The 63,132-nt window shown below is 40.4% G+C and overlaps 2 protein-coding genes and 1 pseudogene across 4 annotated transcripts; 1 reads left to right on the top strand and 2 right to left on the bottom strand.

The window, feature by feature from the left end:
• Window positions 1-25,895: 25,895 nt before the first annotated feature.
• Window positions 25,896-26,501, bottom strand: LOC142840064 (endogenous retrovirus group K member 6 Pro protein-like). Its single transcript, XM_075956543.1, has one exon. It carries the CDS (start codon window positions 26,499-26,501, stop codon window positions 25,896-25,898), a length of 606 nt encoding a protein of 201 aa, XP_075812658.1.
• A 23,933-nt stretch (window positions 26,502-50,434) lies between these two features.
• LOC142839959 (uncharacterized) lies at window positions 50,435-54,077 on the bottom strand. 3 transcript variants are annotated; one of them, XM_075956401.1, is made up of 5 exons: window positions 54,044-54,077; window positions 53,798-53,853; window positions 51,833-52,324; window positions 50,573-51,748; window positions 50,435-50,488 (listed from the first exon to the last, which is right to left on the bottom strand). In XM_075956401.1, exons 1-5 carry the CDS (start codon window positions 54,075-54,077, stop codon window positions 50,435-50,437), a joined length of 1,812 nt encoding a protein of 603 aa, XP_075812516.1. The 3 variants fall into 3 exon arrangements, with proteins under 3 accessions (XP_075812516.1, XP_075812515.1, XP_075812514.1); XM_075956400.1 differs by lacking the exon at window positions 50,435-50,488 and having other exon boundaries at window positions 50,561-50,949; window positions 51,202-52,559; window positions 53,793-53,853; XM_075956399.1 differs by lacking the exon at window positions 50,435-50,488 and having other exon boundaries at window positions 50,561-52,559; window positions 53,793-53,853.
• A 1,331-nt stretch (window positions 54,078-55,408) lies between these two features.
• The window catches only part of LOC142840063 (polyadenylate-binding protein 2 pseudogene), an 8,509-nt pseudogene continuing 785 nt past the window's right edge, over window positions 55,409-63,132 (top strand).

Below are 63,132 nucleotides of genomic sequence, written 5' to 3'. Positions count from 1 at the left end.
AAACTCCTTTGTCCCCTGGAACTAAGCTTCACTGGATCACATGTTTGCAGCTAACGGCAGGTTTACATTAAAAGCATTCTAATCATGCATCGCTAAAAGATCAATATCATCATTTCTTACCAGTTCCTAAACTATTTGTAATCTTTATAACACAAATCTGAAATTGGAATGCAATACTGACAACTTCTGGAATCTAGATCTTCAGTTTTCTAATCTCTCTTCCCACTGCACACCAAGAGCAGTGTCCATGTGTGTACTCTAGACAATCAGCATCATATCCTGAATTTCCAGAGTCTCCCCTGCCCCAACAAATTCATATACAGGGAGGCTCAGAGGATAAGGGCCACTGCCAACATGAACCACATGGACCAACATAACTACAGTCTTGTCATGATCAGTCCAAGTCATAGCAGAAATGACAGTTCAACAGATCTGAACACCCAACACTCACCACGGTATAGCTTGTGATCTTCCTTACTACTCCTTACAGCAGAGGCAGAAGAGAATCATGGAAAGAACCCACAAACTGTCTGCCACTAGTACTCCTGATTTCTAACCCTTACCAGAATTCCTCACAGGCTAGGGCCACCCAGCTGGGCCTCATAATATGAGCAGCTCCTCTATCAGAGGTCAAATGACTCAGACAGAACAGTCCTTCCAGTTCTGCCCTCCCAGCCCAGCAGACAGGGACCTAGTTTAGAAAGACTGTATTTAGTACACCTTATTCTACTCTCCTACACCACATCCTGTTTCTCATCCAAAGCACAGGGTCCTTTCTGTGCACATTCCATTGTACACTCACTTTCCAGTGCAGCCATCCCACTGCCTCAGAGATGGCAAATTCTGCAGACAAACACAGGTCACATTCATAAAGTAATCACTGTTCTTGTGTAACTGTGTTTATTTTATAACTGTTGTTAGACAAAAACAGACCATGTATTAGAAAACAATCAGGATCATGTTATGGCTTGGAGGGAGCAAAGACAATGTGAATATGTTGTGCTTTTAATTTCAAAAATTATTTTGAAAAGTTGAAACAGGCTTTATGACCCTGTGCTCCAGAGACTAGGGATTTGTATTAGAGCACAATATATATATCTCATGTATTTTCCCTAAAGATGAAGATCTTATTCCAGAAAAGTAATGGTCCTGTTAAGCAGGGACACAACATTTTACCCAGATCATCTATTTTGCAGAATCTACTAAAATATCACACATTAGGTTTCAAGATAAGGTCAGTCCATACCCAGATTGCCATTGTCTGTGGACTGCAAACAATGGTCAATCAGGATAATAATACAGCATCACAACTGACTAACTGATTCCACATAAGTAATCTCCATTGAAGGAGGAAAGCTCTTACCCTCAGGGGAACCTCTCAGTTCCTGTACTCTATCTCCAACAGCTTCAAAGTTGGTCAATGAGTTCAATTATTATACCAATCCCTCTTCATTTCTAAGTACACAGTAAAAGTCAGAAAGTTCAACAGACACTCATTAACTGCTCTATTTTTCTTTCTAACTGACTAGTGAAGGACAAACCTGGAAGGAGTTGCAGGACTGTCGTCCCAGAACTGGGCAGCAGAGGCAGAATTAGGTGTTCAAAATAATTCTCAATTTTTTTTTCGAGACAGGGTTTTTCTGTATATTTGGTGACTGTCCTGGAACTAGCTCTTGTAGACCAGGCTGGCCTTGAAGTACCAGAGATCCATGTGCCTCTGCCTCCCGAGGGCTGGGATTAAAGGTTTGCGCCACCACAGCCCGGCAAAATAATTCTCAATTACACAGCATGAGGCAGGCCTAAAGTATAGGAGACATTGATCTACATAGAAATCAACTTAACTTGAAAGGAATGAAATGAAACTATTAATTACTTAGAAACATTGCATAGGTGTTGGAGAGATGGCTCAGTGGTTAAGAGCATTGCCTTCTCTTCCAAAGGTCCTGAGTTCAATTCCCAGCAACCACATGGTGTCTCACAACCATCTGTAATAAGGCCTGCAGACATACACAGACAGAATATTGTATACATAATAAATAAATATTTAAAAAAGAAAGAAAGAAACATTGGATAACAGAAAACAATAGAGATAAGAGCAGCAATACACTTAAAGAAAGTATTTGAACCAGCGGTGGTGGCCTTTAATCCCAGCATTCAGGAGGCAGAGGCAGGCGGATGTCTGTGAGTCTAAGGCTAGCCTGGTCTACAAGAGCTAGTACCAGGACAGGAACCAAAAGTTACGGAGATCCCGAATTTCCTGAGAAACCGAAACACTGACTGGTGAAGAAAGTGTGGAATATATACACACTAGAGTACTACGCTGCAGTAAAAAACAATGACTTCTCGAATTTTGCATGCAAATGGATGGAAATAGAAGACACTATCCTGAGTGAGGTATCCCAGACCCAAAAAGATGAACATGGGATGTACTCACTCATAAATGGTTTCTAGCCATAAATAGGGGTCACGGAGTCTACAATAGGTGTACCTAATGAAGCTAAGTAAGAAGAACCTTCATCTGGTGATGGATGGAGATAGAGACAAGGACCCAAACTGGAGCACTGGACTGAGCTCCCAAGGTCCCAATGAGGAGCAGAAGGAGGGAGAACATGAGCAAAGAAGTCGGGACCACGAGGGGTGCACCCACCCACTGAGACAGTGGAGCTGATCTACTGGGAGCTCACCAAGGCCAGCTGGACTGTGACCGAAAAAGCATGGGATAAAACTGGACTCTCTGAACATGGCGAACAATGAGGGCTGATGAGACGCCAAGGACAATGGCACACGGTTTTGAACCTATGCAATGTGCTGGCTTGGTGGGAGCCTAGCCAGTTTGGATGTTCACCTTCCTAGATAAGGATGGAAGGGGGGGAGGACCTAGGACTTACCACAGAGCAGGGAACCCTGACTGCTCTTTGGACTGGAGAGGGAGGGGGAGAGGAGTGGGGGGAAGGGGAGAGGGGTGGGAGGAGGGGGAGAAGAGTGGGAGGAGGGGGAGGGAAATGGGAGGCTGGGAGGAGGTGGAAATTTGTTTTTTTTTTTATTCTCCTTTTACCAATAAAAAAAAAAGTTACGGAGAAACCCTGTCTCGAAAATCCAAAAAAAAAAAAAAAAGAAAAAGAAAAAGAAAAAGAAAAAAGAAAGTATTTGAAACTGATACAAAAAAGTGATTTTTAAAGTGATGATAATAATGCACTTTTAAATGGGCAGTGTGAGTCAGGCCTCTAATCCCAGCACTCAGGAGGCATAAGCAGGCAGATCATTGTTAGTTTGAGGCCAACCTGGTCTATAAGAGCTAGATCTAGGACAGGCTCCAAAACTACAAGGAAAACCTTTCTCAAAAGACCAAAAAAAGGTGCACTTTTAAGATTAAATAAAATTTTCTATATTGACTTTAAAAAAGAGTACGCCCTTCCCGCGGAGAAGGGATGTCATTAACAAGAGATAGGTTGATGGTGCCAATATACATATGTTGACTCCTGAGATCTGTAACCTGATACATAGAATTAGGAAATGTCCTGTTTCTCAAATCTCCAAGTCGACATAACTCTGTCAAGCAAGATTGATCATATTTCTAACCAAATTGGATTTCTTACCAAATTACAGATTGAATACAATGCTCATCAAAATCTTAGAAATATTCTTCAAAGACTTCAAAAGAATGGTATTCAAATTCATATGAAAAAAACAAAAAAAACAGGAAAGCCAAAACAATCCTATACAATAAAAGAACTTCTGGAAGCATCACAATCCCTGACTTCAATCATTACTATAGAGCTACAATACTGAAAACAGCCTGGTATTGGCGTAAGAACAAACAGGAGGAACAATGGAATTGAACAGAAGACACGGATATCGATCCACACATCTTCGAACACCTGATTTTTGACAGGGAACCAAAAAAATATCAAATGGAAAAAAAAGAAAGCATATTTAACAAGTGGTGCTGGCATAACTCGATATCAACATGTAGAAAAATGAAAATAGACCCATATCTATCACCATGCACAAAACTCAAGTCCAAATGGATCAAAGAACTCAACATGAAGCCAGCCATACTGAAACTTATAGAAGAGAAAGTGGGAAGTACACTTGAAGGCATTGGCACAGGCAACCACTTCCTAAATATAACCCCAGCAGCACAGACACTGAGAGAAACAATTAAATGGGACCTCTTGAAACTGAAAAGCTTCTGTAAAGCAAAGGACATGGTCAACAAGACAAAATGAGAGCCTACAGAAGGGAAAAGATCATCACTAACCCCACATCAGACAGAGGTCTGATCTTTAAAATACACAAGGAACTCAAGAAATTGGACATCAAAAGAACACATCATTCAATAAAAATGGAGTAAAGACCTAAACAGAGAACTCAACAGAGGAATCTAAAATGGCTGAAAGATACTTAAGGAAATATTCAATATCCTTAGTCATCAGATAAATGCAAATCTAAACAACTCTGAGATTATAACTGACACCTGAATATATGGGCAAGATCAAAAATACTGATGACAACTTATGCTGGAGAGGTTGTGGGGAAAAGGGAACATTTCTGCATTGCTGGTATGAATGCAAGCTGATACAGCCCCTTTAGATGTCAGTGTGGCAATTTCTCAGAAAATTAGGAAACTACCTTTCTCAAGACCCAGTAATACCATTTTGGGGTATATATCCAAAGGATGCTCAATCGTGCCACAAGGACATGTGCTCAACTATGTTCATAGCAGATTTGTTTGTCCTAGCCACAACCTGGAAACAACCTAAATGCTGCTCAACTGAAGAATGGATAAGAAAAATGTGGTACATTTACACCATGGAGTGCTACACAGCAGAAAAAATGATGACATCTTGAAATTTGCAGGGAAATTGATAGAACTTGCAAACATTATTTTGCATGAGGTAACACAGACCCAAAAAGACAATTATCTCATGTACTCACTCATAAGTGGTTTTAAAGCACAAAGCAAAGAAAGCCAGCCTACAGACCACAAATCCCAGATCTTAGACAAAAATGAGGATGCTAAGAGAGACTTACAGAGCTCTAATCTACATGGGAAGTATAAAGTATAAAAAGACAAGATATCCTGAGTAATCTGGGTGCATGCAGACCATGGGAGAGGGTTGAATAGGGGAGTGGAGAGGCAGGGAGTGAAGAAAAGAAAATTGTAGAGCTCAATAAATACCAATAAAAAAATCGATCATATCTGCAGGGGATAGTTGTCTAATTGCAAATTCAATGTTCCTTCAGTCAAGATAACCTTCCTAATCTGGACACCCACACAATCTGCTCTGTGTTCATTCACATGACATTAATTTACACATGCTGGGCAACTACAAACCACTCCTGCTACCACAGTCAGGCACTTTTTCATGGTGGTGGCTGCAACAGCTGATTGCCTATGCTGTGCCCCCTGCAGTGCACACAATAATCTATTCTTCCTATTGTGGTCTGAGGACAGAAGAAATGCTCCATATGCAAATCCTTTTCCTGGGACTGCATTGGGCAGTCAACTACATGGCTCAAATGTATTATTGTATTTTATTTCATTGGTTTTTTTTTTTTTTTGAGACAAGGTATCTCTGTAGCTTTGGTGTCTGTCCTGGAACTAGCTCTTGTAGACCAGCCTGGCTTCAAACTCACAGAGATCTGCATGCATCTGCCTCCTGAGTGCTTGGATTAAAGTCATGCATCATCACTGCCCAGCAAATACATAATTTTAATACTGTGAAATGATACAGTCACTTAAGAACTTTGAGGGTGTAACATAGAGGACACTCAGGGATGCCTAGGAAAGCAACAAACAGGGACCAAGGCCACCTGAGTCAACATAACAGAAGTTGTCTCAGAAGCAATATTTCTATCAGGACAGAAATGCAGCTCTTCTAGAATTAATATGCCTTCCCACTGAGAAATCACATCACACACTTAGGAGATTAATAAAGAAAAGTATGTTTAATGATGTTATGCATTGATCTCTATCCAATGCTCAAGGGACCGAGGTTAGATAGATTTTTGCATTCATTATATGCTGTTAGTCATAAGTATCCTTTAGGATAGTGGTCCAGAGTATACTCTGAACAATTGAAATAGAAACAGGCAACTTGCCAGTATAAATATATAGGCAAAAATATTCTCAAGATATTTTCTTAAGTATGCCCGTGACCTTTTACAGCAGGTCATTCTTCACTGACAAGGTTCTAAGGTGAAGATCAGAAGGGAAGAGAAAGACTGGACTGGACAAGTCAAAGATAAAAAAGATAGGGTGGAGAGGTGTTGCGGAAGATATGTGCAGCCTAGTAAGCTTCTTAAGAAAAATAGCATCTTAGCTGAGCAATGGTGGGACGTGCCTTTAATCTCCGCCAGCAGATCTCTGTGAGTTCAAGGCCAGCCTAGCCTATAATAGCTTGTTCCAGGACTGGCTTAAAAGCTACAGGGAAATTTGAAAAACCAAAAAAAAAAAAAAAAGAAAAAAGAAAAATAGCATCTTGCCAGGTGGTGGTGGTTTATACCTTTAAACCCAAGACGCAGGGAGAAGAACCCTGTGCCTCTCTGTGAGTTCAAAGCCAGCCTGGTCTGTTACTTCCTAGGGGGAAATGAAATAATTACATGAAGTCAGCAGAAACTATGATGCAATGAGACAAATTTAGGGAGAGGCTAGTCCAACAATTCTACACAAAGGGTATACAGGGTATTTTGAAATCTTTGCTATGTCCAGAATGGCCTTGGTACTGAGAACCATAGCTCCATATGGTGGGAAAGGTTGAGTTGTCAAGAACTGAATCAACCCCTCCACAAAGGCCTGGGCACCAGACCATTATGGGCTCTCCAATGCACAGTGCTGGTTTTAGAAAAAGCTCTCTTTTAGCATCAATACTTCAGGTCCTTACGGAAACTCACAGGCTTATGTCCCAGGCTGTTACTAGGACAGCAAGAATGTCTCTCGTCCCTGCCTGAGGTCCTAAAGGAAAGCCTTGATTGATCAGGCGAGTCATTCACACAACAGTGTTTTACATTTCAAATATACGTAACCGGTAATATTGCTCTTCTGACAGAACTATGCCTCTCTCAAAAAGAAAACTGGAACTTTATGGCATGCCAGGTCTTAAGGTTGGTTGTGACCTGTAATGTCTCCTTGAGCAGCTTGTTAACAGGTCTATTCTTTGATATTTGGGTGGGTCTAGTGATATTTTTTTATTTTTTTTTGGTTTTTCAAGACAGGGTTTCTCTGTGGCTTTGGAGCCTGTTCTGGAACTAGCTCTTATAGATCAGGCTGGCCTTGAACTCACAGAAATCGACCGGCCTCTGCCTCAAGAGTATTGGAATTAAAGGTGTGCACCACAACCACCCAGCAGTGACTTTTTATTTTTAACTCAGTGTTGGCTTCTTTGAAATGGTTTGGAGTCAAATATCTGGACAATCCTGATAAACAATGTATACCTGGGCATTCTAATCTCTACCAGCCCTCATTAGCCTAGACTCACAGTTTGGCTGTTTAGACGCATTTCTCCCTCTGATAAATTCTACTTTGTGAGACTTAATTATTTTTTAAGCATTGGTCAATCTATTGTATCACCAATTCTACTCTTCTACATTATGACACAGTAGTGGAGAGCTACACGACATGTGAGATGCCTTTGATAACGTCCACAAATTTAAATATAAATTCAGATTATATTTAAAGCTTAAATGCAAAGTGCTCGATATTGAGAAGACACTGGAGAAACGAGGCTTCTCTGAGTTCGGCAACTTGTTTCCGTGAATGCAGGAACCCTCTTGAAGTTGACTAGGAAGGTGTTTGTACACACAGCTTCCTGCTCCCAATACTCTAAGCAGATGAAGCCACGGAGCAAAGTTATTCAGAGGCCTGCCCCTAGGTCCAGGAGTTACCAGAAACCATGAGGGACTTCACAATACAGGCAATATGGCGGCGGGTTCCCACCCAGACCCATGGAGGTAACAACATAGTGTTTTCCGCACCTCGTCCTCTGCTCGTCCCCATCAGGAGACGGCATTCCCTCACTCACCATGTTATGCTTCTCCATTTTGCCAAAGTTCTCAGCTCATCGTCTCCCTGCAACAGCAACTGCACCCGAGAACAGGAATCCACTGGCGCCAGCTCCTCTTCAAAGCCAAGACTGAAGGTGGCTGCCCGGAAGAGAACTGCACTGCTTCTGACTGGCAGGTCATCTGGAGTGCTGATTGGCTAGTGAGTCCTGAGTGGCTAGAGCACCGCCCATAGGGGTACAGTGTGCTTAAAGAGACAGAATACTGGCTCCTGTCCATTCCACTCACCCCAACAGAGAACTTCTCCAGATCTGAGAACATATGCATTTTAATATCACTGGCCCCTGGCTACTAAAGCAATCAACGTCATCGTCTTGCACTCCTAGGAACTTCCCTGTTTTTCCCAGCACACTGTGTGACTTGTAGGGTGCACTGTGCTAGGCGGGTGGAGCAATTTCCTGTCCCACAGATATAAGGATGCCTAGAATACTAACAACTAAAAAGAGTTTTAAAGTTACAAAATGAAATATTTGTTCTGTGCCTCATGCTGAGGTCAGATGAACTGAATGTACTTTTTACATGGCTTTCACAGGGATTTCACACAACAGGAAAGAGAAAAGCAGGAACCAGATCTAAATCAAGATGATTGGTCTTTTCCCCCATCGGAAAGCTGGATGATGACTCCATTGTTTATGGGCTTTATTCCTGAAATTCGAAGCAAACTCCAGGCAAATGAATCATAATAAAAAGGGTAGTGTTCATGGAAATTTGAATATGTAGAGAATAATGGAGCTAGAAAGAATGTCTTCATGAGCACTATTGTTTGCCAGCACTTCTTCCTCTTTAGTGAGGTGAATAAAATATATAGCTGCAGTATTTAAGATTCTCTACATGACCAGGACAGGTAGAATGATTCTCACCATGGATGTAAAAAGTAGGCTTATTAGAATGTGTCACAAGCTGTGGTCCACGTAATATATGAACAGCTGCATACCAATGGCAATTGAAGAATCCAATAGCTTGCTTCTCAGCCTTTTGTCTAAGATAAAGAGAAGAATCCAGTAGTTGTTCTGCCCACAAGGATCTGTGACTCAGCTGGTTTTATGTATTCACCAAAATTACAATGACTAATGCTAGTAAAGGGATGAGTTTGGTAGCCAGTGCCAGAGCACAGAAGCAAAAAAAAAATGTTTATTCTTCAAAATACTTTATACATGACTGCTGCTGCCAGAATGTAAGATGCTGATTAAAGTTGGGTCATTGGGCTGGAGAGATGGCTCAGTGGTTAAGAGCATTGCCTGCTCTTCCAAATGTCCTTAGTTCAATTCCCAGCAACCACAGGGTGGCTCACAACCATCTGTAATGAGGTCTGGTGCCCTCTTCTGGTCTGCAGACATACACACAGACAGAATATTGTATACATAATAAAAATAAATAAATAAATAAAGTTGGGTCATAGTCTTTGTTTGATTCAGTTTTTTGGTTTTTTGTTTGTTGTTTTTTTTTTGTGACTTCAAGACAGGATTTTTCTGTGTATTTGTAGAACTCATTCTATAGCCTAGACTGGTCTCAAATGTAGAAAATCCCACTACCTCTGCTCATGAGTGATGGTGTTAAAACTGTTCACAGACATGGGTGGGAGAGATGGCTCACTGGTTAAGTGTGCACAAACACTAAGCAGCTTAAGGTGGGTCCTATCATCTCAAATTATACAGATTAATGGAGGATTTTCTCATTTCAAAAACCTTAAAGTAAAATCTCTCTCAGATATAATCAATTCTTTGTGTATCAGATGATCCTAGAGGTAGTCAGTTTTGACAACCCAAAACAGCTATTTCAACAGCCAAGACAGAAGAAATGATAAAAAAAAAATATTGCCTGCAGGAGCCGCAAAGAGCATGGGAATTGTTTACCTAACAGTGTTTTTCCTCAACAAATAAAACATGGAGATTTTATGTAGGGAGTCTGAACATGCTCATGCAATGTTCTCCCTTTGTTAAGCATGCTCAGTTAGCAAATCCATATCTAACCACAATCACAATGTAAACGCAGAGATATTTAGGGACATTCTTACCTCAAAATCATGTAGGAACAAAAGTAAATTAGACAAATGACGGAAAGAAATGCCTCTGGCATGTTCATACTGTACCATAAGGTTTTAGTTGAAATTCAAGTAGATGACACTGTGGAAAGTCGACTATCAATCCTGATGCTAATTCTAAAAGTTAACTTTACCAACACCATAATTTTCACAAACACAAAAGATAGAGAACACAAAACCAGAAAATGTCAAGGAAAAGTAATCTAACAGCCCTCTATACAGTGCTTCTGGAGAAACAGTTATGATGATCTCTATTAATCTCAGTGAAAGCTGCTTTTGCTCTGTACAATCAGACTACGCAGAAGGCCACAGCTGCTACATAGTCTACAAACAAAAAAAAATTCCACAACCCAGGAAAACAAGAAACCTGAATAACATCCAAAAAAGGACCTGTGGAGAATTGGAACAATATTACCTCTTTTTTTTTTTCGCGACGGGGTTTCTCTGTGGTTTTGGAGCCTGTCCTGGAACTAGCTCTTGTTGACCAGGCTGGTCTCGAACTCACAGAGGTCCGCCTGCCTCTGCCTCCCAAGTGCTGGGATTAAAGGCGTGCGCCACCACCACCCGGCACAATATTACCTCTTAAACTCATTCCAAATATCTGCCACTGCTGCCCATAAAAGCATTTGCAAAAATAAATATACTCAAATGTGCAAGCACATACTATTAATTCAATTCACTTGGAAAAACCAAACGTTTGACAGTGGGTCAATGAAATTACTTGGCACAAGTGAGAAGTGTTAAGTCTGGAGCTTAGCCTCCAGCCCCTGGCATTCATCCCAGTACCCCCTGGTCTGGGAGTTGGATGATCATGGACTCCAAATCCCAGCATACCAGGTACTGATCCCCCATGGAGGAGTCAGGAACTCTCCCACAGCATATTTAGGTGGGATCCTAGAGGAGAAACACTTGGTTCCCAGTTTGAATGGGCTCCCCCTGTCCTGATTGCCAACATGAGGTCAGCCACTAGAGGGTGCTGTACTTAATAAAATGATGGATATTTTGATTTGGTTTCATTTCACCTAATTGGACTTCTTTGTGCTAGCAGAGCTGCGCAATCTTAGGATTTTTTCTTACCAAGAAGGAAACACAGAACACACAACAAACACTCTTAGGAGTTTATTAGAGGGGTCATGCAAAGGCCTGGGAAGTCAGTGTGAAGAGACAGGGAGGGGAATGGCCCATCCAGCTTTTAAAAGCTTCCTGGTGCATGCACACAGGGGTTGACATGGCTCCATCATATGCAGATGATGGGACTCATGGCAGCAGACAAGGGCTTAGCTGAGTCATATGTGGATCATGCAGGAGGGGGCCTTTAACATCCCCAGGTGACTGAGGGCTTGTATGCAACTGCATGACCCCTAGAACCTAGGAGTACCAACCATATGTGGCTTAATCCATTGCAGTCACCACCTTACCAAGTGATGTGAAGTGCCCATCATGAGCTGAATATTACTGATCTATCAAGTTATAAAGTAGGACATGTACACCTGCAACCTGTTATCAAATGGAAGTGGTATATTAGAGATCTGGACCATGTAGGTCCTGAAGACACAAGGAAGATACATGAAGAAATGGCCAACTTCCAATGGTTTCTACTCCTGTTACTATGCCTTCTGCTGTCAAGCATACACCTATAGTCTATTCCCTATGATTGGTTGAATGAGGAAGAGATGACTAGGCCCTTGCTTATGGTTCAATACATCATGCACAAACCACCCAGAATTAGGCAGCTGCAGGATTACAATCCCTGGCTGGGACAACCCTGAAAGATGCTTGTGAAAGGCAATGTTCACAGTGGGCAGAAAATCAAACAATACACATTTGAATGTGGTTTATTTGGAAGGAGAAATGATCTAATCAACAACTAACAATGCACTGATTGATAAACTTTATCCAGTGGTTTGACTGGATGCTGAGGGATTAGTAAAGAGCATAATTAGAAAATTGGTGAGAGAAGACATCTGAGGAAGGAGGATGTAAATAATATCTGTGAAAGGGAAAGGGGAATAAAGATCCGTGTATTCCATGTAAATGCTGATCAAAAGGTGAATGCAGCTGAGGAGGAGTTCCATACTCAAGTAGACAGGATGACTCTTCCGTGTACAGTCAGCCTCTTTTTCCAGTTAGTCATGTCAGTGTCCAATGGGCCCATGACCAAAGTGGCCATATTGACAAAATGGGAGACAGGCATGGGCTCAACAACATGGACTTGCACTCATCATGGCTGACTTGGCTACAGCTTTTGCTGAGTTGCCATATCACACATCAGCAGACACCAAAACTTAGCCCCATATATGACACCATTACTAGAGTGACCAATCACCAACCTACTGGCAGGTTGACTACACTGAGAAACTTCCTCCATGAAAAGGACATTTGGGGTTCAAATGCTCTTAAACCAATAGAATGAAGAAAGAATAACAACCTTAGGCAGGGTGATATATCCAGATTATCATGGGGAAATTGGATTGTCTCTTCACAATAGAGATAAGAAGGATAATATGTCCAGAATGCAGGAGATCATTTAGGGCATCTCCTTTTGATACCAGGACTTGTCATTAAGATAAATGAGAAACAAAAACAGTGTAATCTAATAAGTATGGCAAACATCACATATCCATCAAGAATGAAGACATGGGTCACTTCTCTCGGAAAAGACCCAAGACCTTGTGAAGTGCTTGCAGAGGTTGGGAGAAATACAGAATGGGCAGCAGAGTGTGGCAGTTCTAAATACATCTAAAGTCACGTGACTATTCCAGCAATGAGAACTTTAACTGATATGAGTGTTTCTGTTTTATTTTGTTGATAATGCATTTGTAAAGTTATTTCTGTCCTTTAAATTTCCTTATCATATGTTGCAACATCAATTAAGAGAATATTTGTGGTTATCAGAAGTTTGAGATACTAGAAAGATATTCTCCAAGAGACATTGCCACTATTCAAAATATATAATTATTTGTATTTGACATAATTATATTATGTTTAGTCATAATTACAACTCGGTTATTGATTTTCATTTGGAAATTAATAATGTGATATGATTGTTTTCCAAGTTGACAATGGATTGATCATGATAGTTGTTCTTGGTTTTAAACTTTATTATATCAGGAATAAACTACAATTCAAAAAGGAAGGGCATAGTTATGATCTGGACCTTAAGGGAAGAGGACAACATGCCAATGATCCAAATAGTAAGGATGAATGACACTCAACTTTGATCTAGATCTTGAAGCTAGAAGGCACAACTTCAATTTGTGTCACACCTTCTGCTGGAAGGACAATGGAAGAAGAAACATGGGGTATTATTTCTCTCTACCAGGGAGCCTTGAGTGCCAGCCTCAGTAACCCCAGAGTGCTTAGATTTGGATGTGTACAACAGGCAAGGATCTGAGTGTAAAAGTTAAACTGAAGTACATTACCTCTGCATCTTCTTTAGTTTTCATGCAAGGGGAAAGAAATAAAGTGAAGAAGAAGGGGAAAGAAAAGAAAAGGAGAAGGAGAAGGGGAAGGGACTGAGAGGAAGGAAAAGGATTCTTCCATAGAAGTAGTGAGGAGAAGAAGTGTAAGAGTAAAGGTTGATCTCCACGAGGTTTCTAGTCTTTACAGACATAGTTGGAATATTCCCCAAGTAAGAACAATGACAATAGGCATGTCAGAATGACAAAAACAGGCAGATAGAACCTGACACAGCAGTACTCCTGAACCCGTGACCTGACCCAGGAAAGAGCCAGCATTCAAGGGGGAGTGCCTGACATTCCAAACCATTAGAAAGGTTCCTAAACAAGTCTGATTCCTGGATCCACCCATTCTCCTTATCTAATCTCTTTGTGATAACCAGTTTTGGGAATGCCCAGATTTGTTTTTTAGCAAAGGTGGGGCATGCTGTCTTACTGCTCAATGCCTGCCTTCTATAGAAATTTCTATGTGGTCTGTTAGAGGGTAAATTTGTGGGACTGACCGATGTCAATTTGACTGTTGGAAAAAGGAATGAATGTTATCACTCTAAATCCCACTGTTTTGGGGAGGCAAGTTCACACCATTGCCCACAGAAATCACACTGCTGAGGTGTTTTGGGAACAAATCCCATTTCAAAGGGAAGAATCATGGCTCCACAAATTAACACAGGTACGACAGTGACTTTTCCAAAAGAGAAGTATTACGACAGCACAGAAAAATGGGTTGCTCCATGTTTGGGTGAATGTATACACTTCCCGTGGATCTGCCTAGTGCTCTGTCACATGTGCATTCCCTGTACAGTCCTGTGGATTCTGACATCGCTGCATTTCCTCACCTTGTCAGCACATGTATTCCTTCATTGTCAGTGAAGTCTACTTTGGGATTCCAGCATATACACAAAACAGCTGAGACACCCAGTCTGGTGGGTCTGAGCTAGATTCTTGAACCTTCCATTCACTGACAGCCACTTTTGTACTGCACTCTGAAAGTTTTTCCAAAAAAAATCCCCATATGAACACAGATAGATAGATAGATAGATAGATAGATAGATAGATAGATAGATAGATAGATGGATGGATGGATGGATGGATGGATGGATGGATGGATGGATGGGTGGGTGGGTGGGTGGGTGGGTGGGTGGGTGGATGGACAGACAGATAGATATGATAAATGAATGGAGAGAGATTTAGTGCATAAGTTCCATGACTCTAGAGAACCCTGACTAATATACTGTGAGTTCCAGTCAATTAAATTTTTAAACTTTTAGTTTCTAATTTTTCTATTTATACTCTAACTACACATCAGAAACATTTTAGCAACAAGTTTAGTATCACATTATAAACATTTTAAGACAATAACCCTTTATACTGTAATTGTAGAAGTTTAAGACAATTCTGAAGCCATTTCTGACAACTCTCAGTACTTCCCCACCTCCCCTGGGAACCAACATAACAGCTAAGCATTATGAGATGTTACAAGCATGTACTGAGAGGTGTTGGGAACTTTCCATCTCCCTGAATACGGAGGGGCAAGATAACCCTTAGGTGTTGACTCAGTTACTGACATTTTGACTTAGTCCCTGGGAAGGGGCAAAGTGACCCTCAGAAGTTTCCCTTTACCTCACCTCATCTGGCAACCACTCTCCAGCCAATTATTGCTATTTGCCCTTTTGAATAAGCCAATCATAATAGTTAAAGAGCAACCCCCAGACACCCCTTCCTTCTATGGTTTTCCCCTTTAAAAATAGCCTGTTCCATACATTCAGGGTCTTCTGGCCTCCCGACTGCTGGAAGACCCTGTCATGATGGAATTAATAAAATTTTCATGCTTTTACATGAGCTGTCGTGAGAGATGGTCTCTTGGGGTAACTCCTCCTCCTCCTCCTCCTCCTCCTCCTCCTCCTCCTCCTCCTCCTCCTCCTCCTTATCCTCCTCAGTGATTGGACACTAGGGTCCAATATAATAAGGTAAAAAAAAAAGTCAAACAGTGAAGCAAAGGACTGAGTGCTATTTCTGACAAAAGAAAACTATAAAACAGTATGAGGCATTAGATCTACGCAAGATTTGGTTATTTGTTTTAATCAAGTTGAGAGGTACTGTTAGTGGAAAGTGATTTACCTATTAGTTTATTTTTACATTCATGTGTCTATTAAAATAGAGAAGTCAAGTAAATTGACGCTTACAAGGAAAATCAAAGCTTGTACCACCAAAGCATGGGAAAGTAAACTCTGTCTCCTGTTCTAAAGCCACATTTAGAATTGTACTTGAATGATGGCAATGGAGAGATGGTACTGTGGTTAAGAGCACTCACTGCCTGCTCTACTAGAGGAACTCGGCTCAGTTCTCAGCAACCACATGGAAGCTCACAACTGTCTATAGTTCCAGTTCTAGAGGACATGACACTATCGCACAGACATCCATGAATGCAAAGCATGATGCACATAACATAAAATAAATACATTTAACATACAGAATGAAATTCACCATTACTTTCTAAATGGAGGTCTCATCTAGTGTCATCTATACTTAATGGATTTTCAGAGGTATGTGTGCATGCTTCAGTAGCTAAACCTGAAGGGATAAAATTGGAATAAAACACTCTAAAACTAAGTGTTAATAATGATGTCGACTCTAAAAATCAATATACCTAAGGAACTTTTGTGGGATTTTTGAAAGTAAATGGTTTGATGAAATTTATTTTACATATCACTCTAGTACAACATCTAATTGTTCTTTATTATAAAAAGACAGAGTCAGATATTGGAATAAATTCTGAAAGATCAGAGAAGTAAAGGAGTCAAAGATCTTTTATGTCTACTGAATCCTCAGACCAAAGTGGGCAAGATTGTGTCTCCATGAATACTCAGATTGAATGCTGTGGGCTCCTGTCCCCTCCCACGATATATTCCTCACTCTACCAAGTCAATTTGAGCAGTATAGGTGTTAACTCTTCTTTGAAGTTCTGGTAGAATTCCTCTCTGAACTCATCCAGCCCTAGGGTTTCTTTTGGGGTGGCTGGGAAAGAGACTCTGATTTTCTTTTTTCCTTTTCCTTTTTCAAGACATAGTTTCTCTGTATTGCTTTGCTGCCTGTCCTGGAACTAGATTTTGTAGACCAGGCTGGCCTTGAACTCACAGAGATCTGCCTGCCTCTGCCCCCAAGTGTTGGAATTAAAGACAAGTGCCACTACCGCCCAGCTGGAGAATCTGATTTTCTTTCTTTCTTTTTTTTTCTTTTTTTGGTGTTTCGAGACAGGGTTTCTCTGTGGCTTTGGAGCCTGTCCTAGAACTACCTCTGTATAACAGGCTGGTCTCGAACTGACAGAGATCCACCTGCCTCTGCCTCCCGAGTGCTGGGATTAAATGCGTGCACCACCATCGCCTGGCGAGAATCTGATTTTCAAGTCACAATAAGACATATGTATCTTTAGTAGGTAGAGCCCAGTTACTATAAATTTTACATAAATCACAGATCTTGCTTAGAGTATGTGATGAATTAATTCATGTAATGGAATATGATTTTAAGATGTGTCAAATGCATTTATGCTGTGGAATATTTGTTTAATGATGCAAAGATGTATTGCATTCATTTTTTTCATTTGTTTAACTCTATAAAGCTGTGTTAATGTGCCTGTCTAAAACACCTGGTTAATCAAATATAGACCTTAATAGCCAATGGCTAGACAAGAGAAAGAAATATGTAGGGCTTGTGGGCAGAGACAATAAAGAGGAAGAGATATCTAAAATTGCAAAAATATGAGAAATGAAGAAGAGTAAGAGTCCATGAGCAAGCTACCCAGCCACCTGGTCAGCTACAGAGTCAGAAGGAAAGAGATATATAAAAAGCAAAAGAAAAAATCTCAGAGGTAAAATGTAGTTAAGCAGAAATGGGATAGTTTCTTGGTGGTAGCACATTGTATCACGTGGGCTCGGTTTGCTAGAGGCAGAGGAAGGTTTTTTTAAGAGAGGGTTCCTGACTCAGCATTTAAGGCAGAAACCTTATAGTTCTTTAAGGAAGATCTACCATGAAATATTTAAATTGTATTTATAAGCAGTCGGCTGCAGGCTTCTTGGTGTCTTCATGGACCTAGAAACTCCAGAGTTGTGATAATAAACGTGTCTCTCTTCAGTACCTCCTCAGTGAAGCTAGACTCTCAGCAATCTATGGAATGCAGTGCAGCCAGCCAAAAAAGATGCAGCTTTAATCCTAGCCACGCTGCTAAACAGATTAAAAACTCATTTGCAGACCTCAGAAGAACTCTAAAGCACAGACTGAGAGGACACACAGTGGAACAGTGGAACAAGAGGTGTGTGAGCACACACCCCACTAGGCACCCACTCTCCAGGCCCTTGGCTCCACGCAAAACCTTGGGCCCTCTCCCACCTGCATCAGCTTCTCTAGTCAGCCAGCTGGTAAGATTCCTACAGGTAGTGTGCTCCAAATCCACCACCCTCTCTATTGCACCCTGTAAGCTACAAGTCCCACTCCACCCCCAAACCTTCAAATCTCCTGTGACCTAAGAGGAACTTGCAAGCACAGGCTGCTACTGTTAGACTCTAGCGTCCAAACACCGAGAAGGAGTCGCCCCCAGAGACCATCTCACACACCACAGCCGATGCAAACACATGAGGATTTTATTAATTCTGCAATGACAGGGTCCCCCAGCATTCGGGAAGCCAAGGGACCCCGAATAGCTGGTACAGTCAACTTTTAAAGGGGCCGCAGAAGCAAGGGGGGTTGTTCTTTGACTATTCTGATTGGCTGATTTGAAAGGGCTATTAGCAATAATTGACTGGGGAGCTCTTGCCAGATCAGATGAGGTAACAGGTCATTTTGACCCCGTTTCCCAGGGGACCGAATCAAAACATACGTATATGGGTAATTGTTCAGGAACTGAGTACGTGCGTGTGAGCTGTTAGGTCCTTGGTTCCCAGGGGAGGGGGGGAAGCACTATGGCACAGCGGCTGAGAGGATTCAGAATTGGCAAAAATGGCTTCAGGATTGTCTTAAAGTCTTACATTCCCTCCTCTTATTTGGTCAAATATCTCAATCTTGAGATATTAGTAAATTTGGAGGACCAATTGGATCTATACACAGAGATTAACAAACCAGTGTTGTAGGCCCATCATAGATCAATAGAAGGCACCAGGTCTGTTGTCCTGGGACTTGGGAGAGTTAGGTTTGTTCCCAATTATAGGACGTATGAGAGGTGATATTGTTGAAACTGCCAGATGAGGCTATTCCCTCATAATAGGGAGGTCCTGCTTATAAGCATAGCCAGCAAGATTGTGTCAAGCTGGGGTCAGCACTATTTAGCAAGGAAAAGGCTCTCACTATCAGATTATACAGTCGCTGGCCTGTATTAGAGCTTGCCAGCAGTGGAGCAAGGGTTGCAGAAGGGTTCTTAGCATTAGGAGTGGGGCCTAAGTCCCTGGCAAGGGGGGCTACTTCGGCAGGGGCTAGCTGGCCCTGGTCAGGCAATACCAGGTTGGGCCCTAGTACTATGGTCATTGGAGGTGTTACAACAACTCATAGGGTAAACAGAATCCCTATGTCTTTTTTTTCTGGATCATACAACTATAAACCCCAATTATTGCCTATTAACTGGTTAGCTCTTTTTTTTTTTCTCAGTGAAAGTGATTGTTTTTTCTGGTGTGGTATGGGTAAAAGAGACTAAGTCCTTTTTGTTAACCCTCAACCAGGAGACATTGACATTGGTTTTACATCCCCAGGCAGCATAATAAAGTATTTTAGCCCCCCTCCCACATACTGCAGAGTTTGCTTTTCCCCCCCAGACAAATATATCATTCAGAATATTTGTATACAGGATAAAAGTTTCTGGGGTTTGCTCAGTATCCTCCCAAGAGTAATTTGCTAAAACTCACAGGTCAAAAGTTAGCCGGGGGAACCAGGCATCCAGGGGATGAACTGCAGTGGCTAGCCTTAAGGGTGGCCCAGTCTCAAAGTTAATCAGGGTCCAGGTTAAGTAGTCCTGGGTCGTTCTGTGGAGGTGCAGGCTTGATGTGAGAGGCAGGCAGGCTGTAATACCGTCCACTTTGAGGGCAGTAGGTGTAGGGACCCTTCCAGCGAAGTCCAAGATTCTGAGACTAGTGTCTTCGAACGTACATAGAATCGCCAACCTGGAACGGGTGTGAGATTTCCGGGTGCCCGGGCTGGTGGTGGGAGGTGCCAGCAAAGAAGCAGGGAGAATAGCTTAGTCCAGCGGACAGCAGCAGGAATAGCTAGGGCCCCTTTAGGGAGGGTCTAGTCTGGCCGGCAGCAGCAGGCTCTGGTCAGATAGTACTTGGTTTTAAATACTATCTCATGCCCCAAGTCCTTCCCGACACCCATGGAGACAGTCCCGCTGCTCGCCCCTGGGAGACAAGTGGGGGAGATGTCACAGGTCCCTGTGCTCCACATGGAGCATTGTTTTCGGGAAGTATCTATGTTCTGGACACCTGTGCCCAAATATTTTCTCCAGGGGTAAGTCTGCCAGCCTCCAGGGGCAGCTGTGGGGGATATGAATCTCAGATATCCCAGGAGGCTAGCTCTGCCACTAGTTGACAGAAATTAGGGGTAAGGGCAGGGGTATCAAAGCAAGGGATTGAGGAGGCATAGATTGCAGGTATGAGCAGGCAGCTGCTGTTCTGGCTGGGGGGTGCTGTAGCTTTCCTCATGTCCCTCCAAATATACCTCAGGTGTCAATTCTGGAATGAATGCGAGATTTCCAGGTGTCAGGGTGGCCAGGGGTCTCTATACCTGGGCTCGGAGATCTGGAGAGCCTTCAACTGCGCCTGCAGCTGAGGTTTGTGAGCAAATAGGTCATGAGGGGCCTTAGGAAACTAAGAGGGGAGTCCCTGATATTGGATGTCATAGGGGGTTAGTCCCAGCTGAGACGGTGTGTTTCGTACACAGAACAGGGCTAGGGGAAGGAGCTGTACCCAGTCTCTAGTGCCAGATTCCAAAGGCTAATTTGGTAAGGGTCTTTATTTATCCTTTTTACCTGTCCTGAACTCTGGGGTCTGTATGCATAGTGTAATTTTCCCCATGCCCTGACTTTTCTAAGCAACAAGGCAGTTTTACCATCAACCTCGATTACCTTGAGCAGGCCAAACCTCGAGAAGATTTCTTCTTTGATCTTCTTAGTCCTGGTAAGAAAAAGCTTCTCTGCCTTCCGGCCGATGTCCCTTTAAGTAGGCTGCTCAGCTCATTCACCATTGCTGCCCTGTCTTCTTCAGCAAATCCTACCAGCATACGTCAGTAAAACCAGCTCTGCTTGGGCATTGCAGTACCCCAAGCTTCCCACAGCTTAGGACTGGGAGCTGGGAGCAGTTGTTCTCTATGAAACTTGCAAGCAGCTTGGGAAGGCCATTTGGAATTGGGCTCCAGCATCTCCCAGCCCCTCCTCATTTCAGTCAGTCACTACCTGCCGGGCCGGTGGCTGTAAGCAGAGTTCCCAGGCTTGGGCTGTGACCAAGGCAGCTGGGAGGAGGATTCAGCTGGCAGTGGCTGCAAAGCCTTCCTCAGCGAGGTGGGCATGGCAAAGGCAGAGAGCAGCCTGCTATTCTTTATAGCCCTGGAGAACAGTAGGGGAAGTCAAAGTCTCCAACAGGTCTTTTTGTAATAATAGTGTGGGACACTCAGGAATAATCAGCCATCCTTTTGTCCATAGTCAAATGCTTTAGACATAGCGAGGGGGAACTCCTCCCCCTTTTTCCCCCATACACCCCAGAACTGGACACCAGGGTGTACAGTGTAAACAAGGGGGGGGGGATTTCAGTACTGTCACTGTGGATACTGCATAGGCCTCTCAGGTGGGCAGAGCATCGCTTCAGTAGCCGGCTGTACTCGGTGCCGTTCTCCGACCCGCTTCTGCTCAGCAGCTGCTTTGGGAAGTGTCTCGAGCCCAAAGTCCTGTAGAGCCATTTTTCCTCACTGAAGTCCACATTCGACCACTCAGGGGCTGCTCTGTCTGAGGTGTGCAGTCTCTGCAGGTGTCATCTTCTGTTGCCTCCTTATCTGTCTAATTTTTTTCTTTACTAAGTCCTGGAGGGAGCATCTCTGCAGTCCCACCATTCTCTGCAACTTGCTACGAATATCTGATGCTGACTGGCCTATAAAAGACATCACTGCATTGGCTTGGCAATCTGCTGCCATGGGATCAAAAGGGGTTTACACCCTGTACCCCTCCAATAGTCTTTCTAAAAATCCTCTAGGAGTACTATCAGACCTTTGTACTATTGCTCTTACCTTAGCCAAATTAGCAAATTAGTGGGGTGCTTTGCAAACCCCCTCCCCCCTTTCTTTAGACCTGCCAATTGGACTCTGGCAATAAAGACGGAGCTGCTCCCTACCAGCTGGAGTATTGAAGTCCCATCCTCTATCTTGTCCGGTGATTGGGTTGGCCTGCTGTCAGCTCCTGGGATATTGTTTTTCCTCTGTGGTTAGGAGCACCTGTAAGAGCTGTTGGCAATCATCCCAAGTGGGGTTATGAATAACCAGAAGAAATTCTATAAGCCTGGTCACAGCCTGAGAGTTTCAAGAAAAGGAAGGGTTATAAGTAAAGATTAGAGGCAGAAAAGGGCAGTATTGTAATTGGCCTGTGTAACACCCGATTTGGTGTCACACCCTCAGTACAGTTCCCTCGCCACCTTACCAAAGGTGAGTTGGGCAAAGGCCTGGAGGTTGAAAAGAAGACACAGAGAGACCAGAGTCATTCAAAAGGAGATTAGCTGAATGCCACTTTATTCAGCCTTTGGGAAGTCCTTATCTACCTAACTGCAGCACAAGGATTTCCGCCCAGGCAGGTGGGAAATTACCATATTAACAATGGAGTGAATGCCCTACAGCTAACCACCAGATGGGGCAGGGTTAGCACAGAAACACGCAGGAAGCTTAGTAGTTGATCATTAACTGTCCCCGCGAATGCACCACAGGAATAAGGGAGACCAGGGTATTACAGGTCCCCCTTTTGTATAAATTATGGCTAGGCCTGTCTTGGGTGGCATTGGACGTCAGGCAATACCCCTTACCAGTCATGGGAAAGCATCCAGGTCAAAACACATTTCCTGTCTTAGGTTGAGGCAGCCCCCCAAAAGCCTTTCTGGTCTGTGGCTCACTAGTCATCCATCACCGAGTTCAGCCAGATTTGTGTTGAAAGATTCTCTGGGGCAATAGCTAAGAGGACTTGCCACGTGGCAACATTGACCTGAGCTTGTCTTTGGCTCTGGCATCACAACCATGAAGATGATGCTCCAGCACATGGAAGCATCCCTTAAGGAGACTGTGCCTGCTCAATTCTTAATAATTTTGCCCAAATTGGAGCCCTGTAAGTAAGGTCTCAGCGCTGGAGAAAATAACCCTGGTATAGCTAACTAGAATAATTTTAAGAGCCAATTTGTAAATTGTACACCTCAGGGTCCGTGAATAACATCAATAAGCTTATTACTGTAACAACTAGCAGTGGTCTTTAACCACAACCAAGAGCAAAATTAACTGCAATATTCATTTGTAAATTTAGCTCAATTTGAATGGCTACGGCCTTTGCAACCTGCCCTGAGAAGGTATCCTTTGTGCTAGCAGGAAGCAACTGACTGACTAATGAAAAATCCAGCAGCTTTAGCTGCTGTGGCAGCAACAGCTGTGGCTGCCGATATCATGGAATGGGTAGATGGGTAGACGAGTAGAGGAACAATCCTTGGCACTCAGACCACCGCAGCCAGCTCCTCAGGAAACCAGAAACTCTTCAGTTGACAAGCCAGAATCTCTTTGATCTCTCGGCTCTGTCCTGTCTTCAGGCTTCTGGACAGGAAAATCCACAGCATGCACTAGCCGCTCAGGTACCCATATTGAATTGTCAGCATCCTGCGGGAAAACACAAACAGCCCCTCTTCCCCACACCAGTACAGGATCTGGACCATGCCAGGTGCCATCTGATAGATTCTTCCATTTGACATGAGGCATCCCGGAAGAATCTTGCCGCCAATGCCTGTCAGCGGCGGTATGAGATTGAGCATCAACAGTCAAAAAATTTAAAATGTATAAAATAAAAGATAAATGATCTCTGGGGGTGGAACCATATACCCCCTTTTTTGTTTTATGAAAATAGGCTTTGAGCGTATGATGCGCTCGCTCCACTACAGCTTGTCCTTGAGGATTATAAGGTATTCCCGTTTTGTGCGAAATAGAAAACTCAGAGCAAAATTTAGCAAAGCTAGTATAGGCTGGTCCATTATCAGTCTTAACAGTTTTAGGAACTCCCATGTAGGCAAATGCCTGGAGACAACGACTTTTAACATCCCGTAATCTTTCTCCTGTGTGAGCTGAGGCAAAAATGAGATGAGAATATGTATCTACGGTTACGTGAACATATTGCATGCGCCCAAAAGAAGGAACATGGGTGATATCCATTTGCCATAAATGATTAGGGGCAAGCCCACAAGGATTAACTCCCAAATGGGGAACAGTTAAAAGTTCTGTACACAGAGAGCACTTTTTAACAATATTAGTTACTTGCTCTCGAGATATCTTAAAATGAAATCTTAAAGATCCAGCATTGAGATGAAAACGATTATGAGCTTTTTCTGCAGCTTCATAAGATTCCTGACTCACTACATAAATTTGATGAGTAAGCTGATCAGCCAAAGCGTTTCCCTCACTCAAAGGACCAGGGAGGTCAGTATGAGCCCGCAAATGCCCTACGTAAATGGGTACAGATCGTGCCCAAAGCAAAGTTTGAATAGCCAATAACTGCATCTGGACTCGAGATACAGAGGCAACATAAGCTGCAGTTTCCAGTGGTGCAAGAATTTTGCTTATATACTGACTGTCAGTAAAAAGGTTAAATGGAATATCAGCATATTTCTCTAGGGCCATCTGGACAGCAACCAATTCAGCCACCTGAGCAGAGTTAGTATTAACAGACTGAATATCAAAATCAGGAGGGGAGGCTACCACAGCTCTCCCAGTGGAAGATCCATCAGTAAACACATTTCGTGCCCCTGCCAGAGGCTGCAAAGAAATAATTTTAGGGAAACATACCGGATGATTTTTAAAGAAGGTAACTAACTCATCAAAAGGATAATGACTGTCTAACATGCAGGGATTAGTGCATAAAAGTAAAGTCCAATCTTCAGCAAAATTTTGCAACCAAATGCTGCCTGGGCATATGGTGTAATAACCTCATCAGGTAAAATTCCAAAAGTTTGCAAACTAAGCTTATATCCTTTCTGAATAACACGTAGCACAGCTGATGGATATGAGATAACAATTTTTACAGGTGACACATGTTCATGCACCCACAGGATGTGTCCTTGCTGCCAAAAAAACTCCAGTAGGACTATGCTTGGAGGGTGAAATTATCAACAGCAGTGGCTGACTATAGTCAATATAATTAATATGAGCAGAGGCAAGATTTTCTTCGATTAAAGTAATACATTGCTTTGCTTGAGGTGTTAACTCACGAAAGGAGGTTGGGTCTGGATTCCCCTGCAGAATGTCAAAAAAGTGGTTTTAAGTCTCCAGTAGGAATTCCCAGACTGGGCCGGACCCAAGTCAGGTCCCCAAGCAACTTTTAAAAATAATTCAAAGTTTGTAGTTTATCTAGGCGAAGAGTAACTTTCTGTGGTTTTACTCCTGTCTGCAACAGCTGATGCCCCAAGTATTGATATGGAAACTGTTGTTGTACTTTTTCAGAAGCAATAACTAACCCAGCATGTGCTAGGCATTCTTGCAAGTCAGCAAAAGCCTCAAGGACTATTTCTGTGTCCTGTCCATCTAATAGGATGTCATGCAAATAATGATTTATATACAGTTGAGAATATACCTTATAGGGGCAATAACCTGTACCACAAACATTTGGCAAATTACAGAACTATTGGCCATACCCTGGGGCAATGTTACCCATTGGTAGCGCTTTTATGGTTCTTTGAAATTTATAGATGGTACACTGAAAGCAAATTTATCAGAGTCTTTTGGATGCAAGGGAATGGTGAAAAAACAATCCTTCAGGTCAATAACTAAAAGATGATATCCTGCAGGAATACCTACAGGCTGAGGCAACCCAGGTTGAGTTGCCCCCATAATTTCCATGCAATCATTTACTGCTCTAAGATCTTGCAATAACCTCCATTTACCAGACTTTTTCTTAATACTAAAGATAGGGGTATTCCTGGGAGAAGTGGATGGCACTATGTGTCCTGCCTCTAGCTGTTCCTGGACTAGAGTACAAGCAGCCTGTAATTTCTCCTTACTCAGGGGCCATTGTTCTATCCAAACAGGCTTTTCAGTTTTCCATTTTATAGGAATGCTTTCTGGCTGCTCTGCAATGGCCCCTAGGAAAAGTTTTCTAACCCTGCACTCTGTTCAGGTGACTGTTGTATTATTTTCTTGTCTGCTAAAATCTGCACATCCCCCTGCAGATTTTGGCCCAAACCCTGACCAGGGACAAAGCCCTGCTTCGATAGCATACGCTGCACAGGTTCTGTGGTCAGAACTGCTCCCATAGCTTGCAAAACATCTCTTCCCCACAAATTAAGAGGAAGGTGTTCTGGGACAAATGGTTTAAAAATGCCCTTATGGCCTTCTTCGTCCTCCCAATCTAAATATTGAGTACTGCACTCTGGAGAACTGGCCGTTCCTACTCCCTGCAAGGTCGTTGAGGCTGGCTGTAGAGGCCAGGCTGCAGGCCAGTGCTTTTTAGCAATCACTGAAGAATCAGCCCCTGTATCAGGAAGGCCTTGGAACCTTTTCCCATTGACTATTAAAGTAAGAGTGGGGCGATTCTCTAAACTAGAAACCCAAAAAGCTCCAGGGGATCCTGTGGAGCCAAATCCCTTGTCCCCTTGTTCTTGTTTAAAGAAAGGATTAGTAGAGCGAAACATGGGCAAAGGCACTAATTGAGCTATTCTCGCTCCTTGAGGGATGACAAGGACTCCCATGCCAGCTTCAATCATAATTTTAATTTCTCCAGTATAATCACAGTCTATAATTCCTGGTAAAATTTTGATTCCTTTGAGCGCAGAACTACTTCTACCCAAAACTATACCTACTGAACACTCTGGGATAGGTCCAAATCCTCCAGTGCCCAAGGCCTACACACCCATTTGTGGGGTCAATACTGCTCAGGCGGAGGTACAGAGATCTAGTCCTGCACTTCCTCAGGTGCCTCGTACAAGGTTATTCTGGGGGAAACCTGCTTCAGCATTTTTGCCTGCCGTCTTTTTTGCAATTTTCCTATATTTTACCTCTCCATAACAAGTAATCTCCCCCTGAAAGACAAGCCCTGCAAAGCTGCATCCAGTCACTGGGTATAAGGTTGAGCTCTGCAAAGGATTCCAATAAAGCTACAGTGAAAGGAGCATGAGCTTCATAGTGCACAACTGTTTCTTTTAACTGCTTAATATCCTTAAAGGCCAGAGGGTTATGCTGCCTGGCCCTCCGTCCCTGCTGATCAATGTTTTCCACAACAGGATAAATCTGCTTCTCTCCACTTAGATTATTTAACCTGTCCCGGATCTCTCGGGTTTCTGCCTCTAAGTCCATAGGGGCAGAAGCAGTAGTGCAAGGATTTTGCGGAGGAGGTCTCATGGAGACATCTCCGTTTGCTTCCTTCCTTTCCTCTTTTTCTAACTTCTTTATTATCAGTGCGATCTCCTTTTCTAAAATTTCTTCTTCTTCTTCTTCTATATCCTTTCTATTACTTCCTGTTCCTATAACTTTCTGTTCCTCAAAACTCTTAATAGAACTCACAGATTCTACTCCCTGAATCTCCTCAAGGGTTTTGTTTAAACTCTCTAATTGCTCTTTCACTTTAACATCATCACTGAGAAGAGCATCTCTGACCAAGAGCCATAGTGAAAATATCGCCATGGGGAATTCTTGTGGCCCTCTCTCTTTCAGTGCATTTTGAAGATCGGCCTTTACCTGCTCCCAATCAGTAATATTAAAACCCCCTGATGTAGGAACCAGGGACTAAACTCTAAAACTGTCTTAATAATCTCTTGTGCTTTCTCAACTTTAATACCGGTGCCTTTATTTTCCAAAAGACCTAACAACTGGCCTGTTAGCCGGCCCTTTAACAATGGAACAGAATAACTTGCACCCATAACCAAATCACCCTCGCGGCACAATTTCTTACCTGCTGGCCAGCCTTCCCGAGGGCGACCTCTCAGGGATCTCTACTTCTCGATCTCGCAGATGGGTCTAGTTGCCGATGATCATCCCAGCGGGGCCTCCAATTGTAACACCCGATTTGGTGTTACACCCTCGGTACAGTTCGCGCGCCACTGTACCGAATGTGAGTCGGGCAAGGGCCCGGAGGTTGAAAAGAAGACACGTAGAGACCAGGGTCATTCGAAAGGTGAGCAGCTGAGTACCACTTTATTCAGCCTTTGGGAAGTCCTTATCTACCTAACTGCAGCACAAGGATCTCCCCCCAGGCAGGTGGGAAATTACCATATTAACAATGGAGTGAATGCCCTGCAGCTAACCACCAGATGGGGCAGGCATAGCACAGAAACACACAGGAAGCTTAGTTAGTTGATCATAAACTGTCCCCGCGAATGCAGCACAGAAATAAGGGAGACCAGGGCACTACAGGCCTGCAACTGAGCGAAGGGGAAATGCTTGGGAAGTCATTTTCATCTTTCCCCTGTCCCAGCATAGATGCTGAGTACTGAAGTTTTCAGGGCTAGGGCCCGACCAGCTGGGCTCCTCAGGAACGAAGTGCTTCCTCTGGGGGAGGAGGAGGAAGAAGTCTGTCCTGTTCTGCTGGATATCAGGAAGAACCAGAGGTGCCTGGATTCTGGGTTTCTTTTGCTCCAGTACAGGAAAGAGAGAAGACAAAGGGCTTCGGGAGGGGCAGCCATCACCTCTTCCAGTGGTGCGGCTGCTTTAGGAATCAGGGAAACTGATGATGGCTAGGGGGCCCGGTGCCAGGTTCTGAATTCCTGCAGGTGGATTTTAACAAAGACAAACTGACATACAAAAACACAAAATACAATGAGACAGACATAAACTCAAAACCAGAAGTTGGTGCTCTCACCACCACTCTGGTGGAGAACTGAAAAAACACAAGAACAAAAAGACAGACATAGACTCAAAATCAGAAGCAGCGCGGCAACAAACTGATATTAACCTGGAAGGGAGTGGGCGATAAGGGCCACACTCCCTAGAAACTAAGATGACCTGGTCGCTCCTAGTTTCACAAATTGCCAGTGAAGCGTCCTCCACAGCTGGGCCAGGGAATGTTCCCGGACACGTCTGTCCCAAAGCCTGGTCCCCTTCAAATACTAGCCCTGCGCAGGTACAATGCTCAAGGTACTAATTCACAATTACACAGAAACAGAAACACAATACACAAACAGACAGACATAAAAATGAGCTCATTGCTTTATACCTCCAACTGGGTTTAGAGTGTGTCTGGCAGCGACTTGATTCCCGGTCAGGGAACCAAACGTTGGACTCTAGCATCCAAACACCAAGAAGGAGTCGCCCCCAGAGACCATCTCACATACCACAGCCAATGCAAAAGCATGAGGATTTTATTAATTCTGTCATGACAGAGTCCCCCAGCATTCGGGAAGCCGAGGGACCGAACCAAAACTTACATATATGGGTAATTGTTCAGGAACTGATTACGTGCGAGTGTAGCTGTTAGGTCCTTGGTTCTCAGGGGAGGAGGGGAAGCACTATGGCACAGAGGCTGAGAGGATTCAGAATTGTCAAAAATGGCTTCAGGATTGTCTTAAAGTCTTACATTATAAATTACATTATTTGTTTTATTTATTCTTTTTTGAGACAAGGTCTTATGCTTTGCCTGGTCTGGAACTCACTAGGTCAGTGTGCCTCTTTGGTATGGGAAGTCCCTTTGTATATGTGTTGCTTATGATGGTTAATGAATAAAGAAGCTGCTTTCAGCCAATGACTTAACAGAATGTAGCCAGACTGGAAAAGCTATATAGAGAAAGTAGGCATAATCAGAAGAGAAGCCTTGTAGCCACCACAGGAGAAAGACACCACCAAGCGGTGGTATTAAAGCCTTATGCCACTATACTCAGCTATGAATTACATCCTTTAAGATATGTGGCAAATATTTCTGTATCTTTTGTAAAGACACCTAAGCACAGTGTCTCTCTCTATTTAGTACCTAATCTTCTGTGTACACACTTCCCCCTCAATGTCTCTTTGGCTTTTGCTGAAATATTTTCCTGTAGTGTAACCAAGGATTCAATATTACCCAAGTGGTGGTTCCTAAATAGGGCTCTTCCCAAGGCATTTGTAGCAATTCTGGACTGGATCTGCCACTGAAGTTGATACAGAGGTGAAAGGGAAGTTACCAGGGCTCAGAGACATCTTCTGAGCATGCATGAGTCAGGGCTGGCATCAGTCTGGCTAGGCTACTTTTAATTCAATCTCTGACAGGATATTATCTTCCCTTAAAAACTTAGTGTATCAGCTTTTCTTGATCTTGTGCATATTGTTAAATAAAGAGTTGGAGGGGTAATAAATCAATATGAACCTCTTACACAGTAATTGGAAAACAGGGTCCTTAAACATCAGATCGGTTAATCCATCACTGGCAGCACTAGGAATCTAGTTTAAGAAAAATTGAAGGGCACAGCTATATCATGGTGGTGCCTACCTATAATCCTAGCACTTAGGAGACAGAAACAGGGAGATCAGAAGTTAAAGGCACTCCTCAAACACAAAGCAAGCTTAAGATCAGCAAGGGAAACATGAGACACATTCACACGCACATACACGCGCAGGTGCACATTCACACACACAAGAATAAAAGAAAAATATGCAGCACTTGAGAGGCAGAGGAAGGCAGATGTCTGTGAGTTCGAGAACAGCCTGGGCTACAAGAGCTATTCCAGGACAGAGTCCAAAGCTACAGAGAAACCCTGTCCTGAAAAACCAAAAAAAAAAAAAGAAAAATCTGGTACAGTTATGATTAATATGTACAAATTCTACTTACAGGACAAAATACATTAATCCAAGTTAGAAAAAAATTGCAAACTTGATGCTCAAGTAGAACAGAAATGTTTAAATAAATTTCTGTGGAGTAAAATGGTGAAATGCAAAAGATAGAAAACATTTTTAAAGAAATATTGGATTATAGGAAATTATCATGATGTAATCAATGGGAGGGGAAATATGCAGAGCATAAAATATTGCATTAACTTCTGACGAATCTTATTTTTTTTTTTAATTATTGTCCTATGGATATATGTTTAGGTCTAGAAAATTCTGGAAAATTGTGGTGAGATACTAATACTTGCTTCCTTTCAGGGCAATGTGGTTACAGATAACTACTCTTCTTTTCACCTTTTTAGTAACGTTAGATATTTCTAAATAAATATGACCTTGAACCAAAAAAATGATGGTATTCTTTTTAAGAAGGCAGGGGACACCTTGTTCCAGACAGATGGGCTCCATGAGGGTGTAAGTGATGGAGATGGTGATGCAAGCTCAGCCATGTGGGAAGATAGACAGAGAGGGTCAAAAATAAAAGTATGAAATATTGACAGGGATGAATAAAATAGTTGGGAGAAGGACATATGTGGGATAGAATATGGGATTTACCTATACTATTTGCCATCCTAGAAAAGGGTGAGGAAGAGGGAAGACTGTGGGCTTCAGGAGATTTCTTGGATGGGTAGAGATGCTACCGCCGTCTACTGTACTGCAAAAAAATATGTGGAACACAGGTAGCCTGTGCTGGGGAACTCCTGCAGTGAATAGCCTTTAAGATACCTGCCCACCTTGGGCATCATCTCATGTACGATAAATACAGACAAAGCCTCTTGGCTGTTGGATTTGGTTCCCATTCCCATTGCTCACAGAAGGCTCTGGACTAGTATTCTTTCTGTTAGTTTATTTCCAGATGAGTAAACCTTTGTTATCTCTATTCTGGACTATTTAGGAACTCTTTGTACAACAACAAATTGGTGACCATATGGCCGGAATCCTCACTATTGCTGGGTCTCTCCTGCAGCCTTCTCCCACCACACACAGCTGAACTACCTCTCTGCAACTTAACCACCTCCCCTCTGGCACACAGCTGCACACCATTGTGTTGGCCTCCTAGAAGACAACTTCACAATTTCCTTCCTCCTATTCCCAAGTGGCTTAGTCCTTCCTACTAAGTGGCTGACTTACTGCTGCTTGTGGCTTTTGGCTGAAACTCCTCTGCAGCTTCCAGCTTCTCTGGCTTCTGCCAACCCTACTCTGATTAGGCTGAGCTCTGACTCTGGGAGGAGGGGCTTCTCCAGCTTGCATTTTAGATCAGCAAATGCCTGACACAAGCTTTGTTCTGTAATCTCATGGCTCACTGCTGTCTGCAAGCTCTATGTTCCTTGATGGTCTGCCCAAAACAAACCTGTATGGGGATGTGCTGTTCTTAAGTAATTAACTAAATTTTGTTGTGTTTTGTTTTTTTTAAAGATTGATAGAGCATTGTATTTTTTATTTTTTTATATTTATTGATTGATTGATTTAAATTTTCTACCGCCTCCCATCCTCCCATTTCCCTCCCACTCCCTCTCCCCCTCTCTCTCCAGTCCTAAGAGAAGTCAGGATGCCCTTTCTTGTGGGAAGACCAAGGCCCCCCTCTCCATTCTAGGAAGGTGTGCATCCAAATAGACTAGGCTCACAAAAAGCCAGTACATGCAGTAGAATCAAAATCCAGTGTCATCATTGGCTTCTCAATCCACACTCATTGTCAGCCACATCCAGAGAGTCTGGTTTGATAACATGCTTGTCCAGACCCAGTCCAGCTGGCCTTGGTGAGCTCCCACTCGATCGGTTCCAGAGTCTTCGTGGGTGGACGCACCCCTCGTGGTCCTGACTTCCTTTCTTATATTCTTCCTCCTTCTGCTCTTCATCTGTGCTTTGGCGACTCAGTCCAGTGCTCCAATGTGGGTCTCTGTCTCTATCTCCATCCATCACCCGATGAAGGTTCTATGATGATATTCAAGATATTCATCAGTGTGGCTTAGGACAAGGCCAGTTCAGGCACCCTTTCCTCTACTGATCAAGGACATAGCTAGGGATATTCCCTTGGACACCTGGGAAGCCCTCTAGAGCCAAGTCTCTTGCCAACCCTAAAATGGCTCCCTTAATTAAGATATCTTCTTCCCTGATCCCATATCCACCCTTCCTCCATCTAAACCCTCCCAGTTTCCCCAAATCTCTCCATACTCCCCTTCTCCCTTCTTTCTTCCCCTCTCCCCTTCCCTCAACTCCAACCCCTTCCCCATGCTCCCAACTTTTGCCTCGTGATCTTGTCTGCTTCCAATTATTAGGAAAATCTATATGTTTTTCTTTGGGTTCACCTTGTTATTTAGCTTCTCTAGGATCATGAACTATAGGCTCAATGACTTTTGTTCATGACTAGAATCCACTAATGAGGTAGTACATACCATATTCATCTTTTTGGGTCCTCTCACCACATAATAATCAAAACACTAAACATACAGAGTAAAGAAAGAATATTAAGAGCTGTAAAGGAGGGGGGTGGAGAGATGGCTCAGTGGTTAAGAGCATGGCCTGCTCTTCCAAAGGTCCTGAGTTCAATTCCCAGCAAATACATGGTGGCTCACAACCATCTGTAAAGAGGTCTGGCACCCTCTTCTGGCCTTCAGGCATACAGGCAGAATATTGTATACATAATAAATAAATAGTTTTTTTTTTTTAAAAAAAGAGCTGTAAAGGAAAAAGGCCATGTACCACTTAAGGCAGACCTATCAGAATTACACCTTACTTCTCATTGAAAACAATAAAAGCCAGAAGGTCACTGTCAAGATTTATGCAGACATTAAGAGACCACAGATGCCAGCCCAGACTACTATACCCAGTAAAACTTTCAATAACCATAGAAGGACAAAACAAGATATTCCAGGACAAAACTAGATTTAACCAGTACCTAGCCACAAACTCAGCCATACACAAAATACTAAAAGGAAAACTGAAGAAAGTTAGGTTAACCAACAAAAGCACAGAAAATTGATGGTCTCATAGCAGTAAATCCAAAAGAAGGGAAAAAGGCACGAATTAACATCACCAACAATGAATACTAAATTAATAGGAGATAGCAATCACTGGTCATTAATAACTCTTAATATAAATGGAATCAACACACCTATATAAAGACACAGGCAAACACAATGGATACAAATTCAGAATCCATTCTCCTCCTGCATAAAAGAAACACATCTCAACCTCAAAGACAGACATTGTCTCAGAGTAAAGGGTTGGAAAAAGTATTCAATCAAATTGACCTAAGAAACAAGTGGCTGTAGATATCCTAATATCTAACAAGATAGACTTCAAGCTAAAATTGATCAGAAGAGACAAGAAGGTCATTTCATATTAGTCATAAGAAAAATCTATCAAGAGAAATCTCATTACTGAACATCAATGTCCCAAATATAAGGCCACGCTCATATGTAAAAGAAACACTTCTAAAGCTTAAAACATACATAAAACCCCACATACTAATAGTGGAAACTTCAATGTTCCCCTCTCACCACTGGATAGGTCATTCAGACAAAAAATTAACAGAGAAATAAGGTATCTAACATATGTTATGACTCAAATGTACTTAACAGACTTTTATAGAATATTCCTTTTAAACAGAAAAGAATATATTTTCTTCTCCATACCTGCTGGAACTTACTCAAAAATCAACCACATACTCATTAACAAAACAAACCTCAACAAATACAAAAAAAAAAATCAGAATACCCCTATGTACTTTATCAGATCATCATGGTTAAAAACTAGAAGTCAACAGCAATACTAATTTCATCAAATTCACAAACATGGAAATTAAACAATGCTAACCAGAATCATCAATGGGTCAAGGAAGAAAAAAAAGAAGAAATAAAAGAATTTCTAAAATTCAATGAAAATGACCACACAACATATCCAAATTTATGGGACACAATGAAAGTAGTGTTAAGAGAAAAGTTCATAGCACTAAATGCCTACATATAGAGGACAGAAAAATCCCACATTAGTGAATTAACAAAACCTTTGAAAACTTTTGAACAAAAAGTAGTAAACTCACCTAATAAATTAAGACAGCAGGAAAAATCAAATTAAGAGCTGAAATAAACAAAATAGAAACAGAAAAAACAATACAAAGAATCACTGAAACAAAGAGTAGGTTCTTATAGAAAATCAGCAAAATAGACAAAACTTTATCCAAATTAACCAAAAGGCAGAGAGAAAATATGCAAATGAACAAAATCAGAAATGAAAAGGGGATCATAACAATAGATATGGAGGAAATACAGAGAATCATCAGGTCATATTTTGAAAACTCCACAAAATTGGAAAACTTAAATGAATGGACAATTTTCTGGATAAATATCACTTACCAAAATTAAATCAAGACCAGATAAACAAATTAAACACTCCTATAACTGCTGAATAATTAGAAACAGCCATCAAAAGACTCCCAACCAAAAAAAGCCCAGGACCAGATGGTTTCAGCTCAGAATTCTACAAGACTTTCACAGAAGAACTAATACCAATACTCCTTGAGTTATTTCACATAATAAAAACAGAAGGAACAATGCCAAACCCCTTTTTTGAGGCTACAATTACCCTGACACTCAAACCACAGAAAGACATTATAAAGAAAATTACAGACCAATCTCACTCGTGAACATTGGTCCAAAAATACAAATAAAAAAAAAAAACAAAAAACTGGCAAATCAAGTCCAAGAACACATCAGATCATTCATCCACCGTGATCAAGTTGGCTACATCCAAGAGATGCAAGAATGGTTCAACATACAAAAATCTGTCAGCATAATCCACCATATAAACTAACTGAAAAATAAAAACCACATGAACATCTCATTAGATAACGAAAAAGCATTAGATAAAATACAACACCCCTTCATGATAAAAGGAATATACCTAAACATAATAAATGCAATACTCAGCAAGCCAACAGCCAACATCAAACTAAATGTAGAGAAACACCCAGCAATTCCACTGAAATCAAGAACAAGACAAGATTGTCCACTCTCTTCATATCTATTCAATATAGTTCTTGAGGTTTAAGGTAGGGCAATAAGACACCATAAGGAGATCAAGGGACTACAAATCAGAAAAGAAAAAGCCAAGTGCTCACTGTTTGTTGATGGCATGATAGTTTACAAAAGCGATCCCAAAATTCTACCAAGGAACTTCTACAACTCATAAACATTTTCAGTAATGTAGCATGATCCCGGATCAGAAAAAAAAAAACAATATCCCTCCTATACAAAGATGATAAAAGGGCTGGAAAAGAAATCAGAGAAACAACACCCTTCACAATAACCAAGAGTAGAATAAAATATTTCGAAGTAACTCTAACCAAACAAGTGGAAGACTTGTATAACAAGAACTTTGAATCTTTGAAGAAAGAAATTAAGAAGAAAACAGAAAGTGGAAAGATCTCCCATACTTTTTGCTAGGCAAAATAAACATAGTAAAAATGGCAATCTTACTACAAAAGCACTCTACAGATTCAATGCACTGCCCATCAAAATCCCAGAAAAATTCTTCACAGACCTCGAAAGAACGGTACTCAACTTCACATGGAAAAGAAAATATCCCAGGATAGCCAAAACAATCCTGTACAATAAAAGAACATCTGGAGGCATGACAATTCCTGACTTCAAACTTTACTACAGAGCTACAATACTGAAAACAGCCTGATATTGGCAAAAGAACAGACAGAAGATGAATGAACCAAATCAAAGAACCAGATATTAATCCATACACCTTTGAACACCTGATTTCTGACAAAGCAAAACATATCAAATGAAAAAAAAAAACATATTTAACAAATGATGCTGGAATGATTGGATATCAACATGTAGAAGAATAAAAATAGACCCATATCTATCACCATGCACAAAACTCAACTCCAAATGGATCAAAGACCTCAACATGGAGCCAGCCTCATTGAAATTTATAGAAGAGAAAGTGGGAAGTACACATGAACACAAGGGCACAGGAGACCACTTCCTAAATATAACACCAGCATCACAGACACTGAAAGAAACAATTAATAAATTAGACCTCCTGAAACTGAAAATCTTCTGTAAAGCAAAGGAGATGGTCAACAGGACAAAACAACAGCCTACAGAATGGGAAAAGATCATCACTAACCCCACATCAGAGGTCTGATCTCCAAAGTAGACAAAGAATTCAAGAAATTGGTCATCAAAAGAACAAATAATCTAATTTTAAAAAATGGAGCACAGACCTAAACAGAGAACTCGCAACAGAGGAATCTAAAAGGGCTGAAAGACACTTAAGGAAATGTTCAACATCTTTAGTCATCAGAGAATTGCAAAACAACTCTGAGATTCTGTCTTACACCTGTAAGAATGGCCAAGATCAGAAACACTGATCACAACTTATGCTGGAGAGATTGTGGGGAAAAGGAACACTTCTGCATTGCTGGTGGGAATTCAAGGGGTACAACCTCTTTGGATATCAGTGTTGCGATTTCACAGAAAAGTAGGAAACAACTTTCCTCAAGACCCAATAATACCACTTTTGGGTATATAACCAAAGGATGCTCAAAAATGCACAAGGACATGTGCTCAAATATGTTCATAGCAGCTTTGTTTGTCATAGCCAGAACCTGGAAACAACCTAAATGTTCTTTGACCAAAGAATGGATAAGGAAAATGTGGTACATTTACACAATGGAGTATTACACAGCAAAAAAAAAAATAATGACAGCTTGAATATTGCAGGAAAATGGATATAGCTAGAAAACATTATTTTGAGTGAGGTAATCAAGACACAGAAAGAAAACTGACACATATACTCACTTATAGGTGGTTTTTAAAAATAAAGCAAAGAAAACTAGCCTACAAACCACAATCCCAGAGAACTTAGACAACAATGAGGACATTAGGAGGGACTTACATAGATATAATGTACATGGGAAATAGAGAAAGACAGGTTCTCCTAATTAAATTGGCAGCATCGGGACAATGGGGGAGTGTTAAAGGGGGTAGGGAAAAGACAGAAAGGAGAGTAAAGAGCAATGTAGAACTCAAAAAATTCAATAAAAAAATACATTCCTAAAAATGTCATTTGGTCATAAAAATATTAGAAAACCCATTAGCACAGACAATGAGAGCAACAATGAATAATTGGCACCTCCAGAAACTGAGAAGCTTCTGTAAAGCAGATGATACTATCATTAAGACAAAAAGGCATCCTACTGAATGGGAGAAGATTTCACCAACCCCATATTAGACAAAGGACTGATCTCCAAAATATATAATGAACGCAAGAAACTAGACACTAGCCGGGCGATGGTGGCCTATGCCTTTAATCCCAGCACATGGGAGGCAGAGGCAGCCGGATCTCTGTGAGTTCAAGACCAGCCTGGTCTACAGAGCTAGTTCCAGGACAGGCTCCAAAGCCACAGAGAAATCCTGTCTCGAAAAACAAAAAAAAAAAAAAGTAGACACTAAAATTCTAATTAACCCAATTTAAAAATGGGGAGCTGAATTGAACAGAGAATTCTCAACAGAAGAAGTTCAAATGGCCAAAAGACACTTAAGGTCATGTTCAACTTCCTTAGTGATCACGGAAATGCAAATCAAAAAACTTTGAGATACTATCTTACACCTGTCAGAATGGCTAAAATGAAAAACACCAATGATAGCCTTTGCTTGAAAGGATGTGGAGTAAGGGGAACGCTCACTCATCCACTGCTGGTGGGAATGCAAACTTGTGCAACCATTTTGGAAATCAGTGTGGTGGTTTCTCAGGAAATTCAGAATCAACCTACCTCAGGATCCAGCAATACCACTCTTGGGAATATATCCAAGAGATGCCCAATCATGCTACAAAAGCATTTGTTCGACTATGTTTATAGCAGCACTGTTTGTAATAACTAGGACCTGGAAATAACCTAGATGCCCCTCAATGGAAGAATGGATAAAATGTGATACATATATATATGTATATATGTATATATATATATATATATATATATGAGTACTACTTAGTCGTAAAAAAAATGACATCTTGAATTTTGCATGCAAATGGATGGAAATAGAAAACACTATCCTGGGTGAGATAACCCAGACCCAAAAAAATGAATTTGGTACGTACTCACTCATTTGTGGACTCTAGCCATAAACAAAGGATATTAAGCCTATAGTTCACAAGCCTAGAGAAGCCAAATAACAAGGTGAACCCAAAGAAAACCATATATAAGTCCTCCTGGAAATTGGAAGCAAAAAAGATTTCCAGGCAATAGTTGTGAGCATGTGGCTGGGGGTAGGGGTGAGTGTGAAGTTGGGGGAAGGGGAAAGGGGAAGAGAGAAGAGAGAAGGGAATGACTGGCAAGAGCTTGGGGGAGGGGGAGGGTGGAGATGGAGGAAGGGCTGATATAGGAGCAGGGAAGAAGATAACTACATTAAGGAATGCATTTTAGGGTTGGCAAGAGACTTGCCCCTAGAGGAGATCCCAGGTGTTCATGGGGATGTCCCCAGCTAGGTCCTTGGACAGCAGAGGCAAAGGTGCCTGAACTGTCCTTGCCCCACTATCACACTGATGTGAGATCAGACTATCATACTGATCTCGAATATCACCATAGAATCTTCCTTCGGCCACGATGGATGGAGATAGAGACAGAGACCCTCATCAGAACAACGGACTGAGCTCCCAAGGTCCAGTTGAAGGGCAGAAGGAGGGAGAACATGAGCAAAGAAGTCAGGACCTCGAGGGTTTGGTCCACCCACTGAGACAGTGTGCCTGTTCTAATGGGAGCTCACCAAATCCAGGTGGACCGGGTATGAATGAGCACGTGATCAAACCGGACTCTCTGAATGTGGCTGACAATGGGGGCTGACTGAGAAGCCATTGTTAAAGGCACTGGGACTTGTTTTATGGCATATTCTGGCTTTTTGGGACCCTAGTCTATTTGGATGCACAGCTCCCTAGGCCTGGATGTCGGGGGGGGGAGGGGGGGAGAGGGCCTTGGACTTCCCACACGACAGGGTTCCCTGCCCTATCTCAAGCAGGGAGAGGGAGGGAGGAGGTAGATTGGGAGGTGGGAATGGATTGGGAGAAGGGAGGATGTGTAAATATTTGAATGGAAAAATAAAAAAAGAAGGAAATAAAGAAGGAATGAGCAAAACAAAATATTAGAAACCAAGGACACAGGAGGGAGATAATGAGAGGAGAAAATGGCTTTGAGCCTAAAGGAAAAGAGGGTTCAACTGCTCTTGAATGAGTGCTGAAAATAACTGCCTCACAAGAAGAACACAAGTGTTTGTGAGGTAGAGAGTTTAAGGAAGATCGAAACACACATTTGTCAATTGTGTGTGACTGTGAAAGTGTAGGAGAAATCTGGCATCTAGGCAGGCATGCAGGCAGCTGTGAGGTCCTGCTGATGAGCATCTTTTTCATCTTGAAAGCAGTGAGGAGTCATTTGTGACTGTCAGCCAGGAAATGACGCACTCTTAAATAGTACTTAAAATGGTATTCCCAGCGCCCCACTGAGGAAACATTAAGAAGGGCAATACTAAAGTCTAGTATCTATTTATTTTCTTGGTACTGGTCATACTATGTAGCCCAAGATGACATTAATTTAACCATCAATCTGCCTTAACTTCACAAATGCTGGTATTATAGCTGTGAATGAATGAACCTAACCAAGAGTGAAGTCTTTTTCTTTTCTTCGAGACAGGGTTTCTCTGTAGCTTTGGTGCCTGTCCCGGAACTAGCTCAGTTACTGGGTGCGCGGCAATTGGAGGTCTTCCACCGAGATTTCATCAATTGGAGGTCCTAGGCAAGATATCGGGAACTAGGGAACGCTGAGAGGTCACCCTCAGAAGGTGAGGGTGGATTGGGGTATATGGGTTAATCTTGACATCCTTCACTCATTTTGGCAGCAAGTGGAACCAACCAAGAAAGAGAGGTAAGCAAACAGGGTTTTCCCCAGCCAGAGGGTATGTATGTATTGGGAATAGATAATGTATATAGCTTAAAAAGATAAATGTGTACAGATGTATGATATGTTGATTGTGTTGTCTTTTGTGTTCTGGACTGGAGAAAGACATTTGATTCTAGGAACTGCTAAGAAAAGTATCTTGACTTTAAAATATGGGCTTAAGAATTTGATGTTTTGGAAAAGAGGTTCTGTTTTTGTCTCCACAGACAAAAAGAGCCTAAGGATTTATTCGATATTCATATGGTTTGAATCCCTGAGACCTTCTGAAATGTTGCAGTGGACTGTGAGCTGAGGCGGCTCCAAGCAGCGGCCGCTGAGGGGCTGCGACACATGCAAACCCCGGGACCAGTCTCGAGGACCGATGAGGCAAGAACACTAGGCCCACTTCCAGCGTGGGCCTCAGGGCACAGAAGCTCAGCACAAATGCCACAAGGCCTGTTGGCCTGGACCTCTGTCCCAGCCCGGGGCAATCGGCCTGGATGGAATCTACGCCATCCCGTCGGGTTCAGAGCCAACTTCTCCGCCCCACGGCGCCTCCACATTCCAGCTCTGTGAGACCTCAGATCCTAAATTTCTTGTAATCCCCTGATCTGAGTGCCTACAGCTGCTCCGAGCATGAGACCTTCAGGAGTTCCTGATGGCAGGAGAGTGGTTTTTGGTGGGTTTGGCTGGGGCGTGGCTCTCTCCATATAATCTGCCCCTGAACACAATAAAGGGGCATTCTTGGGGAATTCAAGGATGACCTGTGTCACTGTCTCTCTGTCTGGTGTGTCTGTGTATTTTAACCTCCAGTCCCCTTGCCCGAAGCTCACGAACTGGGTGCCAGCGCACAGAGCGCAGACACAGGGGCACGGGGCGCGGCATTTGGAGGTCTCCACCTAGATATTGGCACTACATAACACAGTGTTATGCCTGGATACACAGTAGAGTGGAAAGGACAGAGGATGCAGGGTATTGAGAACAGAAAAATTGTTAAGGTCTTTTCCAACATGGATACAGGTTCTGTGACTTTGGGACAGTCTTCTAATTTTCTGTAGGTTACATCGCATCCATGTGAATAGTGAGGATAATATCCCTAAGAGGGTATTTATGGAAGTATGAATAGGCAGAATCACAGAGATCCAAAGGTGAATGAGAAATAAAGGTCTTTAGTGTAGGACTTCTTGAAACCTCTAAATGGCTAATGTTTATTGGTGACTCTCCAAAAGCAATGTAGATTATGCACTTACAAACTTATCTGAACTTTCATCCACTTCACCTCTGGTCCTATGCCCCAGAAGAGCCCTGCAAACAGCATTTGAGAGCTGGTAGCCTGGATCAGAGGTCCTAAAACTTACTCACATACTGGAATTATTTGGAAGACTCTCAAAACACAGTGTGTTTTCCTTCCAGAGTTTCTGGCTTAGGGCAGATGTGTGCTGTTGCTGCTCTACTGGCACAGGGATGAATGGCTCTAAAGATCCTGCTGACTTTGCTGCAGCCTCTAAGCCATGGCTTGCACTGTTCTCACTATCTGGAATATTTTCATTTTTCCTACACTTGTAGGTGATCTGTCTCTTCTGGTTCTGTTTGCACACACCACATGCTTTCTGTCTCAGGAAGGGGGCAGCTACTGACCTATAAGCCTGTGAGTGAGCCCACCCCAGAGAGATAATCTGTTAGGTGCTTTGTATGGGCTACAGCTTTAGATGTCTCCTTTGTATTTACATCTCCACTTCAGAATCAGAAATGGTTTTAGGATTAGACAGTGTCTATCCTTCTCTAAATCCAAGCAGAACGTTAAAAGAATAACTCTAAACTTCTGTCTCATATCAACAGCCTTTTGCTATGGGACAGAAAGAAGATAGATTTTAAAGGAACATTTTACTTTCCTTCATGCCCATTTTGTCTATATCTTATATTTCACTAAAAATATGTCTACATGAAAATACTTACATTTTCAACAACGAACAGCTTCCAAGAAGAAGACATTGGAGCTCCACAATGTCTCTACCTGATTGATATGAAAGCATGATGCTAACAGCACCATGAGACAGACTTATGGGTACAAGCTGCAGATATGGTGCACCTTCTTACAACGTTCTGGCCACAATTCCAAATTAGAACTTCAGAACAACCCTATCAAATACTTAGAAATCATTTTACTTTTATAATATCCCATAGAAAGAACATTGCCCCCATGACATCTGGAAGCAATTCTAGAAGATGCCATCCCCTCTCCCAACAAAGTTTGTCTTCATGGTCAGGGACAACATTTAAGAGTTGATTATTACTCATATAGGGTTGGGTGAAATTATGTATATCCAGAGATCTCAAAAAAAGATGGAAAATTGAATGGGATAATAGATAGATTACTTACTCACACTACTAATAATAGTTTGTAATAGAAGGAATACTTGTGAACTATTATTTATGGATAATTTACATTGGTATAGACTTTGATACAAATTCAAATTATACATATCATATAGAATATTTCTATTTTTGTTTAGAATGTTTGTAACACCTATGCAAAGTTATTTTGTCAGATTGTATCTATGCATGATTGTACCTCTGTTTAAAACATTTTGTTTATTGACACAATTTTATGAGATATTTATCATATTGCATTATATCATTCTACCTCTGATCAAGATACTTATACATGGTTTATATTTTGATATCATTTTCCTGCCTTACTGCATAGCGGATTAAAGATTTTTTATATTCTGATAAGAAGTCTTAATCTTCAACAGTGTAATGAGACTTTAGTTGATTGCTCAGGCAGTCAGTTGTCTCTGTCATCTACTACACTTTTTGCGGGCTGCTGGACTTCACTACCTGCCTACTCAAGTAATAATAATGCTCTTCGCAGGCCTTTGATGGGGCTGAAGATAAGATAAACATACTTACTAATCATCCTCTTGTGATCTAGCCAAGCCATTTCTACAAGACATGAATTACTTAGGATAGAATGCTTATCAAAACATTAGTATAGGGCTGGAGAGATGGCTCAGAGGTTGAGAACACTGGCTGCTCTTCCAGAGGTCCTGAGTTCAATTCCCAGCAACCACATGGTGGCTTACAACCATCTGTACTGACATCTGGTGCCCTCATCTGGCATGTGGGCAGAGGCAGAATGCTGTATACATAATAAATAAATAAATCTTTAAAAAAGACAAAAAAACATTAGTATATATTCCTTCCTTAATATCGATTATGCTTATAACTCTAACTTTATATTTGACGTCTGTTTCTCGTATACATAGTTTTGTATTGAGTTTGGAATTTCTTTTTTTCTTTCTTTTTTTTTTTTTTGGTTTTTCGAGACAGGGTTTCTCTGTGGTTTTGGAGCCTGTCCTGGAACTAGCTCTTGTAGACCAGGCTGACCTCGAACTCACAGAGATCCGCCTGCCTCTGCCTCCCAAGTGCTGGGATTAAAGGCGTGCGCCACCACCACCCTGCCAAGTTTAAAATTTCTTATTTAAGCAAAAGTGTTAGGTGCTGGGAGAGCTTCTTCAGTCAATAGCCTGTAAGATACCACTCCACTTGGGCATGGTCTCGTACATTATAAATCAATCTGTAAACTGTGTGGTCACTTTCTTCAATTCAGCTCTTGATTCTGACTGCTAGATTCATTGGATACAACATCCATTACCCTTGGCCTGGAGATATGGCTCAGTGGTTAAGAGCACTGACTGCTCTTCCAGAGGACCTGGGTCCAATTCCCAGCAACCACATGGTAGCTCACAACTGTCTGAAGATCCAGTTGCAGGGGATCTGACACCTTCACACATAAAAATAAAGTTAAATAAACCATAAAAATATTTTTTTAAAAAAATCCATTGCCCTGTAGGTGCTCATCTGACGTATAAAAGCCCAAGATATTCTTACACTCTAACTTGGTATTTTCAAAAGTTAAAGATTCAATTAGTACTCACATAGTTCAGGGTCTGTCACTGTGACTTGTACAACCTTCAAAATTCATAATAAAAACATGAACTCAGTGTTTAATGGTGAATTTAGAATGAATGCAGCTATATTAAGTAAAATCAAACACTTCTCTCTCTCATGTGTGTGTGATCATAGGTTTGGAAACATGGGGAGATATGCTATACACCTTCAATTTTCTTTTGGAAAATATGTGTGGATTGCTTTTACTTAAATGTCACAAATCAGTTTGCCTTGGAAAGAGGAAATATTTTATTCAGCTACAAAATTAAGCATATTTCAACTATTCATTTTGTCCTTTGTATAATTCACCCATGAACTGCTGTTTACCAAGGATTTTTTAACTATCTTTTATTCAACTACTCTCCCTTCAAGTCCCCTTTCCCTTTCCCATGATCCACACGTTCCCAATTTACTAAGATCTTGTCTTTGTCTAAGTCTATATAGAATAGATTTATGTATATCTGTTTGTTTCCATTTTGTTGTCTTTGTTCTTTGAGAATTGTAGATTGCTTGTCCTCTGTTTTATATTTAAATGCCACTTAGGAGTGAGTACATTTATATTTTTCTTTCTGGGTTTGGGTTAACTCACTCTTATCTTTTCTAGATCCAAAAATTTGCCCATAAATTTGAAGATGTAATTGTCTTTATCCATGTTAATTTCTTTGTCCATTCTTCAGTGGAAGGGATGTTTTTAGGTTCTGGCTGTGAAAAAATAATATTGCTGTGAACATGGTTGACCACTAGTCCTTGTAGTATGCCTGAGTATCCATTAGGTACATATCAAAAGTGGTATTGCTGGGTTTTAAGATAGATTGTTTCCTAATTTTCTTACTTTATAATTTTTGGTTTTCCAAGACACAGTTTCTCTGTAAATTTGGAGCCTGTCCTGGAAGTAGCTCTTGTAGACCGGGCTGGCCTTGAAGTCAGAGGGGCCTGTCTCTGCCTCCCAAGTGCAGGGATTAAAGGCATGCCTCACAACCAGGCAGTTGGCTTTTGAATTTTCTGAGAAAACACCATATCAAAGTGGCTGACTCAGTTTGCACCCCCAGCAGCAATGGAGGAGTGTTCCCTTAACCCCACATCCTCTCCACATTAAGTTGTCACCAATGTTTTTTATTTTGGCTATTATTACAGATATGAGGGAATTTCAGAGTTGTTCTGATTTTCATTTCTCTAATCGCTAAGGAGTTTGGAAATATCACTAAGTGTCTCTCAGTAATTTTAGATTTATAAGTTGAAAGTTGTTTATGTCTGTACTCCATTTAATATTGGATAATTTATTCTTTTGATGACTATTTCTTTTATTTCTTTATATGTTTTAAAGATCAGTACTCTGTCCAATGTGGGGTAGGTGAAGATCTTTTCCCATACTATAGGCTGCCTTTTTTGTATTTCTGATCATGTCTTTGGTTCACAGAAACTTTTGTTACCAAAGGTCTCATTTATTAATTATTTCTCTCAGTGTCTGTGCTGCTGGGGTTATAATTTGAAAGTGGTCTCTTTTGCCAGTGTGTTCAAGTATACTTCCTATGTCTTTTATGTGGCTTAGTGTGTTTGGCTTTCTGCTATGGTCTTTGATCCATTTGGACTTGAGTTTTATTCATGATGATAGATGTGGATCTACTTTCATTCTTCCCCACATTGATATTCAGTTATGCCAGCATCATGTTGAATATGCTTTCTTTTTCCATCATATATTTTTTGGTTCTTTGACAAAATTCAGGTGTAGTAGGTGAGTGGATTGATATCCGATTCTTAGAATCAGTTCCATTGGTCCTCCTGTCTGTTTTTGTGCCAATACCAGGCTCTTTTCAGTACTGTAGCTCTGTAGTAGATTTAAGTCAGGGAATGTGATGACTCCAGAAATTATTTTTTGCATACAGTTGTTTTGCATATCCTGCATTTTTTTGCTTTACTATATGAAGTTGAGTATTTTTATTTTGAGGTCTGTGAAGAATTTTTCTGATGTTTACATGGGAATGGCATTGAACCTGTAGATTGTTTTTGGAAAGGTTTTCATTTTTACTATCTTGATTTCTACCTAACAGGGGCAAGGGACATCTTCCCATTCTCCGGTGTCTTCTTCAGTTGTTTTCTTCAAAGTTTTAATGTTCATTTCCTACAGTACTTTCACTTCTTTAGTAAGTGATTCCATAATATTTTATATTATTTCTGCCTATGGTTAACGGTGATAATTCCATAATATATTAATTCTAGCCAACTTTTTCAAAAAATATTCCTTGTAACCACCTTCTATCTACCTTCCTGATGACCATTCCCAATCTTCTGATAAACAGAATTATACCCCAATTTCTAAGGTAACTTTTAAACAAAACATACAAGTAAACGTATGAGAGATTTGACTCTTCAAGCCTCTCGTATTTCAGTTAATGGTATCCTTTGGGCTTAAAAACATCATTGAATTTTATGATTTTATGGTTCTGGTTTGAGAGCCAAATTGGGTTTCTTTCACAGGCCATTTTTTAATGTTTTGGCTGTCTTCAGGGACATTTTTTTTTACCTAGTTCTAGATTCAGAGATAAAGTGCTTTTCTTTGGCTCTGGTTTCAGGCCCAATGTTAGAATACCCTTGCTGTAACCCATAATACTTCATAAAAGGTTTTATGAAATACAATCCTGGTTTAAAGTAGAATAAATAGAGGTATCATGATGCTTAAACAGATTGTGGACAGTATCAAATTTTTCTCTACACAATAGCTGCTTTTGGTTAACTGACTGTAAGTGGCTTAAGATCGTAAAGAATAATTTAAAATTAGCCCCTAGCTTTTTCCTCAGGTCCAAAAGATTATGATACTATGCACAAGCTTTATCAGATTGATTACACACAAAGTCTTACCCTCATAAGAAGCACAAAACAATATGACACTGAATTAGTTTATAGAGTTTCACTACAGTATGATGTTTTCTCATGTTTTTGAAGAATAAAGACATTAACTTCAGACTTTCTCCACAGATAGGCTCATATTATGTATTTGGAGATGATTCAAGGAGCTGCCGGCCACAGCTGGCCTCAAATGGGGCCAAGGAAGATCCTCTATTAATCAATGACCTTCCTCCATCATTTCCCCTTTATCTGTTTAAACAAGTAGGAAAAGCTTTCACTTTAACATGGTAAAATTACATATAACAAAACAGTTACAATTTAGAATTACAATATTTACATCTATTTTATCTTTATCATAACTAAGGAATACTAAAACTATTCTTCAATTCCATCAAAGACTCCAGAAAGATACAATATTAGCTGGACGGTGAGAAATAAGCAACTTAGAAAACTCTAGAAATCACAGAGACATCTCACTTCCTGGACAGTCACCCAAAGTTTCTCTGTACAGTTGGGGCATCCATCTTCGGCCTACAGTGCCATAGTTTCCAGCAGACATTTCAATGAATCAGGAAATTTCAAAGGCAGTTCAGTCACTATCTGCTGTGTCATGCAGAATGTCTCACAGACTCTTTCATGAATCAGGAACTCCGAATGATTATCTCACCTTTAGGCAAGCTCAGCAGTCCTCTCTCTGAGGATTTTCTGTGTCCAGTTTATGCAGTAGTCCAGGCAAGAGCAGTTTCTTGCCCAAATGGCTATCAAACTCCATAAGGAACCTCTTCGATGCCCATCTTCCTCTTGAAGGAGCTGATGTTGCCAGGAGCAGATGTGTCTCATTGCCATGCAAAACCCTAAGTTATTAAAATATTTTAACTGCCATATGCTGCAGTCTTTGAAAGATATGAAGAATGCCTATCTAAAATATATCTATGCACATCTAAAAAATCTAACATGACTACAAACTTGACTATTATAGATGAATATCTATTAATAACCTATATACATTACATTTTTAAATAAACTACACAATCACAATACCTTAATCAATATCAGAAATATATACACACATAACAAAATTGACCTTAAATTAGTATCAGTAAAGCAAGATTCATTTCAATCCAAATTATTTATATCTATATTATATCACCCTATATATGTAAAAGAACATTTATAAACAATATTTGGGAATATGGACGTAGTTATTTCTCTCCAAACTGCTTTTTGCTGTAAAGGGGTGCTGTTAGTCAGGTCTTTGAGGGTATAACCTGTGTGCTAGATTTGTCTCAGTTTGCAGATAAGTAATTTTCTGAAGGTGTTCACAGCAACCTTTCAGAAGGGCGCAGTCTATTATACCATATTAGAATAGAAGCAATCCATATGGTCTAATCCTGTGAAAACAAAAGAAGAATCTCTTTTCCAAAGTATCATATCCTTAGATCCAAATTCTGAAGTCCAGGTATTATCAAAATATCTATCTTGGATGAGTTCAGCAGCATTTATAAACAAATACCTTTGAGCAGATGTTGGTCTTTCCTCACCATTAAAACAATTCAAAGAGCACAATAGCATAGAGTATCAAGATTCTCTGTGTATTTTCCATCTTTGAGCGGTTTTACTTTAACCTCTATTTCATTTATTTTTACTTTTATTTTATATTCTCTGTATATCTTTGTCCTGGAATAACTCTGTAGAGAAGGCTGTCCTTGAACTCTCAGAGATCTGCCTGTCTCTGCCTCCCAGGCATTGGGATTAAAGGTGTGTGCTACCACACCTTGAAGTCACAGAAGTCAATCTCCCTAGGCCTCCCAAGTGTTGGGATTAAAGGTGTGTACTACCACAACCAAACACTCTCTTTCCTTTTTGTTTTTTACTTTAAGAACTTTAACTTTTAGCCTGCATATATTCTTAACACACTGTAAATCATTTAAAGGTTTTCTTTGTTTTTGAATCTCTCTTTACTATATATCTCCCTCTTTTTTTCTGACCACACAAGCTTTTAAACTACTGAGCAATATGGGCAGGATTAAAGCCGCGGCATTGGCGGCTAGATCCAGCCTTAGCTTTCAGCTTAACGGTGAAGGTACCAGCTTTAGCCATGTTTATTGCCACAAGTCTAAGGCGTTTCAAGGTCCCTGCCAGCAAGCAAGCTGGACCATTCTGCTCCCAGACCACACTCAGTCAACTGCCTGCTTTAAGAGTCAGAGTCTGCCCTGGCAGGACAGCTCAGAACAGGGCATTTTAAAATGGCACTTTATTCCTGCTACTGCTGAAAACAAACAAGCATTCAGTTGGCTTTTATCAACACCATTTAAGTGTTTCTTGGCAGGATCTCTTAAGAGATGCAGGGTTTTGCAGCTAAAGCTCAGTCAGGAAGCCTCTCTTAGATGAGAGTGCTTGCTTGCCTCTAGCAAGCAGAGCAGAATGAGAAATTGCTGCTACCAAGAAAACATGCTTTACTCTATTCTTTCCCACGCTTTTTGTGGAAGCAGTTGTCCACATCGGCACCATTCTGTTGAAGGAACTTCGGGCCGCTTCCTGAAACCCAGCTTCCTGGTGCCTAGCTAGCTTATGCCCAAAAATAACAACACACAAATTGTATAAATGAAAACACTGCGTGGCCCATTATATCTAGCCTCTTCTAGGCTAATTCTCACGTATTAATTTAGCCCATTTCTAATCTGTGTAGCAGCAAGAGGTGCGCTTACCGGGAAAGATTCAGCATGTCTTCTCTGGTGGCAGGCTGCATCGCATTTTCTCCGGACAGGAGAGGAAATGACGTCGGCTTCACTTCCCTCTCCCTCCCGGCATTCTGTTCTGTCTACTTCAGCCACCTAAGTACTGGCCTATCAACTGGGCAAAGCAGTTTCTTGATTAACCAATGACCTTCATCCACCTACTACAAATTCAATTCATTAATATCTTTACAGTAGCTGCTATATTATGCCGTTCAAGAGTACAGGAGTTCTGTTCTGTAAAGGCCTTACCACACTGATTTCACACCTAAGGTTTCTTTCTAGCATGCATTCTTTTATGAATGTGAACACTGTTTTCATATTCAATGGTCTTAACACACTGATTGGATTCATAGGGTTTCTATCCAGTATGTGATCTTTTATGCCTTTGAAGTAGACTATGATGTGCAAAGGCCTTGCCACACTGACTGCATTCATAGGGTTTCTCTTCAGTGTGTATTGTTTTATGTATTTGAAGACCACGAAGTTAGGTAAATGCCTTACCACACTGATTACATTCATAGGGTTTCTCTCCAGTATGTGTTCTTTTATGCAATGTAAGAGAACTATGACGTGCAAAGGCCTTACCACACTGATTACATTCATAGGGTTTCTCTCCAGTATGTGTTCTCTTATGCAATTGAAGATGACTATGCTGTGCAAAGGCCTTAGCACACTGATTACATTCATAGGGTTTCTCTCCAGTATGTGTTCTTTTATGCAATTGAAGGGAACTATGACGTGTAAATGTCTTACCACACTGATTACATTCATGGGGTTTCTCTCCAGTATGTGTTCTTTTATGCAATTGAAGGGAACTATGACGTGTAAATGCCTTACCACACTGATTACATTCATAGGGTTTCTCTCCAGTATGTCTTCTTTTATGTCTTTGAAAAGCACTGTTGTCAGCAAAGGCTTTAGCACACTGATTACATTCATAGGGTTTCTCTCCAGCATGTGTTCTTTTATGTCTTTGAAAAGCACTGTTGACAGCAAAGGCCTTAGAACACTGATTACATTCATAGGGTTTCTCTCCAGTATGTGTTCTTTTATGTACTTGAAGATGACTACGTTGTGCAAAGGCCTTACCACATTGATTACATTCATGGGGTTTCTCTCCAGTATGTATTCTCTTATGCAATTGAAGATGACTATGATATGCAAAGTCTTTACCACACTGATTACATTCATAGGGTTTCTCTCCAGTATGTGTTCTTTTATGCACTTGAAGATGACTATGACTTGCAAAGGCCTTACCACACTGATTACATTCATAGGGTTTCTCTCCAGTATGTGTTCTCTTATGCAATTGAAGATGACTATGCTGTGCAAAGGCCTTGCCACACTGATTACATTCATAGGGTTTCTCTCCAGTATGTGTTCTTTTATGCAATTGAAGGGAACTATGACGTGTAAATGCCTTACCGCACTGATTACATTCATGTGGTTTCTCTCCAGTATGTGTTCTTTTATGCAATTGAAGGGAACTATGACGTGCAAAGGCCTTACCACACTGATTACATTCATAGGGTTTCTCTCCAGTATGTGTTCTTTTATGCAATTGAAGATGACTATGCTGTGCAAAGGCCTTGCCACACTGATTACATTCATAGGGTTTCCCTCCAGTATGTGTTCTTTTATGCAATTGAAGGGAACTATGACGTGTAAATGCCTTACCGCACTGATTACATTCATGGGGTTTCTGTCCAGTATGTGTTCTTTTATGTTTTTGAAAAGCACTGTTGTCAGCAAAGACCTTAGCACACTGATTACATTCATAGGGTTTCTCTCCAGTATGTGTTCTTTTATGTTTTTGAAAAGCACTGTTGTCAGCAAAGGCCTTAGAACAATGATTACATTCATAGGGTTTCTCTCCAGTATGTGTTCTTTTATGCACTTGAAGATGACTACGCTGTGCAAAGGCCTTACCACACTGATTACATTCATAGGGTTTCTCTCCAGTATGTGTTCTTTTATGTTTTTGAAAAGCACTGTTGTCAGCAAAGGCCTTAGAACACTGATTACATTCATAGGGTTTCTCTCCAGTATGTGTTCTTTTATGCACTTGAAGATGACTACGCTGTGCAAAGGCCTTACCACACTGATTACATTCATGGGGTTTCTCTCCAGTATGTTTTCTCTTATGCAATTGCAGATGACTATGATGTGCAAAGGCATTACCACACTGATTACATTCATAGGGTTTCTCTCCAGTATGTGTTCCTTTATGTTTTTGAAGAGCACTATTCTCAGCAAAGGCCTTAGCACACTGATTACATTCATAGGGTTTCTCTCCAGTATGTGTTCCTTTATGAGTTTGAAGAACACTGTATTGAGTAAAGTCTTTACCACACTGATTATATTCATAGGGTTTCTCTCCAGTATGTGTTCTTTTATGCCTTTGAAGATGATTGTGATGAAGAAAGGTTTTATCACATTGCTTATTTTTCGAGCATTTTTCTCCGGTACGTGTTTTTTCATTCCTTAGAAGATGAGTGTTATAACACAAGGCTTTAGCACAGTGAGAATATACGGAAAACGCCGCTCCAGTTTGATTTCTTTCAATCCTGCAAGGATAATTTACGCATGTAAAAGTTTAACCACATTCAATGGACTGTGAAACCTCATATCTATAGGAATTAACTTCATATTTTTTCCAATTGTAAAAAGGAATCAAACATTATGGTTCTATATCTTTGTTTTAAATCATGTTTTGTTCACCCATTAGGGGTCATTTTGCATCTCAAAAAATATTTGTGATAATTTCCTTTGTGCCATGGTTTACCTTTTCGTCTATACCTATATTTTTCTATTAAATTTTTTACATTTTTGAAGACAACTGCATACACTGAGTGCTTTACCAACTTTACTACATTTATAAATTTTACTATATCGTGAATCATTATACATTTGCTAAGTGAACTAAGACACCTAAAAGTATTTGCACAGACCTAGAACTCATCGTGGTTTTTTCATAATGTATGTTTAAGTATTAACAATGATGGTAGAAAATGAATTAACTTTGTATTCTTGTATCAAATTCAACAAGTATACTCTACATAGGAACTACATTTTATCTTCTTAATTGTTCTTAAGGAGAGGAATGCTAAATCTTTGCATATCCCTATGCTCATACTCTTGTGTCAAAAGTAACATATGATATATATAGGAAAGGAAGAATAGTCAATAAAAGATTTCCACATTGAATCCTCACGGTTTGACTTTCTGTTCCTCAGAGGCTTGTGGTATAGGTATTAAGGTTTCTCCACAACACCTGCCCCTTGATCCTTGACTCCCACAGCTGCTTTCATTAAACTTAACATGGTCACAAAAACTATATGAGTAATACAAGACTTACTTACCATGGGCTATTGATTTAGTAGAAAGTTTTGCAGCTATATTCATCATCACTGAAATGTGTATACATTTTCTGTCATGAGTAACAAGAAACAAATGGACTGGCAGATGTATAATATAGCTCTCATGATTAATGCTAAAATCTGTTTAGTCATTGCTTCCCAGAATTTTTCTTAAATGAATGCCTTGCAAATGCAATTCATATACAGGAAATTGAGCTATATGGATTTGTGAGAATTTATTAACCATCAATTCATTTGAAGCTGTGCTTATTTACACTGTTGTTTTGTTTAAAAGTGTCATAACACATTACAAACTCATCAGAGGCACATTGTTATAAACTTGCATAAGAAAATTACCTTACATGCCTTCTACACCATTGACGATGTTTTTCAGTGTTATGGTCTTCCCAAATGTATCCTAAAATATAGTACCAGAATATGTATGTTATATTATTTAACATTGTGAAATAATTAGCTTATTATCCTAAGAACTATGACTGTGTTGTTCACCTCATTCTCCTTCTTTCTAAATCAAATTACAGAACAACAACATAAACCAAGGAAGAGTTGTCTCCATATTTTGAAACATGAAAGAAATTTATTTTTACCGATAATAGTGAGGTTCCTGTAGGTCTCGAGCATCACATCTTTGTAGAGATTCTTCTGGGAAGCATCCAGCAAATCCCACTCTTCCTTACTGAAGTTGATATGCACATCATCATAGGTTACTGCCTTCAAAAATATACCACACGTGTGTACAATGTAAGCATGACAGTGGCAACATTGGAATGCATACTTCTTTGAAAGTATAGTTGTATAATGCTGGTGTTATCCACTCTTATTCCATGACATAGACAGTCACTTTAGAATGAAATTTAAAAGGAGAGTCAATTCTTTTATTTCTGTACCCTTTGTACCACCTTATAAGAGAAATATCTATTCATAGGGAGAGAAAAACAGAAAAGATCAACAGTACATTGTGTGCATGAGAATACTGTACAAAAAAACTACTGACTACAGAAAGGAAGAATAGATGGACAAACTGGGTGTATTGAAGTATTGTGCCTTTAACCACAACACTCAGAAAACAGAGGTGGGAATATTTGTCTCTGAGTTGAATGCCAGTCAAGTCTAAGCAATCAGGTCCAGGAGAGGTGGAAATACACATTGAGACCCTGTTTCCATTGAAAACCGGAATGAAACAAACAATGGGATACAAAGAACTGAAAGACTTTTATTGAACTTTCCACAAAGAATTGTTTTCACTCCAGTTAATGACTCAGAACACTCAGGCAGTATTAATGTTATGAATACATGGCATCTTGGCAATCAGAGTGATGCCCTCTGTCAATTTTTAAAATTCAAGAAATTATGAAGCTAAGCACAGGAGTATATACTTGACATAAAAAATACCTAAATTCTAGCACCATCATCCAATAACATAAAAACAAATAGAGCCAGGAATGATGCCTCCCTTTAGTTACAGGAATTGAGAGCCACACAGTTACTCAGATAAGCAAACGAAACAATTAAAACAGCAGGTTACCTGAGGACTGAATAACAACTGTTTCTGCTATATTTTATGTGATTTAGAGATCGAGCCTATAATGATGTTAAAAGCATTTCAGTATAAGTAGGAAGCTGGCTGATTAATGTCAAGCACAACACAGTAGATTTATTTAATTTTATTTATTTTTTGGTTTTTCCAGACAGGGTTTCTCTGTGGCTTTGGAGCCTGTCCTGGAGCTAGCTCGGTAGACCAGGCTGGTCTCGAACTCACAGAGATCTGCCTGCCTCTGCCTCCCGAGTCCTGGGATTAAAGGTGTGCGCCACCATCGCCCAGTTAACACAATAGATTTAAATGTTAGGAAATTACTTGAGGGTATTGAGATTCATTGGATACAATGAGAAATTTCATATAGAAGGGCTTCTTCTCCTACTAAGGATCCACAGATAATTGAAAGAAAACCACTATGGACAGAAACTTGTTCAAATACATGATCTTTTCTGGAAGGTTGTTCATTCAGTCAGGTACATTGTGAACCCGGTTACTATTAGTTCATGGTCAACAATGGAAAAAAATGCATTTAGTCATTTCAATGATTCCCATTTAATGTTGCTTGAAGAAGGATGCTTTAAAGAAATACAACACCAGCTCAGAATTGAGAAATAAATGTATAGTTATTTAGGGATGGACTCAAATCAGAAAGTTATGCTTCAACAGAGATCAGAATCTGAATCACACAGCCATAAAAGAGGCCAAACTCATGCTCTACATTTGCATGTACAGTATAAGATGCCATGCCCCAATGGGCGGGAAACCACTGCCTGTAATTCTTTCTACAGCATCTCCCCCTTTTGTATAAATAAGAGAGTTCTAAACCCAATAGAAAATTATATACAATAAGAACAATATATTCAACAATTTTCCCATCCTAACTAGTTTAATTCTTGTTTAATAAATAATTTGAACAAGTCATGAGAGGAAAGTAACTACAACTATCTAGTTTTCAACCCCATTGAATCTGAGAAGGGAAATATTACTTGAGTAAGCAGGAAGTGCAATCAAGCAACTTTTCAAAATGTGCAACAGGGCTGGAGAGATGGCTCAGAGGTTAACAGCACTGACAGCTCTTCCAGAGGTCCTGAGTTCAATTACCAGCAACCACATGGTGGCTCAGAGTCATCTATGGTGAGATCTGATTCCCTCTTCTGGCAAGCATACATGGAAGGAATGTTGTATACATAATAAATAAATAAATCTTTAAAAAAAGACAAAATGTGCAACAAATTACAGAGATAACTGGCTACCTGGGCAATCATGCAAAGTCTCATTTGCAAAGTTGAAGGGACCAACTTTTGCAAAGACCTAGAATAACTGAAAGATCATTTTCAGAGGGAGGAAATTTTTCAAAACCATCTTACCCTGTCTTGTCAAGATTTAACAGACCTGTTTATCCATATTCAGACATCATCTATCTTTTCAGTAGTTGAGGCATGAGCATGTTTTTGCCCAAAAGACAGTTTTTCCAAGAAAAAAACAAGCTCCAAGTGGAGTGATTTCGGTGCTCAAATTTCTCTGGGGGAATAGATCCATGCTACCAGGAGCAATAGTGCCTCACTTCAAAAGAACTCTAAGTTAGTTAAATGCCATATTCTACAGTTCTTTGAAGTGGTTGAAGATTGCCTATCTATGCAGAATATAATCTCTACTTATCTAAAGAACCTGATTATTCTAACTATAAGTATGACAAACATAGATGACTATTTTTTTTTTTTGGTTTTTCGAGACAGGGTTTCTCTGTGGTTTTGGAGCCTGTCCTGGAACTAGCTCTGTAGACAAGGCTGGTCTAGAACTCACAGAGATCCGCCTGCCTCTGCCTCCCGAGTGCTGGGATTAAAGGCGTGCGCCACCACCGCCCGCCTAGATGACTATTGTTCTGCTATTTTTAATACCTATAATTAAAGACTAAGATTTCATAGGAGAATATTATACAATATTGCAACAAATGAGGACAATGACCTCAAAATGTAAACAATGTATAGTTATCTGGATCAGTGGTAGAAGTGTGCATTGCAATATGATAAATATGTATCAATGTATAAAATATTTTAAGGAGAGGTAGAAGCATGAATGCATATAATATTCAATATGACTTAACATTATATCAATATAAGGATCTATACAAATGGCTGGTGGGTGGTGGTGCACTCCTTTAATCCCAGCACTCAGGAGGCACAGTCAGGATGATCTCTGTGAGTTCGAGGCCAGCCTGGTCTACAAGAGCTAGTTCCAGGACAGGAATCAAAAGCCACGGGAAAACCCTGTCTTGAAAAGTCAAAAAAAAAAATCAATACAAATGCAATTGCCTATAAATTATACCTCACAAGCATTTACTCTATTACTCCCTATTATTAGTGTGTGTAAGCTCAGAATAATCTATTATTTCATCCAATTTTCCCATTTTTTTTGAAAGAGATCCCCGAGCCTTTAAAATTTCCCTTCTAGCTGGGCGGTGGGGGTGCATGCCTTTATTCCCAGCACTTGGGAGGCAGAGGCAGGTGGATCTCTGTGAGTTTGAGACCAGCCTGTTCTATAAGAGCTAGTTCCAGGACAGGCTCCAAAATCACAGAGAAACCCTGTCTTGAAAAACCAAAAAAAATAAAATTTCCCCTCCAACCCAAAATCCTATACCAATTATAACCAACCCCTAAATGATGTCCCTAACCCTGAGGACAAACTTTGTTGGGAGAGGAGAGGAAGTCTTTTAGAATTACTTCTAGCTGTCATGGGGGCGATGTTCTTTCTTTAGGATCCTGTGAAAGTAAAATGATGGTTAAGTTCCAAGATTACTGTCTGGTATAATTGCAAATAGTCTGACTATTTGGTAAGGTTTTTCTGAGCTTCCTATAAGAAGGTCAATCCAGAACATTGTAAAAAGGGTACCATTTCAGCTAACTAAGATGGAACCATCTTGAGCATCTGGTACTCAAAACAGATCTTATAGTAGTGCTATTATCATCCTGATGTAATGATAACAAGCAATTTGACTTGTTGTGGGGCCCCATCTTCTTCCTGGAAATTTAAAAATTACTGCAGGAAAATACATTGTTCATCGTGGAAGACTTACACATTATTTATATAGACATATACAGACATACATATTCAATGCCATGTACAATAGAGACAAAAATAGATATTAAGAGCAGTGAAAATTTTTCCTAATTTTAAAAGTAACTACTTATTTATACATTTTACATTGATATAGATATGGATGCTTCCTTTTGATACAAACTTGACATTATTTTTGTTACAACATACTGTCTATGATGTTATATTCTTACTCAAGATATTTTACCTAATACCATTCACTTAAACATGCAATGAAAATTTCTAGTCCTCAAAAGTTTTATCATAAACGAATTAGGATATAAAGTACTGCAGGTTAGTAGTTTGTTACTTAATATAATTGAAATTATACTCAAGTAAGCTTTGTTTTCAACATTATACAGAATTTTATTAGATGATTCAACTGAACATACTTTAGAGAAAATGTTTGCTGAAGTAAAGCAAACCTTGTCTCCTTGGGGATTAAAAATTTACAAAATATTCTGAAAATATACAAAAAGGAGAATCTATTAATTATTCAGCATGTAAAATGCTTTTACAAAAATTTGAGCCCTAAATTTAAAAATTAGGAGAGATTATTTGTGGAATCTTGATAATTTTTTGAAATTGCTGCAAGGCATTTACCATCTATAGTCCACTATTTGGGTAAAAATTTCAAAACAGTAATTAGAACCAACTATAAAGGGTGACAAAGATTTAAATAGTCAAAGAGAATTATCATCTAAAGCAGAGAAAAAAATTGGATTAGTGGAAATAAAATTATAGGACGCACATATGGATGGTTTGGATCTGAAGTTTGGTTACATTCAAGACATTTTTCTTGATACAGGGTTTCTCTGTAGCCTTGGAACATGTACTGGAAGTAGCTCTTGTAGACCAGGCTGGCCTCAAACTCCACCTGCCTCTGCCATCCAAGTGCTGGGATTAAAGGCATGAGCCACCACCTCATTGTCTTCATTTTAGGCATTTTAACCTCTACGCATTCCCCTATAGGAATTTTACAGCAGAGGAAAAATATTATTTTATTTTATTTTTTCTTTATATTTATTTATTTATGTGCATTGGTGATTTGCCATGGGTGTTGGGTCCCCTGGAACTAGAATTATAGACAGTTGTGAGCTACCATATGGGTGCTGGGAATCGAACTCGGGACCTCTGGAAGAGCACTGGGTGCTCTTAACCGCTGAGCCATCTCTCCAGCCCCCGAAAGATATTATTTTAAAATCAATATTTTTCGCACATAAACAGACAAAAAGCTATAAATTTATGTGGAAAAAATCTGAGTTGATATTAAAAAGAAAATTGAAACATCATCTATTAGCAAGAATTGACCAAGGTTAAATTATAGACTGTTTTACTAATGTTAAAATTGAATCATAATGGACAGCAAGTAAACACTGGCAAAGTGCTTGCAGTAATTTCTTGGGGGAGATTAACAACAAATATCTCTTTTGCCATAATATTAATAATTATAATGATCATCCTGAGTCATTTCAGACTTAAGGAAGCCTTTTGAGTTCAAGCATGCCTGCTGTACTTCTTCCAGTAAACTTGAGGGCTGTGAATAACATCTGCGTTAGCCAAGAGAAAAAGCATTTTGCACAACTGAAAGAGTGCATTTTTTCTATTAAGATTTGGGCTTATGCAGGCTAGCCAAGGGTACTCTTTGTTAGTGATTAGAAGCTGCTTAGCTGAATCAGATAATGCACAGGTTTGAGCTGCCTCCAAGCACAGTGCAGGGAGGTGGGGAGCTGGCTGTACTGCTTTTTGATCTGCCATTTGGCTATATTTAGTATATATGCTGGCTGAGAAATAAACTCAGGCTGTTTTCTATTGACCTTTCTCCTCTAGGTCTAACCTATGATCCTGTCTTCATTTCTCTTAATCTAACTTTTCCTAAGCCTCGGCATCCCCTCCAAGGGAACCCCTAGGTGAATTTTGCTAGACTGATTAAATGGGGTATCCTGTCTCTGTAAGTCCTCAGACTGAATGCTGTTTCTACAAAGACTCAACCCTCAGCTCCTCTCTCGTACCACCTTATATTCCTCTCTCTGTCCAGACATGTCACTTCCTATCTGCAACTCCTTAGTGATGGGATTAAAGATATGAGACACCAGCATTTGACTCTACAACAAACTAGTGTGACTACTGGGATTAAAGGTGTGTGTCAGACTTGCCTGTGGTGTAAGGCTGGCCATGGCATCTGTTTTACATTATGATCATCAGGCAAGCTTTATTATTAAAATATAAATGAAAAAATAAAATTAAATAATTAGAAGCAAGCATATGAGATCAAGAAGAGAAATGTACAACTGTTTATCACCAAAGAGTATAAGAAATATTCTGAGTACAAAATGGTGAAGGTCCATCATTTTCAAAGACAATGACTGATACGATGAAATTATAGTTCACAAAATCAGCAATATAGATGACACTATTGACAAAACAAATGACAAAGACAAATATATATACATATACATATATATGTTTCTTTTTTTTTGTGGTTTTTCGAGCCAGCGTTTCTCTGGGGTTTGGAGCCTGTCCTGGAACTAGCTCTTGTAGACCAGGCTGGTCTCGAACTAGCAGAGATCCGCCTGCCTCTGCTCCCCGAGTGCTGGGATTAAAGGTGTGTGCCACCACTGCCCAGCTCCTGTTCTCTCCTTTACCAATAATAGAAAATGGGTTGACTGTTTCACCAAATTTACAATATTCTCTTGATGTCTTCTGATGTTTTTACTTTACAGAAAATAGTTTTGATTACTGAAAGCATCTCATTCTCTTATGATAATAAAATGATGTATGTTAGGATCACTACCATGTTGTTTCTTACAATTGGTGATTGAATCCAAGTCTGCACCACAGTGAGGAAATGAAATTTTTTTAAATGGAATTTCAAGAGAACAACTTTTTAAAGAATCAGTGTACATGTAAAGCAACTTGCTTTACTCCATCTGCTCTATAAGTTCCAAGCACTTTTGAAAATAAGGTTACTGATATTTTTGTGTGTTTGTGCATGACAGAGAATATCATACACACACACAGACACATACATACATACACACACAAACAGGTGACATACAGAAAGGAAGGTTGCTGAATTGGAAATATTAGAGATTTGTTAACTGTAGGCCCATATTTCTGTATGGTGTAGCAGCCAAGCATAAAAGCCATAGGCCTGGTATGAGCTGATCATGTAGCTCAGCAGACAAGTTGTCTCTGCATAACAATAGCAAGAATGTATAGTTCCTCTCTTCTTTTGTTACAAATGTAGATTTCCTGAGGAGAGGTATTGGCTGAAACTGGTCATAATGTTTGGTGCCTATTTCTTGGTAACTTGGAGGAAGTCTTATAGAGATGCTAATTCATGGCCTGCTAGACAGCTAGCATACACTTAGGTGAGGACCTGACTAAAAGCCCATTCACCTGGTTGCCTAGGAGATAGCCTAATGTTGTTTTCCCACTCAATAATAAACAAAAAGAGATCTTCCAGAGATCTTGCCCTACAAGGATGACCCTGTAAATTGCGTCTGATCTTTCCTCGTGACTCCATTCCAGTCCAGTTAGGGAAAATAATTATCTGTGTTGGACCCACATGGGCTTCAACAATTAACCTATCAACTAGCATGTAGGTATTTGAATTCAGGTCATCCACATAAAGAATATGTGCGGATCCACCTGCCCAGACACATAAAAGCTTTTATCCAGTAAGTCAAGTCTTTCTCAGATTAATAAAAACAAGAAAAACAAAACATAACAAAGAAAAAGATGACTCTTATGAAGACGATCTATAAAAATTATGATTTTGTGTACGATAAGTTTTTACCATTAAATGAATACAAATAGCTTTGCCCAACAATTTATAACTGGACAACTGATAATAAACCAATATTTACAGTGGAAACACTCAGAAAGCTCAAGGGATTATGTATTGATTATACCAACACTTAAGTAGCAAAGATTCAAACATGAAGATAGCAACAACTGGAAAACATAGAAATGCCAGGAAATGGAAAGAAGCAGGCATAAAAGATGAATGAAAGCAGTCTTTCAACATAAACTTTCCAAAAAACAATAATGACCTGATAAAATTACAAATTTTCTGAATAAAATTGATGAAGGTCCATTATTTTAAAGATAACTAATAATATATGTAGATTACAGTCAGATTACAGAAAAAGTAGTGTAAAAAATCATGTATGACTTCTATACTTTCCACAATTAAACATAAATAAAAAATGTGCACAATTTTTGTGAAAGCATTAAGGGGAAGGATATAAAAAGGCAAAAGGAGATGCAGAAATCTATAGTCAACTTTTAATCAAAAGACCAAAGAAAACTTAGGCAAGGAAAAGTGTGATCTTGACCAATGTTACCCAGCTACGTTTGATTGTATGTGTACAGAAATTAAATAAACACTGGGCTGGAGAGATGGCTCAGAGGTTAAGAGCACTGGCTGCTCTTCCAGAGGTCATGAGTTCAATTCCCAGCAACAACTTGGTGGCTCACAAATATCCATAATGAGATCTGGTGCCCTCCTCTGGCATGTGGGCATACATGGAGGCAGAATGTTGTATGCATAATAAATAAATAAATCTTTAAAAAAAAGAAATTAAATAAATACAAACTGCACAACTTTCAAAAAGTTATATCAAAGTAGCACTTAAACTGTTGTTTCTGGCTGGGCGGTGGTGGCACATGCCTTTAATCCCAGCAATCTAGAGGCAGAGACAGGTGGATCTCTGTGAGTTTGAGGCCAGCATGGTCTAAAGAGCTTGTTCCAGAACAGGCTCCAAAGCCACAGAGAAACCCTGTCTCGAAAAACCAACAAAAAAAAAGAAACCAAAAAAACAACAAAACTGTTGTTTCTGACCTCCAATTAGTGATACGTCTTCCAAAGACAGAAACCTCATGATATAGTTGCTCTCTTTGCAAACAGAGGAGATCTATTGTGATGGCTCCCCAGCCCCTTGTGTTTTCTTCTGGTTTCAGATAAATGCTGCTCCACTGATGCCCAATCCCAAACAACCTAGAAAAATGATTTAAGGGGCAGTGGGGGAAGCAGGTGGT

This window comes from Microtus pennsylvanicus, chromosome 22, assembly GCF_037038515.1.
Source record: "Microtus pennsylvanicus isolate mMicPen1 chromosome 22, mMicPen1.hap1, whole genome shotgun sequence".
Classification (NCBI taxonomy): domain Eukaryota; kingdom Metazoa; phylum Chordata; class Mammalia; order Rodentia; family Cricetidae; genus Microtus; species Microtus pennsylvanicus.
The sequence above is the reverse complement of the archived record's forward strand: the minus strand, read 5'-3'. Positions and strand labels throughout refer to the sequence as shown.

Excerpts from the sequence above, each read along its gene's own strand:
- LOC142840064 (XM_075956543.1), bottom strand. The coding sequence starts at position 26,501 with ATGGGAGTCCTTGTCATCCCTCAAGGAGCGAGAATAGCTCAATTAGTG.
- LOC142839959 (XM_075956399.1), bottom strand. The coding sequence starts at position 54,077 with ATGCTCGAGACCTACAGGAACCTCACTATTATCG. Across the intron at positions 53,854-54,043 it reads CAGGAACCTCACTATTATCG|GATACATTTGGGAAGACCAT; the intron begins GTAAAAATAAAT and ends ACTATATTTTAG. Across the intron at positions 52,560-53,792 it reads TGGTGTAGAAGGCATGTAAG|GAATGAAAAAACACGTACCG; the intron begins GTAATTTTCTTA and ends TCATCTTCTAAG.